The 72089-nt window shown below is 36.3% G+C and overlaps 5 protein-coding genes across 12 annotated transcripts; 3 read left to right on the plus strand and 2 right to left on the minus strand.

Annotated features, from left to right (window-relative positions):
* Nucleotides 1-6949: 6949 nt before the first annotated feature.
* On the plus strand, nt 6950-12472 carry UMAMIT20 (nodulin MtN21 /EamA-like transporter family protein). The gene is made up of 7 exons (XM_089620314.1): nt 6950-7296; nt 7413-7475; nt 8858-8974; nt 9055-9298; nt 10196-10354; nt 11004-11155; nt 12045-12472. The coding sequence occupies exons 1-7, from the start codon at nt 7046-7048 to the stop codon at nt 12250-12252; spliced, it is 1194 nt and encodes a 397-aa protein (XP_089476440.1). The 5' UTR covers nt 6950-7045; the 3' UTR covers nt 12253-12472.
* A 17397-nt stretch (nt 12473-29869) lies between these two features.
* On the plus strand, nt 29870-34570 carry UMAMIT17 (nodulin MtN21 /EamA-like transporter family protein). Its single transcript, XM_089620210.1, has 7 exons — nt 29870-30237; nt 30348-30410; nt 32149-32265; nt 32638-32878; nt 33189-33347; nt 33478-33629; nt 34015-34570. Exons 1-7 carry the CDS (start codon nt 30023-30025, stop codon nt 34184-34186), a joined length of 1119 nt encoding a protein of 372 aa, XP_089476336.1. The 5' UTR covers nt 29870-30022; the 3' UTR covers nt 34187-34570.
* A 1645-nt stretch (nt 34571-36215) lies between these two features.
* On the minus strand, nt 36216-39964 carry LOC149391122 (basal transcription factor complex subunit-like protein). 8 transcript variants are annotated; one of them, XM_089621411.1, is made up of 12 exons: nt 39704-39964; nt 39258-39440; nt 38902-39175; nt 38742-38788; nt 38488-38525; nt 38324-38369; nt 38110-38163; nt 37934-38002; nt 37618-37724; nt 37077-37168; nt 36918-37009; nt 36216-36821 (listed from the first exon to the last, which is right to left on the minus strand). In XM_089621411.1, the coding sequence occupies exons 2-12, from the start codon at nt 39375-39377 to the stop codon at nt 36747-36749; spliced, it is 1014 nt and encodes a 337-aa protein (XP_089477537.1). In that variant the 5' UTR covers nt 39378-39440; nt 39704-39964; the 3' UTR covers nt 36216-36746. The 8 variants fall into 8 exon arrangements, 5 of the variants coding, with proteins under 5 accessions (XP_089477537.1, XP_089477536.1, XP_089477540.1 ...); XM_089621410.1 differs by having other exon boundaries at nt 36218-36821; nt 39667-39964; XM_089621414.1 differs by having other exon boundaries at nt 36222-36821; nt 37073-37168; nt 39667-39964.
* An 896-nt stretch (nt 39965-40860) lies between these two features.
* On the minus strand, nt 40861-43491 carry LYM3 (Peptidoglycan-binding LysM domain-containing protein). The gene is made up of 5 exons (XM_089620825.1): nt 42569-43491; nt 42130-42247; nt 41862-42023; nt 41716-41747; nt 40861-41348 (listed from the first exon to the last, which is right to left on the minus strand). Exons 1-5 carry the CDS (start codon nt 43209-43211, stop codon nt 41083-41085), a joined length of 1221 nt encoding a protein of 406 aa, XP_089476951.1. The 5' UTR covers nt 43212-43491; the 3' UTR covers nt 40861-41082.
* Nucleotides 43492-54547: 11056 nt separating this feature from the next.
* Nucleotides 54548-55493, plus strand: LOC149391124 (uncharacterized). The gene is made up of 3 exons (XM_089619934.1): nt 54548-54758; nt 54838-55118; nt 55446-55493. The coding sequence occupies exons 1-3, from the start codon at nt 54548-54550 to the stop codon at nt 55491-55493; spliced, it is 540 nt and encodes a 179-aa protein (XP_089476060.1).
* The last annotated feature ends 16596 nt before the right edge of the window (nt 55494-72089 follow it).

Consider the following 72089-nt stretch of genomic DNA (forward strand, 5'->3'; position numbering starts at 1 on the left):
CAGATATGTTCTAACTTATAACTAGCTTATAGAAAAACATTATTAGCACTAACTCTAGCTTATCCATAAAATAAGAAGAAAAAAAAAATTATAATAATTTTCCTGGCAGACTTCAATATGTTCATATGCGAAAAAGGAAGACATAATATTGATATCAAAATTTTGAAACAAAGTTTAAGCTCTCGCTATGTGCCTAATGGTTGATGATGATGCAAATCAACGACTTGACACTAATGCTTCTAAATATATTGCTTCCACAACGAATCGCGTGTCCATCGTATAGATATGTTTGTATTAAAGTCTACATATAAGATGTAAATTGATCTACTATCTAATATCCATATGCATGTATCATTATATACTCTAGTGCTAGCTGAAGTGGAAGCAACTACGTTCAGAGATTTTAATTACGAAAAAAAAAGGTGTGAGAAATTTCGAGCGCTTTTAAGAAGGAGATTTTTTTTATATATTAAAAGAAATAAAAGAAGCACACTTAATGAAGAACTGCATTTGTGTAAACCACAACTAAAAGATGTGACACGTTCCTGATATATTGGGTGCAAGTTCTTTCTTATCCGAAATAAACGCTGGCAACACTTTAGCCTAACCAAAGCCACTAATTATTTTGCAATATTGCATGATTACTATATTTTAGCCTAAACAATAGTTCCACTAATACATAGTTATTGTAGGGAGAGAGAAAAATTGTCGTTTTCCTCTTGGTTAAAATGAAAGAGAAATTTGATAAAATTACGTGCAAAAACATCTCCAAATTAATTTTGACCTCCCTATTGTAGAAACTGAAAGTTATCTGTATTTTTAACGCAAATTAAAACTTTTTTTGTTTTTTGCAGTTGCAAGTCTGCATCCATCCACCACACGACGACGACTATATATGATCGCATTGACAAAGAAAAAATGAAAGAAAAGATTTAGATTCTTAATTTGATAGTACAAATCCTTTCAAAAATAGGTGATAAAATATATAAATGATATGATATAACAAATTTACTTGTGATTTTTTACTCAGTGAGACGTTATGAAACTTCACGTATTAGCCCACAATTGGTTATTGAATGTGATATATCAAACTTGAGTTAGCATGTATAAAACTTAAATTATGGAGTAGAAAACGAAATCTGTGGCGTGTGTGTATGCCTTTTTCTTTCTTTTTTGAGCGATTTTTTTTTCTTATTCTGAATAGAGAGAGACGTCATACATAGTCTTTTAAGATTTGAATTAGAAGCATCTCGTCAATTATCTCAAATAGAAACGAATGGGAGGCTTCAAAGTAGTTGGACGATTATCTAAAAAGAAGTGCTGTATTTCCATTACATTCTTTTCTATTCTCATCCAATTAAATGATGAACCATCATTTCATTCGATTTTTTTTTCATCATTTATAACCGTTAATAATAGCCAAAATCACGAGTTAATTTATGCAGCGCTAACTAAGCTATTAGTGATTGTTTATATAGCTTAATGTATGCAACTCAAAGTTATGTAGGATATTATTTTGCTTCAACTCTTCTTTAATTAGTGGTCGTTTGAACTTCTAAATAGTTTAAGACTAGTTCTTGCTTTTATTTTAGAAAGTCACCAATTAATTCACAGAATATATACTATTAAAAATACAAATTAGTTTTTTTTTTGTTGTCTTTTACTTCTCTATTCATTTGTAATATAATCGTTGGTAAAGTTAATAGTGGTATTGTTTATATGTACGTATTACATATACGTCGCGTTTTAAAAAAAAAAATGTTACTTTTCGTTGAAGATATGAATAAATGTGTACGTATTAAGCGGGCCAAAAAAGTTCCAAGAGATGAAACTCAAAAATAAAGTTTTAAGATAAAGCCTAATCTGGCGTGGCACATGCTTTTTTTTTATTTATTTTCAAAAGCGACATTTATCTTCGCCGCTAAAAAAATATATTATTAAATATAAATCAATAACATCATTTTTTTTATCGACATTAATAGCTATTGGTGTAGTCTGGTTACTTTGGTGACATTTTCTCTTCAGCGAGGCCTTCTTCGCAGAGAATCGAGTTAGTTTCTGCGGGCGTACAACCTAGGATCTCAAAGGCTTTGAACGCCGAGTTGGAGCGCCCTTTTGAGCCAGGGGAGGTGAAAAAGGCGCTTTTCTCGATGGATGCGATCAAGGCCCCGGGAAGTGACGGCTTTCCCGCGATTTTTTACCAGAGATATTGGGACGTAGTAGGCGAATCGGTCTTGAAGACCTGCCTTGGGATCCTTAACGACGGGGATGAGGTGGCCACCATTAATGATACTGTGGTCACCCTTATCCCCAAAGTCGAGGACCCGAGACGGGTCAGCGATTTCAGACCGATTAGCTTGTGCAATGTGATCTATAAGATAGTGGCCAAGTGCTTGGTCAACCGTCTTAAGACTACTATGCACGACGCTATTTCTGAGTCCCAGAGCGCTTTCGTTGGTGGTAGACTGATCTTCGATAATGTCATGGTTGGTTTCGAGGCTCTCCACACGATGAAGCGGAAACGCTTCGGTAATGGAAAGTGTGCGTCTCTCAAGCTTGACATGGCGAAGGCTTTCGATAGGGTTGAGTGGGCCTACCTGCAGTCGATGATGCTGAGACTGGGATACAGCACGCGATGGGTGCACCTTATCATGAGATGTGTTACCTCAGTCAGTTTTGCTTTCAACATCAACGGCTCAATCAGTGGCAATGTGACTCCTTTCAGAGGCCTCCGCCAGGGGGACCCTCTCTCTCCTTTCCTTTTCCTCTTCTGCTCTGAGGGTCTCTCGAGCCTCTTTCGAGCGAGTGAGGAATCTGGAGCGATTTCAGGAGTCCGGTTCCGGGATCTTCATGTGTCACACCTTCTCTTTGCGGATGATAGCTTGGTTTTTTGCCGAACGACACCTGACGAGTGTGAGAGGGTTACTGACATTTTACGGACTTATTCTGAGGCCTCGGGCCAGATGGTGAACTTTCAAAAGTCCGATGTATGTTTCGGTACGGAGGTTAGCGATGAGGAGGGGGAGGTTCTGGCTCAGATCCTAGGTGTTAGGAAGACGGACTGCCATAAGTGATACCTGGGTCTTCCCGCGTTCACTGGTCGGAGGAAGGCGGAGCTTTTTGGATTTGTGAGAGACCGTGTTTGGGCTAAGATTAAGAATTGGAATGGCCTCTCCCTCTCGCAGGCTGGCAGAGAGGTCCTCATTAAATCCGTCCTTCAGTCGATCCCCAGTTACGTGGCCTCGTGCCACAAGATCCCGCTACGTTTGATTAGAGACATCCACTCGACGATCGCCAGATTCTGGTGGGGGGGTGGAACAGCGACGAAGAAGATCCACTGGTGCAAGTGGGAGGACCTCACGCGACACAAGTCAGAGGGCGGGATGGGCTTCAGAGATCTGGAGAAGTCCAACCAGGCCCTTTTGGCTAAGAGTGTCTGGAGGCTTCTCAGGAGACCGGATAGTCTGGTAGGACGAGTCTATAGACAGAGCTACTTCCCCGACGGTGATATTATGACGGCTCTCCCTGGCTCGTGTAGCTCTTCCATATGGCAGATCGGGGACGGGGAGTCTGTGTTGGTCATGGGCGACAGTTGGGTTCCGAGGGACAGACCGGCCACCTGGATTGACCCCCCTTGGATTCCCTCCGATATGCGGGTAGCTGAGCTTATGAGACCCGACGGTAGCTGGGACGTTGATCTTATCACAGCGATGTTCGGTGAGGAGGATGTTGCGGCGATCCTGAGCATTCCGTGTGGGGGTGAGGGCACTCCTGACGTGCGACGCTGGCATTTCACTGAGAACGAAGAGTACTCCATCAAGAGTGGCTTCCGTGTCGCGATGGAGAGAGCCAATACTCCGGTCGCCAGCTCTTCAGACCCGACGGTGATGGAGAAGTGGTGGACGAAGTTCTGGCAGCTGAGAGTTCCTCCTAAGGTGAAACTCTTCTGTTGGCGAGTCTGTTTAGGCCAGATCCCGGCCAGAGCAGTCTTAGCCAAGAAGAGGATCACCTCTGATGACAGCTGCCCTGTCTGTCAGGAGGCGAGAGAGACTGTTTTCCACACTTTTTGGGGTTGCAGGTGGAGCAGGAGAGTATGGAAAGAGGTGGGCTTCGGCCACATTCTTCCGTCTTTCAGAGACGGCGATGTCTTCGACGCTATCCTCAGAGCGACGGAGACCCTTGAGGTTCGTTTCCATGAGCTTTTCATTACCATTATTTGGAAACTTTGGAACCACAGGAACAATGTCTTGGCCGGGAGATCAGCTTGGAGCCAGCCTCAGCTAGTCCAGTGGACGGTGAGCTTCCTCGAGGAGTACAGAGCGGCTACGGTTGGGGACACTCCGACGAGCATGAGGGTGACTACGACCCCCATATGGGCCCCCCCTAGGGACGGGACCCTCTCGATTAACGTCGACGCGGCACTCGCTCGCGACCGTGGAGGCTTCGGTGTCGGTTGTATAGTTCGAGACCACACCGGAGAGGTGATCGCCTCGCAGACGCTTTTCCTGGCTATGGGGTTCTCCCCCCAGCTTGCGGAAGCGTATGCTGTCCTCCAGGGCATAGAGCTAGTTCGCAGCGTCGGTAGCAGGAGAGCGGAGATCCAGTCTGACTGCTTGGGGGTGGTGAGGATGATTGATGAGGGCGTGACGCCTGTGACAGAGCTTGGGACGATCTTGCACCGCATCTTCAGAGAGGTGAGGGAGCTTGAGGTTTTTCGCATTATGCATATTTCTCGTCTTTGTAATGTTGCAGCGCATAATCTAGCGCGCTACGCGGTTAACCATCACTCGTCCTCGACCTGGCTGGGTTTAGTCCCGCCTTGCTCGGAAGAGGCCATTAGGGTCGATGATCGCGAGTTGAGGTCCCGCATGGCCTCCTAGGGCCCTGTTTGTTTGAGTTTTTATCTGTTTTCTTTTCCGTTGGTTTCTGTTTATTTCCTATCTTTGTAACCACGGTTTTCCTCCGCCATACGTGAGGGCTTTTATGATATTCCGTGGCTCCGACCACGTTTCCTCAAAAAAAAAATAGCTATTGGTGTAGTAGCTGGTAAGAATCTTCACTTCCAAATGAAGGGATATGTCGGAGTCAACCTTAAAAGGCTTTTTTTTTTACCTTAAAAATAAAAATGACGAAAAAAAATAGAAAAACGCGAAATTAAAAAAGTTTGTTGCATGTGACTAGGAACAATAATTGGAATACCGATTACCCCAACTTTAATGCGTCTTAATTTTACTCAGGTGTATCGGGGAATTTATATATATATATATATATATATATATATATATATATATATATATATATTATTCTAAAAAAAAATTACGGTCTTCTTCGTAAATGTGCAATATTTAGCCATTCGAAAAAATCATGAGTTTAAAATTAGCGTTTGCAGTATTTTGCGGTATTTGCGAAATTATGGTGGGATTGGACCCAATTTGCAAGAGAATACCAAACCGTTCCACAACATTAAAGAAAGCGGAATATCTCTATCTTGTGCAATATTTCAAACCATGACGGAGAGTTGAGCTCAGAGAACTTTGGCTAAATAGACAAAGATATATACTACAAGAGGTGGAGACTAGGGAGGGCATATGTCCCTCTGAGTTTTTAAAAATTGTATTTTTACTCCAAAATTTTATTTTGTGATTTTTTTCATATTTACTCCCTTGAAAAAAAAAATTATTACACCTTTTAAAATTCATATTTTTATTAAATACTCCCCCAAACTCAAATTATGTCTCCGTTATTATTTAAGGTCCATTAGGAAAATAACCACTTTCATATATGACATTGGTAAATATTCAACATTAGGTAAATCTTAGATAAATAGTCACTTATAGACATAAATTTTAGGTAAATAATCTTTTTCATATATGAAATGTTGGCTATTTATCTAATACTTACATCTGAAAGTGGTTATTTACTTAAAATTTATCAAACGTTAACTATTTAATTATGTCAAACGTTTAAATTAGTTATTTTCTTAATTTTCTGTACTATATATTACTACCTTCTTTAAGGCAACTCTTTTCATAAATGAGCAGATATACATAGATGTTAGCATTTGGTTTATTACTTGAAAACATGACGACCAGGTTGTTTTTGGAAGAAAAGCAATTATTTGGCAGCTGGTATATCGATCCTGTTTTCCATTTGACACAAAAGGTGAGTCTAAGATCAATAAGAGGACTTGGCAAATCAGAAATCGTAATGAGTACATGATTAGATCCTAACAGATATTGATAGTTTCCTACAATTCGGTACAATCATGAGGATGATTATTGAATATTTAGTGTCTATTATTATCTGCTTTTCTAATAGTGTAGTTATCTTTTATTAATTGTTATTTAGTCGCAGTACGTATTATAATATAATCAACCACCATCTTTCATTAAAAAAAAAAAAAAAAAATCATAAATATCAGTATTAGTTAAATAGACATAACTAAAACTTATTGTTTTGAAATGACAAACGTTTTCCTACTTTATATACATTATAGTTTATCCATTACAAACAAATATACCAACTCTCACTACATTAATTTTTTTAACGATATTTCACAACATACATACTTTAATCAACTACTAAACCAGCGGCCGGAACAAAATATATACACTTACGTGCCCCATTTGGCATTTAAAAAAAAAAGAAAAAAAAAAGAGCATATATGTCTTTTTGAAATTAAATAACAAAATAATTAAGCGAATATGGTTAATTCATGGCCAGTCATGACCTTATAAGCAAGCATTTGTATTCTGTACGTTATATAGACAGTTCGTCAATAAAGATTTATTTTTCGATAAAGCCTTTCTTTTTTCTTGAAGTGACTGATTTAATTTTATCTTCCTATAATGATAATTTCTTTAATATTGTTTTTTGTTTTCTCCTTCTTCTTCGTCTTCTTTATCTCTATATATAAAGAAGCACTTCTTCACGTCATTTCAACAGTCCCAACAACATTACTCATCTTTTGCATTCACGGTCAGAGTGTGTAGTGACCAACCAAATATCGGAAAGAAATAAAGAGTAAAGAGAAGAGAGATATACCATGGATATTAATGGAGACAATAAGCGCGATAACTACGATGACGAAGTTGTCGTTAACAATAGAAAATCTGAGTTTAGGTTTAAAAAGCTAAAACCGTATGTGCTTATGGTGGGTCTTCAGATTGGGGCAGCTGGGATGTACATAATCAGCATGGCAACCCTCACACGTGGCATGAGCCGATACGTTCTCATCGTCTATCGCAACGCCATAGCCGCCCTTGTTCTCGCTCCTTTCGCTTTAATTTTCGAGAGGTGCGTACGTACATACACTATACCTGGATTTAATTTACATATCTACTATTGATATATTCAATTATCAAAATGATTCTTTTTTTTTTTTTTTTTTGCGTTCTGTTCATTTGATACAGGAAAATAAGACCAAAGATGACTCTATCTGTCTTCATGCAAATAATGGCCCTCGGATTTCTAGAGTAAATATTTTCCGTTTTACTTTTCGCTCTTTACCTTGAATTTCCTTATATAAATATACATATATGTATGTTTCAGTACGTAAAGTATAGCCATGCAAAATGGGTTGACTAACCAATCATCAAAGTCTTTAGGCTCCGTTTGGAACCTGGAAAATAGGAGGGAAAGAAAAATAGAGTTTGGATTGAGGAAAATATGGTAGAAAAAAAATATGATGGAAAATGCGAGGGAAAGTGTATAACTAAAATGAGGATTTCATTTTCCTTCGAAAATCAAATAGAAAATGAGAATCTCTCCACATTTGTCTATAAGGGGATCACATTTGTCTAGGGTAAAAATGTAAAATTTTTTAAAAATGGCCAAAAAATGTAAATAAAAAAATTTAGGGGGGGCTAATTAAAAAAAATCATGGTAAAAATGAAATTTTTTTTTAAAATGGGTCAAAAGTGTAAATTTTTTAGGGTAAAAATGTAAAACTTTTTTAAAAATGGGTAAAAAAATGTAAATAAAAAAATTTAGGGGGGCTAATTAAAAAAAATCATGGTAAAAATAAAATTTTTAAAAAAAATGGATCAAAAGTGTAAATTTTTTAGGGTAAAAATGTAAAACTTTTTAAAAATGGGAAAAAAATGTAAATAAAAAAATTTAGGGGGCTATAATTAAATAAAATGCATGGTAAAAATGAAATTTTTTTAACAAATGGGTCAAAAGTGTAAATATTTTAGGGTAAAAAATGTAAATTTTTTTAAAAATGGGCAAAAAATGTAAATAAAAAAATTTGAGGGGAGGGGGCTAGAGCCCACCCTGGACTTGAGTTAGCTCCGTCCCTAGTTTCATCGTTATTTTCCCGTCAATTTTCTCTCATATTTTTTTATGACTTTCAAACACAATTAGAATTTTGACTTTTTCTATTATTTTCTCTTACATTTTCATTTTCTCTATTATTTTCACTTTCTCTCTTATTTTTTGGGTTCCAAACGGAGCCTTAAGGCTTCTAGCTAGTGCCATATCTATCTAATAGACGGGCATAAAATTGCTCATTCTAAAAAAATAACGTATTTGTTTTCCCTTGTAGACCTGCAAAAAATAAACAAAAAAATTACGTAATTAGCCAACTAAAATATTTAAAATTGATATATAACCAACGTTTCGTAAATTTTAGGTAAATAATCATAAAGTTGACAAGACATTCCTAGTTTGCTCTTTCATTAAAATAAAAAGGTGGAGTATTTACGTCAATTTACACGTGTAAATACATGGACGTGACTATTTACCTAAGATTTACGAAACGTTGGTTATGTACCAATGTGAAACTATAAATATGGCTATATACCGATCCCAAAAATAAATGATAAATAAGTTTGAGTTTGTTGCAAATTGGCAGGCCAGTTCTTGATCAAGGGTTCGGTTACTTGGGAATGAATTACACGTCAGCTTCATATACATCTGCCATAATGAACGCCGTCCCTTCCGTCACTTTTGTCATCGCTCTCATTTTCCGGCAAGTATATATATCCGCATCACATATATACGTATATATTAATGTGTTTCTCATATATATTATGTATAAAATATGATCAGGCTAGAGCGTGTGAAGATGAAGGAGATAAGGAGCCAAGCGAAGGTGATAGGAACAATGGTGACATTAGGAGGGGCTTTGATAATGGCGATGTATAAAGGCCCAGTGATAGACCTAATCTGGGCCCACCAGAAATCTGACAGCTCATCCAACGCCGGTGCTGACTCTGCGAACAAGCACTGGTTGGCCGGAACATTTTTTATCTTCATCGCCTGTGTTTCCTGGTCCTGTTTCTATGTCTTGCAAGTAAGTTCATATTACTTAGACGTATACTATATTGTTGGTGTGTTATTTTTTATAAATATATACAGAATTATTTTTTAATTGTGTGCTTAGCATTCTATAATTTGAGAAAACAACTGCTGTGTCATTTTTTATTTTTTTTTCTTTTTATGGAAACAACTTGTGTTATTCAAATATAGTGATTGAATACCATTAATTTTGATAATTTTATAAGTGGATTTTGTCTTATACTAAATTTGGTTAGTACTACTTGACGTCATGATTCATAAATGATTAGACATCCATTATCATAGATAGATGACTGGAAATCATTAGTACGAATAATTTAAAAATATATTGTCAAGCTGACAACATTTATTATCTTAAGACGTTATACTCATTTAAACTTAATTAGTTAGTAAAATAGTTAAAACTGTAAGTTTTTAGAAAAGTAACTAAAATTATGTTGTCTAATTTTTCTTCACACCGTCATAAAATATTGACCTTATATGGAAGTAATTTACCATTGACATCAATACTTGTTCGTTTTTGTAAATTTTTTAATTATTTTAGACAAAACTTAAGTATTTGCAAATCATGAGTTTCAATAGGCTGAAATACCCTATCATTTTTCGAGAATTGTTTGCATATTACAACAAAAAAAATAAATAAAATAAATAAAAATCAAAAACAAACTTTCATACTTTTCTAACCTCTTAAATATGGAACTTTCAACCCGAATTTGTATAAATATGGGGCGCCTAAAAATGGAATGACATCATGATTTAATTCACCAATATACTTCAACAAGAAAATCTAAATATGTACATGTACTAAATTATGAGCCATATATTGTTAATATAATTTATATATATATTCTTCTTCTTTTTTTAACTAAGTGCATGTATGTGTTTGAAACAGTCCATAACTGTGAAGAAGTACCCGGCGGACTTGTCACTATCGTCGTTGATATGCTTGGCGGGTACACTACAAAGCACGGCCGTAGCGCTTATCATGGAACGTCATCCTAACGCATGGGCCGTCGGTTGGGACTCAAGGCTCTTGGCTCCAGTTTATACGGTTCGAAACAAACTAATTTATATTGCCATCAAGCAAATTAGTTCAGACCAATAATTAAAAATTATATGAATAAGGTTATGAAAAAATCTTTTTGGTACATCAAAAGAAAAAAAAATTAGTATGTATATTCTTTCTTTATCTATATTTACTATGTTGCCCAATAATTTTCACAACTGCCCCTTTGTTCAAAAGCCTATTATATGAAACATAAGTTTAATTGAGCTCCTATTATTGAGGGTACAAAACGTACATGGATATTTTTGGGCCCATGTGATATAGAGGACAAAAGCAAATGGATGGTGCCAAAAAAGTTGTTATAATAACTGACATCATAATTTGGGTCAATTGTTTGGCAATGTAAGGATGGTTTGGCTAAATAATCGAAGAGTTGAGAATTTGTAAAATAGTCAAAATTTATTTAAGATTGGAAAAATAGTTAAAATGTACAGAAATTAAGTTTCAAAACAAAAAATTGCTTATAATAATTGTCAAAAGTATTCATTTTGATGTCAAAAAATATTTGATAACGTAATTTTAACTATTTTGCTGAAAATTTGAAACTTTGACTATTTTGTTAATCAATTAGTTTTGAAAGACTATTTTGTACCTATTTTAGCCTTTAAATTTTTGTTTGAAATGAATTTGTCAGGGAATAGTTAGTTCCGGAATTACATATTACGTGCAAGGCCTGGTGCTGAAAACCAGGGGCCCAGTATTCGTGACAGCCTTTAACCCGCTCTGCATGGTCCTCGTTGCTTTCCTTGCTTCTATTATTCTTGCTGAGAAGATCTACCTTGGAAGGTACACTTAAAACATGAATAATAACTCTTACTTAATTATCCTCCCTAAAAAAAATAAATGTAATGTTTTTTATTTGATAATGATAACCCAGTTCCAGTGTCTACGACTTCTTAAATTAGTTTAGTTATATGATGTCTCTCATTAATTATTACGCAAATTTATGACAAGAGCCAACGATTTAACCATGTACTGCACATCCAGTTGGAGGATTTCACCACACTGTTGGGTAATTATCTCGTTGTTTACTTATTGAGGTTTATATATACAAACTACTTATAGTAAAAAAAATTACAAACTATCTATCTATACTAGGATTTTTACAAAAACTTTGTATCTTGTAAAACCATAGTATCCACTCAATGCCCTAGAAAAGTGCTTTTTTTTTTTTGGCTCGAAACAAAAGTGCCTTTGTGGAAATACTGTTCTTTTATTAAAAAGCTATTCCCTGATAGCTAGTGTATGGAATTTTTTTATTATTATAAAAGTGCCCTTTATGTGTCTAAAACAGAGAAACAAAAAAATGGACTCAACAGTGCAAAATATCTTGAAATATTCCAAAAACCAATAGAGAGAATATGCTCAAACAAGTTGTACAAAATTAGGCGTAATATGATCACTTTACATGATACAATATATAATGTTCTAAAATCTACCTGCCGCAATAAATCCAAGTCCAAACAAACAATTAAACTTTTCTTATTGTTATATGTATAGTATACGTTTCATATATGCCCTAGCTACTAGATATATAATATTCGGTCCTCTTTTCTACATATAATATAGGTGAGCCAAATAAATGTTACATGCCTTTCCTTTTATATGTATTTGTATCAAGAGTACGTACAAACTCTCTCTATTAACCTTGTCAGCTTGTGAATATATATTGTAGTATAATCGGAGCAATTATAATCGCAATTGGGCTATACTCAGTAGTGTGGGGCAAAAGCAAGGAATATTCAAACTCCAAAGAACCATCCACGTCAGCACTATCGCCATTGTCGTCACCGATGAGTGTACCTGAACAGAAGTTACCACTCACTAGAACCGATATTGGAGCTAAAGTCATCGTTGCTGTTACTAAAACCGACCAACCCTGAAAAAAGCACCATCTAAAACATATCTTCATGTTCCCACAATACATAGTGCTCTTCTTGAAGATGTATATGCTTACTATCTTACCATATATGTTTGCTCTCTGACGTGTAGCCCTGCTCGATCAGACGAATATGGAAACTCAATGGTTGTATAAGTACTTCCAAGGTTTTTGTTCCAATGTTAAGCGAATTGATCGTGATCAAATATCAATAATGTTTTTTTTTTTTTTGGGTAGAATCCTGGTTAATTATGTAAATTTTGACAGTGTTTTGTGTGAATTTATGTTGAATTTGTGTGCTTTATGTACTAATTAGTTTACCAATTAAAATTGCGACGTACTTTTTTTTCTCTAAATATACAAGTATAACAGCTTATTATATCATAGCATATGAATAAATCATTAATTAATGTGCTAATGTATGAGTGACACTGACTACCATTTGGTCAGCAAACAATTATAGAGTAATGATTATGTGTTCCCATTGAGATATCAGATATAAATTCGATGTCCTTGAATAGATCTGGAGAAATCTTATATATATGACATAATTAATTTTTTTATTTCCTTTGCTTTTTTCAGTTAATACTACCTTCGAGATTTAATTACACTTGCGGTCCTTAAATTTAATGGATTTGGGCAAATTGGTCCCATTCTTCTTTCGTTCATTAGTAGTACCGATCTTTAAGGGCTTGTTTGGTAGAGTGGATTTTAGGGAGGATGGATTAATATAGATGGATTTGGGTGGATGGATTTTTAGTTTCTCTTGTTTGGTATATTTAAAATAGAGGATGGAAAGAGTTGTAGGAAGGATTTAAATCTGTGGGACCCACAGAAAATCAATCCCCCTAATTTGGAAGGATTGTGAGAATGGAGAGGTTATTTGTTTTATTTTATAATAATAACTTTATTTCCTCTCTTTTATTTATTTATACCAAACTACAAATAGAAGGAAAATAATTTTTCATCTCATTATACCAATCAACTTTTGATAAAATTACAATCCATCACTTTCCTTTCCTTTCTTTTTCATCTTATTTAATCCATCCACTCATTTTTCCATCTTTCTTACCAAACAAAGCCTAAAACTGTGGATCTTTAAAACTGTGGCACATGTGGCTTTTTTTTTACTTAACTTCATTCAACTTTTTGGGTTACTCTCATCAATTAATTTTAAAATAAAATCCCATGATATTTTCACATGATATCAGAGCTTATTAAACCCAAATCGATATCCAATCCAATTATTTGAATTCGGCTCAAAATAAGCTAATGCAAAGAGCTGTCATCTTGAGGGAGCGTGTTAGAATTCCACATTAAAAGTAAATGAAAACTAACAAGAGTTTATAAAGATCGTGACTTACTCCTCTCAGCGATCTTTAATTTTGTTGTTAAAATCCAAATATAGTTTATTGATAATTTTTCATAATAAATTTTTTTTTATATTTAGAAAATAAGATCCGGTTGGTCACACTTAAGTACTAAAGTCAATCAGCTCAGTAACCCATCAAATTCAGGACCACGTGTGAAAAAAAAAGCCTATTTACTAAAAAAAAAAATTTAAAATATGAAAGGAAATGTCAAGTAACGCATATATTTTCACGATTAAATTCAAATTTTTGCTCATACTTTACTTAGGATTTGTTTATTGAACACATTCTACCGATTTAAGTATTTGACATTAATACCTCTAAATATCTAGTTTTGGCGACACTGCCTTTTGTGTATGAAGTTTCCTCATGCATGAAAATAGGGAAATGGCCGGATCTACTACTAAATTCAATGATTTTGACCAAAATATTGAGTTTCTTGTTTTGGACACTTTTAGTAGTTGCTTAAGTGAGCAAATACATATTTACCCTTCTTCTTCATTCTTCACGTTATCTTCTTCTTCTTCTCTCCTCACCCGCGCGACATTGGAGAGCAAACAGAGCAAGGAAAAAAAAATTCCAGACCACATCATCCAAGCTCTCTTCCCAGCCGGCCACCCAAAATCATCACCACCACCTTTCCTCGCCTTCCTTCTTCCTTTCCTATTCCCGCGCGCCACCACCGAGTCTCCTTCATCGCGCGACTCACAGCCACCGATCCTCCACCGTGCGACTCACAGCCACCGATCCTCCACCGCGCGCGCGCCGGCCGAGAGAAGGGAGAACGCCGCTGCCGCCGAGGCCCAGCTTGGACGCGCACCTCGACCACTCCGATCATTTTCTCCTTGCTTAGCTCTCTCGCGTGGATCGCTGCCAAGGAACGAGCCCAGGCGCGCGACACCGAGTCTCCTCGAGCGCTCGACCGCCGTGAAGTGTGCACCGCCGCGAGCTAGGAGAAACGCCGGGAGGGAGAGAGAGCTTGTGGAGGAGGCCGGATTTCAGGAACATAGAGAGGTGATGAGATTTCTTCAGATTGGAATCCATGTTGATTAGGGTTAGGTTTTGATTTAGGGGTTTTGGTTGTAAACGTGTTTTGATGATTTTAGTTGAAGATTTGAATTGCTTTCGGTGATGATTCTTTTGGACGGTTATGGGTTTGTTCTTGGTTTTGGACGAGTGTTGTTTTGGATTGGGTCTTGGCCGTGAGCTTGGTTTGCTTGTGTGTTTTTGGCCGTGAGCTAAGGTTGGCTGTGAGCTTGGTTTGCTTGTTTTTGGCCGTGTTTGACGTTTTGGCCGTGTGGTTCTTTTGGCTGGGAATTCTGAAATGTGTTGTTGTTGTTGTTGTTGTTGTTGTTTAGTGTCTTGTGATAGAAAATCTGAGCCTCGGGAGTTCTTTGTGTTTTAGTTGATGAATCGTTCAGTTTGGTTTGATGATTGATTTGGAAAATGGATTTGGGAGTTGATATTTTAATCGAGATTTGATATTTCGTTCGGGCTCGGGTTTCTGTTAGTTATATTTTTGTATGGGACGTATGAGATTTCAACTATTGTCATTTATGTTTAGGAATTAAAGACGTAAAAAAGACATAAATTACTGAAATTGTAACATATAATTAGTCATTCATCCATTATTGAAATACACTCCAAGTTTCAAAAAGACATATAATTAGTCATTAAACTATAATAACTGAAATTAGTTCCAAAAACACATACAACTATAATAATTCATTCATTCCTCTCGGACAAAGGAACTGGACTGTTGCATGTAGTCCGATTGTGACCAACTTCTCCACATCGCGAACACTTCCTAAGAATAGGCTCTTCCCCTTGAGAATGTATCCGTCTCTTCTTCGGTCTACCGACGACACGTGATCTGTATGTCGGAGGCTTGTCTCTCATTTATACAAAAAATATGTTCACTCTCATACCTGAATAAGAAAATTCAAAAATCAGAATAACTTTAGATTGATATGTATAATTGTAATAAAAACTGTCATAAATTGTAGACTTATAAGTCTACAGTTAACAACAATTGTAGATATCGACGTCTAGAGTTGTAGTAACTGTAGACTTATAATATCTACAATGAGACTATTTGTATATATGTATATCTACAATTACACCAATTGTAGATATACATGTCTACAATTCTTGTAATTGTAGACATATAGGTCTACACTTTCAACAGTTGTAGACTAATAAGTCTACAACAGCTGAAGGTGTAGACCTATATGTCTACAATTACAAGAATTGTAGACATGTATATCTACAATTACAATAACGACGTATGACGGGGACAGTCTACAATTTCAGAGATTGTAGACATGTATATCTACAATTCAAGAACGCGAAAAAAAACTCAAATGTCCAAAAACATGAAGAACAACACACAAACAAACCTAGCAACAAACAACACAGAGACGGCGGGTAATGGCACCAACAAACCCAGAACGACACAGACTCGAGAAGGATTCTCCGATTGGTTGAAATCGCTGAAGCTCTTGGTTCGAGATCGGTCGCCGGATCACCGCCGGATCGCCGGTTCACCGCCGGATCGCCGCCATGAACAGCGTCGTGATTTAGAAACAAAGCCATGTGCTGAATCTCAATAAGGTTCATCCTCATGTGCTCACGCGCTCGAGCTCGTCGGTGGTGAGCGAGGACGACCAACATAAAAAGGTAAGCTTTTTTTGTATGTCAAAATGAACGAGAGATAAAAACAGAGGAGAGAGAGAGAGGGAGCTGTGAGAGGTGAGAGCTTTTTTGGCTTTATGAGCAAGTTTTGGATTAAAATGAACAAAATTAAAAATTAAAGGGCAAAGAGGGTAACAAAGATTTATCTCTCCTCAGATTGGTAGTATAATTGTCCAAAAACATGTACCACAACATTTTGGTCCAAACTTTTCAAATCACTACTAGTTGTGGCCATTTCCCATGAAAATATGGGCTCAATCTCTCGAATAGTGATTTCTTCATTATTTGAAGTTTAAAGAATTTTCTTTGTAATCTAAGCATAAATTGTTAGAAATATTACTTCAAAATATTTATTTTCTGGAAAAATAAAACGACAGCTTAGAAATAAAGAAAATAAAATTACAACAAAACAATACTATGAGCGGGGAAAAATAAACAAGATGGGAAAGCAAAGGCCGATGACCGTTCGACGGTCTCCTTAAAGTAATATTGCCCTCCCCGTGGGTGCCGGAAACGACGAGCAATTTACCTCTCAGGATACAACGGCGGAAGCGAGAAGAGGTTTGCACCAAACGGACTTCTCCGGCGAACAAAACCTGTAACAGAGCTGAGCACCGACTACAAAAGAAAGAACAATTTCTGGGAGAGAGAAGGAGTTGAGAGAAGCAGTGACTGTGTCCTCGAATGAGATGAGCAAGCCTCTATTTATAGGCTAATATCCCTGCAGTTTCAGAATTTGAACCAAAACGTTTTGGTCTTAATTCAGCCTTAATGCATGACCTTAATTCTGTTCTTAATGCAGAAATATTGATTCAAAAACCGCCCAAGTTAATGTGTGGTTATTGAGCCAGTAAATGCTCAGTCAAACCGCTCAGTATCCATGCACGGCAAAACCCGCTCCATGCATTCATGCATAGTACAAAATTAATTCCGACCATAACAACACAAGTTAATTGTGGAATTAACAAATTTATGAAGTGGAAATTTCAATAAAAAGATAGGATCGGCCCAAGCCCGAGACCGAGACATTCTCGAAACCCGGGTCCGGCCCGGCCCGGCCCAGCTCGGCGGCGGCGCGCGTGTGTGTGTGCGCGCGCGAGGGGTTAAGAGATAACCCACCCACACTCTCCTCTCTTGTACTTGCTTGACCACTAAATAAAGAGGAGAGTATATAAACACTACCACAACACTCATTCCCAACCAATGTGAGACTCTTGATTTGCACTTCAATTACACATATCCAATGTGTTCTTTGAGCATACTTTAAACATCAATTTCTCATTCATTCTAGCTCCGATTTTGGTAAAATTATAATCGATATTATACCCCATTCCGCAAGGAAGAATAATACGAAAGAATTATCAAATTCCGTTGAGTGGACCCCACTCAAACCTTTGCCTAAAGTCAGCAGTTTAATAGACAATTAAATCTCAACATTGTCCATTTTCCTCTCTAATACTCCAACATAAATATTTCATGTAATCAAATATACAATATATGAATGGAAAAATAGTAAAAAAATATATTTAAAAAAATAAATAATTAGCAAACTAGCTAAATAAAACAAGAAGAGCTTCTAATTAGCCAACGTTTTGTAAATTTTAGGTAAGTAGTCAATTCGATGACGTGACATCTTGTGGATGATTTGAGTTTTTCAATATTACCTCTTTTTTTTTCACGCTTTATTTTGTATAATTTGGGTAGTTTTCATTTTAAATTTTGAAAACTTTAAAATTGATATTATTAATCAAGATATACTATCTTTCTCTCCGATCTCATGTTCTTCTCTCCGGCGATTCTAGCGAGGGCGACGGGGTGAAGCTGTGCCACTTTGTCGACGACGGTGAGGACGTCACGGGATTTGAGAGGCCTAGGAGCATGGACTCAAGACAAGACGACCAAGGGAATGACATGGGCTTGAGAAGATCAAGAGTTGGAAGAAGAAGTTGGTGCGAGTGTACTGGAAAGGAAACCCGGACGTTGGATCTCCGGTCCAAACGAAGTTGCGTTAATGTAACCACTCTCGCATTTAGGGAGCCCAAATTTTTCATTAGGTTCTTTTTAGGGTCCAAATTTTTATTCATTTTTCATTCTCATGTCGAAGCTTCAACGTATGTAATAAGCTCTTCTTCGTATATCCCATGGTGTCTCTTGTTTCCCTGTCTTTTGTGGAAACATAATTGGGGTAAAGAGGCGAGTGGTGGCTACGAGAAGTCCAAATTGTCCGATTTTGTATCTGTGTGTGCGTGCGTGCATTGTGTGTGTGTGTGTGTGTGTGTGTGTGTGTTAGATTATCTACAATAGGAAAACTGATCAGAGTAGAGGATTTGGGTTTGTGACGATGAGCACTGTTGAGGAAGCTGAAAAGGCTGTGGATTTAAGAATTTGAGTCTCTCTAGAGAGTGTTCACTGCGCTCGAATCACTTGTAAATAGTTGTAACTTTTGTAAATAATAGTGTAAATATTGTTCATATATATTAAAAAAAAATCAATATTTTGTAAATAGTCAACATATTCAAATTTTGACTGCAAAAATATTTTAACACCACAAATTAATAAATGTAAATAGTCGTTAATAATCTCCCTGAAAATGCGCAATTACGATAACTCGAAATTACTAAGAACAACCTAATATGGTGGCTTATGAACAACCTCTTAGCCATCTCTAAATATTTTGTAATATCGTCAATCTTCGTTCTCAGTCGCCATCTCTTTCTCTTTACTTTTTTTGTTCTTTCTCGGTTTGAAATGGGAAATGAAGTCTGCGTGAATGTTCTCGATTGAGTCAGATTTCTTTCCTCTGATTGGGCATATCAATCAGTTTTCGCGTGTAAATAATGGCTTATGGCTATTTACCAAGAACTTACTAATTGGCTAAATAATAAAATAGAAATGTAAATGCGACTATATATCTAACGGACCCTTTAAAAAGGCATTTGAAACTAATGTTTACATTTATGAAATAATTAACTACTTATATTAATAAAGTAGTCGAAATTAGGATGTATATGTCAAATATACCACGAACTAATCAAAGGCTGCCCACCATACCCAAGTAGTTGAAACTTGAAAGCAAGGTATGGGACACTGTGCATAAAATAACATACCGCAAATTTTTGAAAATATTGTGGGTTGTTGAGAGTCTACCCCACGATTAAGCGCTAATAGGTACGTAACTGACTACACACAGTATATTAAATGAAATTTTATTTGTGCACTTTTTATTAGAAAATTGCAACAACAATCTAAATATTGTGTCTTACCGAGTCCTTACTGCAAGAGTGAGGATATTGGTGTGACTGAAACCATAATTTTAGTGAGGAGGGTGATTCGATGAATGCGTCATGTTTAAGAGATTGGGACATTGTGCCTTTCAATGACCATTTTGCACGCAAAATTAGCATTCATTGTAGCCAAAATTTACTTGACTCTTGTGTAGATTTTTCCAAGTTGGCCGATGAGAAACTCCAAAAATAGTAACGTTCGGAGAAGAAAGAATCCTCTTTTCTGAACCCCTTTTATCAAGACGAGACTTCAAGCGCATCCTTACTCACTTACCTATGAATCGACTACAAAAGACTTACGCTATGCATAATTGTTCCATGAAGACCTTAAAATTCATCTCGAATGGCCATATAAATTTGAACCAGACATCGCTCCTATCTCAGAGTAATATAATGTGCAAACTCGCATGAGTCTATCCGTTTAGTCAAAGCAAGTTGATCTCATGGATTAGACATATCAAAATAAAATTATTGAACGATTATGCTATTCTGTTAAGGAGCCTTATCGCCAATCTTTAAACAAAAATTAGATAACTAGCCAATCAAAACATTTGGGATTGCTATGTAGATAACGTTTCGTAAATGTTAGGTGAATAATCATAAAAATGGCGTGGCATTCTTGGTTTGCTCATTTATTAAATTAAAAGGGCGGGATATTTACGTTAATTTACACGTGTAATTATATGGACGTAGTTATTTACCTAAGATTTACAAAACGTTGGCTATATAACAATGTAAAATTGTAAATATGATTATATGTATAATAGACCCATCTTTAAATGATACTACTTTGCAAAATTATATTAGATAGTAAAATAAAATTCTTGAGCGATCATACTATTTTGTTGAATAACATTGTAAAGTGGAAATTTTAATAGGGAGAGAACAAAATGGGGCGAGTTATCATGCTTTCTCAAGTAACATATTAACATAAATTGGTTTCGGGGGCCCTACCGATTTAGATCCAGACCCATAGGAATGAAGTCATTTGAAACCAAACATGTCAATTGGTTGTACAAATATTAGATCTAAATATCTAGATCATTAGCATACATACACAAAAAAATGTCTTAATTAAAAAAAAAAAAAAAAAAAAAAAAAAACATATCTATGGTGCCGAAGAGATCTCATACAGTAAAATTTTATTTAGCATTTGTGGAAGAAATATCGAAAAGATTCTATTTCAAATAATTTCTTCAAAATTATAAGTTGTTTGGCATGTTATTAGTAAGTTTTTCACTTATTAATAATACGCAAAACGAAAAAATTCAATTGACTGTACAAAAATTAGATCTAAATATCTAGATTAGTAAAATACACAAATAAAATGTAAAATATAAAAACTCATCTCAAAAGGTAAAATTTTGGTTAGCATTTGTGGAAGAAATATTGAAAAGATTATATGTCTAATATTTCTTCAAAATTATAAATTCTTTTCCATATTATTAATAAGTTTTTCAAATTCTAATTTCATAAAGTTCTTTATTATAAGTTTTCACCCTATATAATGGAAGGTTACAACGGTTTTAAAATGTGTCCAAGCTGCAGGGAAGGAGGGATGATGTAAGATAATAGTTCAATTCAATCAGACTGCTGCCTAGGGATCATCGATTGTCTGAAATGCTGGAAAATCTCATGTTCTGATATGGAACATCATTTAAGACATAATCTCTCTATCTGAATATTTTATTTGCACTTAATTTCTCATATATTCCTAGAATTTTTAATAATGTAGCTCATTGTTTGGTCAAATATGCTATTCATGAGTTTGGCATCACCATGGCATGGTTGGAGTTTGTCCCTCCTTGCACAGGGGGAGCTTCTAAGAGAAAGTCGAGTTATTTCATTGTTGAGTAAAATATATATATATATATATATATATATATATATATATGTGTGTGTGTGTATTATGACTATTTAAACTAATGTTTTCTTTTAAACATGTTAAAATAAAATTTAAAAATACATTGTTTATAACAGGTATCCACTGTTTTGTGATATCACAAATAATGTTACTGACAAGTTACGTGATAAGATAGACTAAACTAATTAGATGCACAAAGATAAAAGCAGGCAAGTAAATAAGACACAATATTAATAACCCAATTCAGCCAACGAAGTCTACGTTTGAAGGGATGATATTCCCGATACTAAAAAAATTCATCAATCAATAGTAGAAATAATAAATATTGTCTTAACTTATTGATCAACTTTTCAATGTCCTTTTTTTATAAGCTTAATTACATGTAAAATTCAACTCTAATTCTCCTGAATTTGAGATCCTCTCACTTTCACTCAAACTAGTCATTAAGTGTTTCAAGAATTCCGATGAGCATAATGTCTCTTATATAAGAGTCAAACGCTAGATGCGAAGTATCGCGCCTCAATTTGATTTGATGATTATAAAAATCATAAGCGAATCACATGAAAACGGAATTTCCTCCAAATACTCACTTAATTGAATCGGACACTGCCAAACATGACAACATGTCCATCCAATATGTTAAGAACATAACATAATCATCTTGCAACAGTTTTTCTTAACTACAAACTTAGCCAATCAACATATACACCCATATAATAATAATATTAATAATAATAATAATAATAATAATAATAATAAATAACACTTAAATTCGTATAAAAAAGGGCTCTATAGTTATATAGTCATGTAGAAATTTTAATTTTGCACAATACCTAATATTTAGTTAATTATAATTAATTAGCTACTGATTCTATTAATTATAGTTAAATTTATAACTTTGTCCAAATAACTCATGTCTATTAATTGAGTTATTTGGACAAAATTATCAACTTAATTACAAGTGAATAGAAACAGTAACTAATTAATTATAATTAATAAAACATTTGTTATTTAGCAAATAATAAGTTCGAAGTTGCTTAGTGGTATATAAAATAAAACTTTAAATACGAAGTTGTGTTTAATATATGCGGTTATGTAACAGACGTAACAGATGACTTCCACAGCCAGTGACTAATTAACACGCGTGTGTGTGATATATATATATATATATATATATATATATATATATATATATATATATATATATATAGGAATCAAATCAAATGGAATTAAACAAATTGGATACGTTTTCTTTTCCTAATATGAATAGCAACGCCATACAAAATGTGATGTTTTTTGTTCAGTGATCATACGGCAATAATGTGCATTCCATATCTAAATTTGTGGCATAGGATTATATATTTGTGATAATTCATGATTTATATATATCGTGCCAAAGAGATACGAATGCGATGTGAAAAATTAAAGGGTCCTAATAATACACACACATACTAGTTCAGGAGTGCTGTCTTTGAAGTTCTTTTTTGTTTCTCTTTCTATAAATGTGTTTTATTTGCTCAAGGAACTATAAATTTAATGTCATCTCCTTTTAAGTACCTTTTTTTTTCAAAATAAGATGTCATAACTTTAATTGATGTTACATTATAAAGTATGAACTATCAACGTCATACCAAAGGATAACTTGCTATAATTATTTTTCTTCCTTTTAGAAAGAAAAAAAATCGCATCAAAGTCTAACAGCTCAATTCGTTAGAAAATTGTCCAAATATTTTAGCCAACGTATTAAGAAAGGAAACGTAAATAAAAATACCACTTTACCAATTAGCGAGAGCCATTGTATTCTAAATTACCGCTGAAAATTCGTATATTTAAGACTAGCTTTGTTGCATTTTTATATTTTTTTTGCTGGAACCTCACAAGTCACAAAAGGAATATATATGATCAATTATATCAACACTCAGCACGAGTCAAAAGGACTTTGTCTTATGAAGTAAAATTGAAATAAAAGTATGTTTTTTGTTAAAAGAAGTAGACATACAAAACAAGAATACATAATTATACCTAATGTTCATCATCAAGTCATTAAAGCTTTTGCAACTAAAATACAACGTATTCTAGATTATAATTATGGAAGATCGAGTTAGATAATCAGAAAGATAAGAAGGAAAATGATGGGATGTGGATAAAGGTTAATAAAAAAAGAGAAAACAAATAACGTACAGATCGGGTAACTACATCTTGTTGTGCGACCCACAAATTTTTTAGAAAAATTGCTTTCGCAGTGACTCGATCTCTCTTGTCCGACCCACATTTTTTTTTTAGTAAAAGGGATTACAAAAAACTGATGAAATAACAAATCTGTTGGTTTTAGTTTTCCCAATACCATATACAAATCATTGGACTTTTCTCACTTTTTTTTATATAAATGCCCCTGAAATCATTTAAACCATTTTTTTATCGGCATCCATCATAAATAATTACAGACTACCGCAAGTTATCGAAAACCATCGCAAACAAACAAACAAACAAAAAAAAACCCTAATGTAATTAGGTCATTGCAGACCATCACAAAATTTCTTTGAATGTCCTCACAAAAATAAGGCTTATATACTCTTAGTGGTATTTTTATCCAAAAATGAGTTAAGAGTTCAATTTTAAATAGTGTGCACATTAAAGTTTCAATATTGATATTTTACTACTCAGTAGGTCTATAAAATAAAATGTCTCTTTCTATATATATGAGGGAAATATATACTTTTCTTTTCACTGATTCTAAACTCTCGAGAAATATTGATTAAAAATGTTTAAGTTGGTTTCTTTCTAAGATTTATTGAAGGAAAAAAAAAACTAGGGGTTGATGACCATTAAAAGTGAGATCAAGTTAATATAGAAGACATATAATCAAGGACAATTTTCATCAAAGGGGAAAATTTTCCTTTATTTCAAGTGTGTATATATGTGCTAATAAATAGAATAAAATTGAGGATATCCTTCAGCCCTAATAATTCACTTACTATTTTAAAATAAATTGAATTGTACGAATTGCGATAGGGAAGAAAAAAAAATGTAACTTTAACAAGACAGATGGGTTAATGATATCCACTGTACAGTAAAGTTTTAAGATGCTGATATCTTTATATTCTTGAATATATTCTTATTTATACAGTATAAGTTATTGTTTGAAAAAACAGAACTCAATTCGGATTAGGGATAAATACATTGTATATAAAAATTAAATTGCTTCATTTATTTTATTTCTATTTTTTCTACATCTATTAATAAGATTGATTTCTCAGATCTATCCTTAATGAATACCAAATAAATTAAAATAGACAACAATTGCTTCATAGTTTGATTAGGAATAATACTCAATTGATATTTTACTTACTTGTATTTTTCAGTAATTTCGACTCTCTCTCTCTCTCTCTCCAATACTTATTTCAAAATAAATATTTTGACTTTATTTTGGTTAATTTTCTTTCTCTCCATTTGTTTTATTTCCTTAGATGGTATTCTATTTATCATTTATAACTAGCTAGGTTGGAAAGTAAACATAGAGATATAGGGGACAAATTAAGAAAAAATAATGGTCAGAATATTTATTCATGAATAACTGTGAGAGAGAGAGAGAGAGAGAATATTGTTATACGTGATAGCTAAAAAAATGAAATTATGTAAAATAGATACCAATACATTTACAAATATTAACAATTATAATTAAACAAATAAATGAACTACGAATAAGGAATAAAATAGAGGAATAAGGACAGAAAATTAATGAAAATAAATTCAAAATATTCATTCTTAAATAACTCTTGGAGAGAGAGAGAGAGAGAGAGAGAGAGTAATCACAAATATTTAAAGATTGATTTTAAATGAGAATAAATTAATTGCTAAAAAAAAAAAAAATCTTTAATTCCCACGTAAATGCAATTGTGACTTTGATTTTTTTTATGTAAAAAAAAAAATCGATCAAAAAAAATTAAAATTGGTTATGGATTTTTTTTTTATCTACCACGTCAGCCAAATTGATTTTTTTTTTTTTTTTACCATTTGTAACGTTCTAATTTTTTATAATTCAGTGTTGGCATACCATAATGTTCAATGAGAGAGAGAGAGTACTCTTGGGATGTCATCTAGTGGTGGCCGGGGTCGAGCGAGAGGAGAAAAAACGAGGAAAGAGATAAAGAGAGGAGTCGAGATGAGAAAGACAAGAGCGTGAGTGGAAATGAGGAAGAGAAAATGTAGGTTTGTCTTAAATTAGGTCAAATTTTATGCAACATTGTTTTCAATGTTTCCTCTGTATAAAACGAATCATGAATATGTTGTCGCCGCGCAAATTAAGTGCTTAAATTTTTTCTTGAATATTTAAAAATTAAATGAATCATTGATGACGATGTCGAAGATGCTCGCCAACATATTTATTTTTTTATGACAATATCGTCTGAGATACTAGTGAATAAAAATATAATATATATATATATATATATATATATATATATATATATATATGTTTATGCGTGATTCTATTTCTATACGTCATTATATGTAATCACGAATAACTTGAAAAAAAAATACTGATGATGTCTTCTTTGGGTAAAGTTCTTGTAGATATGGTGAAAAAATGTCAGCCCTCTTGATGTGACATGGGAAATATGTATCAACTCTAGGTGTGTACTTAGTACTGGCTATATATATATATTCCAGAGAAACGAGAATATAATCGTGATATCGATCATGAGCAGAGAGACAGGCATCTTGAGCTCCCCCAAAAAAAAAATATTATATTTTTTCTCATTTTTAAAATAAGTTCTCTTTATTTTACTTTAAAATTTATAAATCAACCCCAAAATTTTCTTACACTTTAGCCTCTAATTTACCTTCCAACCCCATCCCTGATCATGAGCGTACATATGCATGCATGACGCTATATCAGATAATTGTCTCACCCAAGCCAAATGTTCTCTTCAAGAAAAAAATAAAAATAAAAATAAAATCTTTCCGTGACCACAAACAAGCAAGAGTACACATATACGTCCAATATCTTACTAATGTCACTAATGTTATGCTATATTCCCTTCTCATTATTTTATTATAAAGGGTGACGTAACTAAATAGCTATAAATTTGTAAAATAGATCAAGTTTGTCTTAATTTACTGAAACAGTCAAATTGTATATTAATTTGATTTAAAAAAAAATTAATACTAAGATTAATTTTTTTAAAGTGATAAATTTTTTATAATAATCGTCAAAAAATTTATTTTTTGTTCTCAAAAAAATTTAAAAACGTAAATTTGATTATTTTGCTGAAAAATTGATGTTTGACTATTTTGCAAATCGATACAAATATAAGATTTATCGTTAAGGAAACGAATCGTATACGGCATTATATTCTACTAGTGACAGCAATTATATATATATATATATATATATATATATATATATATATATATATATATATATTCTAACAGCCGATTTGCAGGGCATCTGAATTTAAAGGATTTGATTGAAGTACGAACAAAATAATATATTATATTTAGGCCAATGATTTTCTCACGTATCTGAGTGTGAGTGCACGGATAATAGGATGTTGTATATAGTATATACAACAAAATTGCTGACACAATAAAATATGGAGAAGCAAGCTAAAAATTCCAAAGTTGGTTAAATAATTTACTTTAATAAGAGATTGATCAGGTAAATTGATCTAAAAACGTATTAAAATTATAATATTAGAAAAGATAATATCATCAAACCAGTTATCTACACTTATTAAAACCCTGCCAATAATTTATTAAATAACGAATCCATAATCGATTAACTGATAAATATGGTGATCATCATAAAACAATCTAAACTTTTTACCTATAAGAAAGATGAACACTGATTATCTAGAATTATATCACTTATATTATGTATTGTTGTGGTATTATGATACACATCCTCAATAATTCTATCCATATTTTGCTTTATTTCATATTATATGCCAAGAAACATTCAGGTGATAATTTGCTAGCCACAAATAATATATGTTCTTTTAATATCTTATGCTTTTTACCTACTAGCAAGAGTTTTTCTTTTCTTTTCTTCTGTGCTTTTTTTTCGTTTTTCTTTTCTTATATGTCTTTCTTGTGTACCGCATTTTAAGGTGGGAATCCACCAACCAAAATAATTTTGTTGGAGTCCAAACACGAAAGCACCAACTTTATTTCTTTGGGCTTTGTCTCCCAATATTGTGTTTATATATACTAATTACCATTAATCTCTAAGATCCAATCTTTGAGTATGGATTAAACTTAATGAACATGTGATAATTTATTCTTTTTATATATACGTATTATATCTTTAATTTTTTTTTTTAATCATTGTGAGTCATGTATGTAATCAGCGACGGACCTACATAGGGCCCAGGGGGGTCACATGACCCCCCTCAATTTTTTTTTTATACATTTTTAGCCTATTTTTTAAAAAAAATTAAAAAAAATTGCCCTAAAAATTTACAAATTAGCCCCACTTGAGATTTTTTTTTTCAAATTGGCCCCCCCCTGATTTTTTTTTTCAAATTTGCCCCCTGATAAGTTTTTCTAGATCCGTCACTAAGTGGATTGCGTATATGACTACACCAAGAGCAACAGAGGATATTTGTCAACGTAATATTGTCCTAATATTTTGCTAATTATATGCATCTAAGTCTTCAAATGGGTAAACAAAATATCCTACGTCCGTCATTATTTTTATACCATTATTATCAATTACCAAACATGTAAAAAGTTTTAGTTTACAAAAACTAAAACTTAAAAATTGTTACATAAATGTGATTCTCCACGAACAAAATTGCATGAATAAGAATGCTTTTCTTTTAAACATTTTAATATTAACTCAAACTTTACATTTTGTTCTCCAATTAATCTAAGGTTGAGAAGGATTAGTAGAATCAGCTTCCTATAAATTAACCATACTTTAGAAAAAGTTGAATGAGTAATATTTCCTGAATAATTGAACGCGCACTACCGTAAAAAATAAAACAAAAACAAAGCCATGTCATTCGCACTAAATAATAATTTGTAAAGCGAGCAATATGTCCAATTTGATTAAGAGATGTGTGTCTCTATTCAATACCACTCGATGTACTATAATAATTAGTAATGTACATGCATATATATATATATATATATATATATATATATATATGCTGTAAAATAAGAGGTAATCAAAGAGTATATGATGTGCTCAACTCGGCCTTTATTTTTGTGAAGTGGTGTCCACTCTTCATACACAAAACAAACCACATAAAATGTACAAACGTCATCATACAGCACTAAACCTAATTCCCATTTGATGGTCAATGAATCAAAAACCCCACTTCCCATTTTCAAAAATTAAAAGGACAAATCTGATAAATGTAGTCCTTCAAATTTAGGCTATTTTTAACTTGACCATTTAATCCTTAATCTTAGAAAAACTATCATTTTTATAAGGTAATTCCTTGGGTTTATATAAAAATTAACGACAGAACCACAGTCAACGCTTAACTATTGTAAAGTCAAAAGTTATTACTATTTTTTTTTTTGTTATTAAGTTATATAGCCACACGGCTATAGTAAATTGAGATATAGCATACTTGTGGTTAATTTCTTGTAAATAGCCAAATGGACTTATTAACAGGTTTGTAAAAGACTTATTTAACCCAGTCAAACATGTAAAAAATAGGTAGTTAACAGACTGTCACGTATGCAAGTTGACTATTTACAAAGTATTTACTAGAGGTTGGCTAATTTACAATTCCTATAATTTAGGTGGCTTACAAAGCCCTTTTTTTTTTTTGCTAATGTCATAAAATTACTAAGCATATTTTTTTTTTCTTTTTCATTTAGAATATTTACCAAATTTGCTAACTATATTTTGTAATAGCGTAAACTTAAATCATATATAAGATCATATAAATAGTTTTCAAATATTAAAGACTAAATTGAACACATTACTTCTTCTTTTTTTCTCTAACACATTTTATACTTTAGGGATCAACTAAACAATTTCAGCAATATATATATATATATATATATATATATATATATATATATATATATATTCATAAAAATTAATTTTAGAGAAAAAAATAAAGGCTAGCATTATTTTCATAGAGATCCAAACAATTCTCTCTCCTTTCTCTATCTCTCTTTTCCATTACATGATTCTGACAAAAAACTAAGTAGAGGATTCTAGTTGCTTTCAAAATTCCAAGGAATTTTGTTTTCATTACATGGATAAGGGAATCTTAGAGAGAGAGAGAGAGAGAGAGAGAGAGAGAGAGAGAGAGATGTGGTTGTTTACGTACTAACAGTGGGCCAGTCTTTCCTTTTTTAAAATTTAATTTTCAATTTAGTTTTTTCACTCTATTTTTCCATTGTTGGGGTTTTCTTTACTCTTTCTGCGCCTATAAGAAGGAGCATTTCTCGTTTAGGACTTGGCAAGGCAAAAGATTAACATAGTTAAATATTTCCGAGAGAGATATATAGTTTATATAAACCCTAGAGGCAATACTACTATATACTATAATATAGATCTACATTTACATACATAACTAATATTCAATAACAAATATGGGAGACAATATAGCCAGACGTACATCGGTGAGTGAAACCCTAATGAAGATGAAACCATACTTGGCAATAGTGTCTCTGCAATTCGGTTACGCAGGGATGTACATCATAAGCATGGTTTCCTTTAAGCATGGCATGAGTCACTTCGTCTTGTCCGTTTACCGTCACGTCGTTGCCTTTATCCTCATCGCTCCCTTTGCTTTTGTCCTTGAAAGGTATGTATCTATTCTATATACTACATCTTGAATATGACTATATTTTATGCATGCAAAATGTTTCTTTTTATAATTAATTAAGGTCCTAATTATTTGAAAAACAATTACAGGAAGATAAGGCCAAAGATGACACTCCCGATCTTTCTTAGGCTCGTGGCGCTCGGGTTTTTAGAGTAATGCTCTATTCTCATTTACTTTTTTATTTAATAATTAGCCTATGATCTATGATCAATTACTTTGTTAAATGATTACGCATATCTTTCTTCGTTACATACATATAAATGTATATGTGTGCGTAAGCGTACGTGGGTGTATAAATACAAACCATTTCCATGCATACACGTTGCTTGCACTTTTTTATGTTTATTGAGGATTTTTTAAGTTAAAGCTCTATAGAAACAAATATTTGATATATATATATATATATATATATATATATATATATATATATTCATATTTAATTTTATTTATATTTCATGCATAAACAGTTGAGAGACTTTGAATTCCATTTTTTGTGCGCGCGTATCTTACTTAAATAATAATTTGCTCTCTATTGCTTAAAATTCTAACATTGCTTTCATAAGTTGATAATAAAATCAACTTACTTGTGGCTTATACATCCTATTGGAAATGATGTCGATAATCACTACTTGTTTCCATTGCCACCTAAACTATAGGCGACATATATATGTATTTTTATTAATCATGCACCTTCATCTTATTTGTTTGGAGCTCATATACTATATATTATTATTATTATATACATAATCAATCTATGATGCTGTCGAGTCAGCGACACGTATCCTAATCTATAATGATATATAATAAAGTTATACTGCTATTATTACCAACTATTTCCTCATATATATATATATATATATATATATATATATATAATATATATGTATATATACATATATTACCTACAAGCATATGAGTGTTCATATACTAAAAATAAAATAGTTTTCATGCATAACATCATGTTATTTAAGTTCCACATAAAGACAATGTTAAGCACTTATTCATAGTTAGGACACCGTGTGCTTATGCTGAACAAATTAGATGTATTCTTTATATTCAATTTGGGTAATAACAAAACGAACAAAAAATTTGCTGACGATCTACTTAAAGAAGAAAGGGAGAAAAAGAGGTGTACCTTTTTTATAGCATAACATTTTTTAAAAAATTAAATGTAACGATATTATCAGTTTGGATCGAGAATATATCTAGTTATTAATCTATCAAAAACAAAAATATAGTGATTACAAAGAATCTGATTCCTATCGAATTTGTACGCGTTAAAAAAATTTCTACACGAGGTCTCATTCTTTTTTATAAATAATTAAACTGGTCCAGGTACTATAATTTTATATATGCATAATACATACAAATATTTTTCCATGGGAAAAATGAAAACACTGACAAAACGTAAAGCAAAAAGACAAAATATTTGTTTTCCCTTTTTTTCTGATTGAATCTTTAGGATAGATAGAGTATCAATAATAGATTCTCTTAGAACTAAAAAAAATTTAAATTTTTTTTTTAAAAAACAATAAAAGATTCTCCCCTAAATATGGCTTTTTAGTTTCTACTCGTAAGTGGATTCCACAAACAATTATAGCTAGGCACATATTATTAAATAATTATAAATGCTATAACTCAATCATAAATTGTGATAGAGTTCTGATAAAAAAATAAAAAATAAAAAAAATTAAAAATTGTGATAGAGTTTATGTATATTATTACAAGTTACAACGGCAGATATTTTCACTTAATTACTACGTACATCAGTGAGTAATTTAGCTATCATACTCGAATTTCTAATTAATCTTGCCATCAAAATGCTATAATTTTTTTAACCTCATAAGTCATAACTGAAGTTATTTAACAATATAAATAAATAAATTTCAGGCCAGTGCTTGATCAAAATTTGTACAATATGGGAATGAAGTACACTTCAGCAACATTTGGCGCCGCCATAGTCAACGTCCTTCCAGCTATCACATTTATAATGGCTCTCATGTTCAGGTACGATTTTTTTCACATACTAAGTTTAATATATATGTTAAATTTCCAAATACATTTTTACACACACACACACACACAAACAATGTGCATTTTTATCACGATCACAATAATTGAAGACCCACGATTCAACTGTCGGTTTCCCTTTACAAAATTTACCGACAACACTACGTGCTTTACTTTTTTTCCTTAATACCTTTAAAAATTGAATATGCATGGTAATTTTACACATATCAAATTAAATAGATTATCAAAATAAGAGAAGAAGAAAGGGTTTAGTGGTAAAAAAAAAAAAAAGTGTTCCATATATGATATATGTCTTAGGTCAAATTAAATAGTAAAACAATGGTGTTGGTAAATGTATGAATTACTCAGGTTGGAGAGTGTGAATGTGAGGAAAATGCACAGCCTGGCAAAGGTGATAGGGACGGTAATCACAGTCTCTGGGGCGATGGTGATGACTCTGTACAAAGGGCCGATCCTCGACATCTTCCACAACGGCGGCCACGGGTCCCACGAGAGCGCCGCCGCCGGAGCCGAGACCCACCACTGGCTCGTCGGCACTATCATGCTCGTCGGAAGCTGCGCCGGTTGGTCCAGCTTCTTCATACTACAAGTACGTCAAAGCCCTAGCTTTTTTTATAATTATGTTTTATAGGGGGGCTAGGCAAAAAGTGCCTCTGTCTGTACTACACATTCAAGTCAAAGATCAGATTTAAGAAATATGGTCTTGAGATTACTTTTTTTGTAGAAAAGCTAAAACGAGTGAATAAATAAATAAATAAATTTGGATATTAATTCAGTATTTCCATGAATAAATCAAAGCTAGACAAAAATTGAGTGGTATTATTTTTGTTGTCGTGTAATATATATGTTGGTATCTGAGTAGTGATGATGATATTTGTTTTTGGGTTGAAAATATGCAGTCATTCACACTGAAGATGTACCCGGCAGAGCTGTCTCTCACAGCTTGGATATGCTTGCTCGGTGTGTTGGAAGGTGGAATTGTGACATTCGTCTTTGAAAGAGACCTTAGTGTGTGGGTCATAGGTTGGGACTCTAGGCTTCTTGCTGCTGTTTACTCCGTAAGTTCTTTTTTCACTATTAAAATGTATTATTGTTACCTTTTTTTTTTCTCTCTTTTAAGTATTTGTACATGCATCTACGTACGTTGCTCACACATTTGGCAATGACTTACGTGCATGGCAAAAATAGGGTGTGGTCTGCTCTGGCATAGCTTACTATGTGCAAGGAATGGTGATTCGGGAAAGAGGACCCGTGTTCGTGACTTCCTTTAGCCCACTTTGCATGATTATCACCTTTGCTCTCGGCGCTATCGTCTTAGCCGAAATTGTCCACCTCGGAAGGTAATAATTGAATTCGAATCATTTGCTTCTTGTTTTTTTTTTTTTTGTGTGTCTTTATATTATGTGTGTCCCTCTAATCAAAATATACATCGTAATTAATCACTTTTTTTAAGTTATCGCATATTTTTTTTAAAAAAAATTAATTAAAAACTAATGACGCGACTTATTTTTATTGTGGACAGACGATAAATATAATAAAGTTATACGGGTCGCATGTGCCAATTGATTTTGAAATTGACTACACACGCAAAACAAAAACAAAAACAAAAACAAAAATAAACTCTCATAATATGAGCAACAATGTACCATCTTCAATTTGTTTATGTTCATTTCTTTGATGTACATGTGCTAAAAACCCTAATTTTTCGTGTTGTACTTTTTTCAGCATCGTTGGAGCGCTTTTCATCGTTGTGGGACTCTACACCGTTGTATGGGGAAAAAGCAAAGATCCGATTGCTTCAACTGCGCCGTTGAAGGATGAAAAGACCCAAGAATTGCCGATCACTGACACCAATAAAACGATCGCAATTGTCACTACTAACAACAACACAACCTAGTCGATATATCGAAGAAGACCTCTCTACATATCTCTCGAGGTTCTTGAGAGACTAGAAGCTCATGAAGATTTCTATCATAGAGTTTTGTTGTTAATTAATTAGGTTGTGAAGAAAAGGATCACAAGATTATGCACATCTCTTAGAGGAGAGATCATAATCTCTAAAATTATGTGGACCTTTATGTTAACTTTTTTTTCATCTTTTAATTTCGGTTTTGAAAGCAACTTGAGAGCTCCGGGTTAAATACTTTATATAATATATATTAATAATAATCTTAGCTACTTACGTTTTGATCCACATATGATAAATTTGTGGATCAAACTTGCGCCTATACTTTATGTCCGGTCTAGTACCATCTCATTTTATCTTTCCGTTTTTTTTTAACTCGTCTTTTCCGTTTATATTCGAAGTATTATAACCATTGGCACAAAAGCAACAAAAAAAGAAGAAACAGAACATTAAGAAATCGAATAAATGGGTTGTCCCATATAATGCGACGTGATATTACTCACGCCTATATCTCCAGATAGCGCTCTTATTAATCTGTCTCGTGTCATGGCGAATTTTCACATGTTCTTTGTGACTTTGTAAAATAAGAAGGCTTGGCCTTCAAACAAAGGTGTTGAAACCTTAGAATCTAATCCTTGATGATATAGCTGGGAGAATTAGCCATTGTAGTTTACACGTGCTTTAAATTCCCAAATATGAAAGAGATTCAACCTCTTAAAAAGGTTAAAAGAATAGAATGTGGTTCCTATAATGGGTTTGAAATTCACTGCTCTTCATTTTGAGGGGCCCTATCCTCAAAATGAGCGTTTGAAGGCCCTCTACTCCAACGGAGGCCCTCAACTTTATTCCTATAAATTTTTAGATATTGCATATTAGTCCTCAGCATTTAATGTTATTATTATTATTATTATTATTATTATTATTATTATTATTATTATACATAAATTAAACATACTCTACATAAAGTCAAATTTTTAGTGACATTGGAAATACGGGGTCGGATTTTCCAAATTATTAGTCGGTTTGGCATAGTTATATCTTGTGTTTATTTTAGGTCTTAATGTTATTTTTTTTTTAATTTAAGTGATAGTGTATTAAATATTGTACTCTTCAATAGTTTGTGCTAATTTAAATTTATAAATTAATAGCACGTGTGTTTTTTTAATTCATCCACTATAAATATATCAATTGATTATATTAAAAAAAAAATACATAATTAAAATATTTTTATCTTTATGTGCCAAAAAATAAAACATTTTGCTAAATTTTGTAAAATGGGGTAATTTTTAACAACTTATATAAAGATTAGGACTAAAAAATAAATTAACCATAATTTTTTGGGATCTAAATAGTGCACTCTCAAATATGAGGGTGCATTATTGAAAATTTCAAAATGAAGGTTTAGAATTCTCTATTGGAAGTCAAAAACCTTCAAAATGAAGGTTTGAGAGCTTCCATTGGAGGTGCTCTTAGCGTTTATTAATTAACCAGGCTTATTTTGGAATTTTGGCCCTGAAAATTTCCATGTCATACTTCTTTCAATGAAATAAAGGAAAAAAGGGTTTATTACATTTCAGGAAGAGATACAAGAGAGAATAACATGAGCTTCTCTAATTATTAGAAAAGTGAAACAAGTACTTCGTAACACGAATATATTTAATGACTATGTTATCGCCATTTTTAGATCAGAACTCGTGCGACGATGATATCGTGGCTCTAAATATCGTGTCAATTTTTTTGTTTTTCGCTGAAGATTTTCAAGACCGCTTTAGAGCATATGTTAATCTATAAAATATACAATTTCACTTAACCTACGGGTGTCGGGTCTGAGGAGGAGGTTTGTAAACCATTGTAAAAAAATGATTGTTGCTTGGGTACTGTTCTTCATGCTGTGCTATGCATGAGTTTTTCCAATTTTAATCCCGAGCATGTTAAGTCTTGCATTTAGTACCGGTCTACTCCGTTTAATGGTTTATAGTCAACATTTTTTTCGTAAATTTTTTTTTTATTTTTATTTTGCTACTTAGTAGCTTTTATGAATCAAAGGAATTTACAACGTCACATACTTTAAGAGGTAATTTGATCATGTCCTTGGTAGCTTTGTAAAACACTACAACAAGAAAAATAGTAATCTGATATATACATATTATATATACCTTTGAAAACTTACCTAAGGCTAAGATGTATTAAAAAATTTCAAATTGTTAAGTTAGAAATATACATGCATATTTAAAGAGGGATACAACTACAACAAAGCCAGTTTTTCATTTCGTATCAAGACTCATTCCAGATCAACCCAATTTGTATGAAAGTTGTGACATGGGAAATCCTTTCACTTGTTAAGGATATATGAGAACTTGACCCACACGTGATAATCCTTAAGTCTTTCTGTGATTAGGTCTTGTCTTAGACAAAATTGATTTTGGTTCGCCAGTTTGGGCTCACCAACCGATCCCCTTGCACATCCCCACTTATAGAGTTATGCGACTACGAATCGGTATATATTGTAACCTTAATAGAAAAACACTCGGATAAATATAATTAATTTAGATCATACAATACTAGCAAACCCGAGTCTGCAGCAGCTGAGCATTGGAGAGACAACCTCGTGCATTCCGGTCATAATCTGCCAAAAAAAAAAAAAAAAAGTCTCATTGGTTTGTCAATGCACACAAAGCTGGTTCCACTAAAGTTGTTAAGAGCGCATAAATAGTGATTATACCCTAGTTCGGGAAATATCGAAATCACGGGGCTTTTCTCTTTCGGTCGGACGCTGCGGAGACATTTTCCATTGGAGCCTGACCGAATACAGACCTGAATGCAAAAATAAGCTCAGTCATTATCGCATTAATTGAAATCGTAATTATTCGTACGTACCCACAGGTCGAACATTTCTTGTGATGCTTGCAGAATATGGACAAGCAAACAGAGCATATGTAGCCCATGTCTATTGTTTTCTTATGGCAAAAACACCTGCAAATATTATAGAAAACAAAAATCAAAAACTTCAAATTTCTAATGAAGTGCATTGCAATGGTAATTGACAAACAATTGTGGTATAAGCCCGTTTAAAATGGTTAGACAGACACGCAAACATAGCTTTCCCTAGAGTTGTTCCATGCAAAGAAAAAGTAAACCGCATTCTCACAATACATCACTCAATTAATTGGGAAGGAAAAGCAATTGGTCGCACTTAATCATGTCATTATCAAAATCTAGACTCAATTTGCCAATATCTTTTGACAAGAGAGATAAATGCACACTATCATTAGAATAACTCAAATCTCCATCTACTTCAAGTAACATATTAGACGTGTTGATTTCCTAATCATGTCCTAATTAACAACCAATATACAAACTATTTTAATTTGTTTATTTGTACAAGACATAGATGAGAAGAGGGAACAGGAAAAATGTTTTACATACGAAGCTCGAAAATCCACACCAACAGATTTTGGAAGCTGCAAAACGGTCCTAGAATGCAAATCGGTCGCATAAACTGTCTGCACAATAAGAAGAATGTGCCCTCCTGTTAGAATCAAAATATATCAAGCAAAATAAATTGCAGATAAAAAAAAAAAATTAAAACACTTGCCCACATTCCAATTCATTAGATATTCGGTTCTTGAAATAAATCCACATAGTAATTTGTTATGCTAACACCTTAAGCTATAACATCAGCTCCAGGAACAGAAAAGTACAAATTTACATATAGAGCCATCTCAGTCATTAACTTACTGATAGATACTGAAAGAGACCATCAAGCTGTTGGGGCTTCAAATACACTCCTCCGGTTATGTATGATGCCTATTATTCATCCATTAAATTTTAACTCAAATTATTTGAAAGGCGTTACTGCGCCCCAATATTGCATCAGTAAGAATTTCTCTACAATACAAGAAACATTTACATACCTGCTGCAAAAACGCCGAATTATTTGAGCCTATATAGCATGAATCTATAGGAACCTGGATGAAAGAATAATCAAAAGTTGCCCCAAGTTAAAGCCTCAAAGTCACTAGATATTCATATTCATGCATATGTTTGTTATACTTATTTCAACTCAATGATAATCATTTTTCAAACGATTCCCATACTGACCAACTAAAAAGAAATAAATATGCATACCATTGAACGCTGTGCAGAAAATATGGCATTCATGATTGCAACGTACCTGAAAGCCAATCCAAAACAGATTCAAGTTGTAGATATGTTTTTAGAAACGGAATAAAAGAAATTGAAACTTGTTTTTCTTCCGAAATTCGTGAATTAAAAGGCCACGAAGAACTTACTGCTCAGGACCATCGGGAGATCCCTGCATACACAAAATCTGCCACCCGCGTATCGGTAAAAGAAAAGGAAAAAAAATAATAATTAAAACCCAGTTCAAAAACATAATTTTGAAAGCGAAAGAACATTTCTGCAATCCAATGATGCATAAAACTTCTAAGAACAATTTCATGCTACAGGCCATCACTATAAAACAAACACATTGTTGCAGCCAAAAGCAATGAATCCAAAACATAGAAACAGTCAAAACTCTCACCCGAGGTTGCGGATGAATAGGTCCGGATCGAAAAACCCTCTGTACATCTACACATCAACAAAAAAAGTCAAGTCTGAACAAACTCTTAAACACAACGTAGCTTTCTGTAATCGACTACAACATTCGAAAAACTAAGCGTCTAGAAGAGAATAGAGGATACAGCAGAGAGCCATGGAAAGAGATCCAGAGAGCAGCGAGGACGCGAGACCGGCCTCGGAGCCTGGCTTGAGAAACTGCTTGTCCCTGACCACAAACTCCTCGAGCCTCTGCAAGAGGAGCGAGCACAGAGCGGGCATGTTTTCGATGTCCTGCGAGGCCTGGTTCGCGGCCACAGAAGAGTCGTAGATGTAGTCACACGAGTTATATCCGCTCGCGATCACCACCACTTGGTTCAGCTGGTTCATCAGCAGTATCGAGTTCAAAAACGATAGAACCTGTGAATAAAAAAGAAAAACATGTGAATAGCGACATTGAAGGCAATTGATAGAGATTGGAGAGATAGAGAGAGAGAGTTACGTGAGATAGGAAGTTGGAGAAGGGGAGAGAAGAAGATGTCCAGAAGAAAGGATTGGTGTCTAAAATCACCATCACGAGGCTCACATCGTCCGCGTAAAGCTTTGTCGGACCAGACGCCATGGCTCGCGATCGCAAAGTTCTTCAAGCGATCTTCACTCTCAACTTCACTCGCTCCCTAAATAGCTGAATTCTCCAACAAGAAAGACAGCAAAGAAAACTCTTTGACATTTCGTCGAACAAGTGGTGTACAAACACGAATTTAAGCATGAAAAATAGAGATTAATTCTGCCAAACGCTATTCGTTGAAACAAAACAAAAAAATACAAATCCACAAACAGTAAAGCCAAACGGATGAGTGATCCGAAAAGGGACAAGATGCGAAATTTCGGAGGAAGAAGATATGCCTAACCTTAAGCTCTAATCTGATAGAGGCGATAAATCATTACCGGGAAATGACCAGCGTTTTTTTTTTTTCCCAATGATGAAGGAAATCGAAAACTACTTTAGGTTTCTGTAGAGCCAAATCATTAAAGTATCCTGAGGTCTCCCACGAAGTAGCCGGACTGAAACAGCGTAAAATGGCCGGACTGAAACAATATCTCCGATTTATTGTCGAGAAATGTCAATTTTTTTGCCACATTTGTTGATTTTCGGACCTCTGTAGATACGATGTCGTTTTCTAAATTAGTCGTCGTTTTCATAAACTCCTTTTTAATATTAAGAATATTTTGTCCTCTTAATATGGACATGGTACCTTAGATCTAAGTGCAATTCGACGTCACCTCTAAAGTGAATAGTGAATATCGTAGTTCAATTCTCACCAATACCAAAATGCCCTTCAAACAAAAAAAAACTTTAAAACATGGATGCCAATAAAATTTTAACAAGTTAATATCTTCTTTTAAATTAAAATTTTATGTTTTTAAATATTTCATGCAATGTTACATTTCACATTTCACGCATGGAGCGGGGTTTTGAGGCCTTAAGCACCGAGCGTGTGGCGTGGCCCGGGGTCTTGATGCCTAGGTGCCGGGACCTACACCTTTGGGCTTGAGCATTGATCTCACAGTCCTGGAGAGTTGCTTTTATGATCGTAAGAGCGTCGTTTTCTCGTAAGAGAAATGACGACATAACAATAACTATTTAAAGCTGAGAAACTCACTATCATACGTCCAAGATCGGAACGCAGACGTTGCAGGTAACATGAATGCCCAAATGGTGCAAGCTCCGTTCTCAATTTTGTAAAAATATAAAATAAATTATAAAATCTTAATTTTATACCATAAAAAAAAAATTAAAAAAAAAGTAAACAAACAGATGATAAACTCATTATTCCAGCTTACAAAGATACCAAGATAGAGCAACGAAATACCATGGATTTCAAATACATGATTGAAATTAGAAACTACCACTCTTCCTTGAACTATCATGAACTTGGGTTGATAACTTTGAAAGCAAGTTTTTAATTATGTATTACCAGTTCGTAAGAAAATTAAATAATTTTTTATCATTACAAATAATGCACTCTATAACATAAATTATGGTCATAATACTAAACCCCATTCCAAAACTTTACAATCAAACAGAAAACTAAAGTAGAAAGAAAAAAAAAAATCATTTTCATACAACCTCGGGCATAAATTACCAAATACAGTCAAAGTAGCTCCGGACATTGTTTGTCTCCAAACCATTTAATCACAGCTGAGCAAACCAAAATAGTAGATCCAAAATTCACTTCCAACAGCTGTGAAAATAACCCGGCTAAAAATTACCAAAAATAAAAACGCCATCATCATCATCGAAACAGAGCCAACGTAAATGGGTATTACAAGACGGCAAAGACGAAGTTGGCTCCGAAAAATAAGAGAGACTCGAGCGCGAAGGCGCGCAACGATGGTGCATGGGAAGAGCTTCCCATGGGACCACTTGCGGGGCCGAGTCCAGGAAGAGAGCCCGTTATCGAAGGCACAGTAGTCCTCGGCGTTGACGGTGATCCCATGCCTTCCGACATCGGTGCCGGTGACGGTGCGTACACCGAGTCCGTGCTCACCGTGGTCGGCGGTGCTATCAATTCAGGCATCTTTTGTGGCCCTGCATCATCATGGATTCAAATCCGCGCTTGTCATTTTTATAATACAAAATTAAATTAAATCGACTAAGGTGGTGCGAACACACATTATTCCACGAGACTTCTGTCGCCGTGGTGCAAAGTAACTATGGTTTGTTTTATAGGGGCTAAGCGTGGTTAATTTGATTTCGCAAACACACATTCTTCCGAGAGACAAGGTTTTGTCGCCATGATGCGAAGTAACCATAGGTTCTTTTGCGAGGAGATTTTGATTACAATATACGATAAAAATATATGTTTGTGAAGGAACCTCGTGATTGTTATAAGCTTGATAATATATATATCAAGCTTGTGCTGAGATTAACAAACGAGCAATGAAAGAGGATTTACCCGGGCAGCGAGGTTGAAGAGACGTGGACAGCCTGAAGAATTGTGAATTAAACAAAATTCAACGAAAGATAAATAAATAAAAATCTCGATAGACCGCAAGCTGTTACGAGGTAAAAGACTAAAAAAAATTACGAGCAATGACATACTTTGTGACAATTGAGCCATTCACGAAACCTCCGTAGTCACACGATGTAACGCTGCAACCGGCACTGGTCTGCTGCGCCGTGAAATTCCCGACCATCAAGTTACTGCGTTTACACTGCATGCTCGAGCACGACACCGCCAGCGAGGCGGGCATGCAGTACAAGCTTCACCCAAAAAACAAAGAACCGGGTTAGCGAAATTTGGGTCATTTCAAAAGCTAAATTGCAAACCAAGCATTTTTAAGAATCAAAATTTGGGTTCACATCGTACTTGAGATTCCCGGGCCCGCAGCTGCACTGGACGCAGTGGCTCGCCGTGATGGCATAGCTTCCATTTGGTACAATTAATCCGAAATCGGAGGAGAATCGAGGGAAGCTCGATGCGCAAGCTGCGGTGTAACGAATTAAGTGTGAGCACGTTTTTAATGATCAACTGCGTGTCGACAACCAAAAACTTCAGATATATCGAATAGCCGATAATTTTCGAAGAATAAAAAAAAATGATCCAGTGTTAAATGATAATAAATAAATAAAATTGTTTCAGTATCACATACATAACATTATTATCATTATCATTTCAAAAGGCTTTTACTCCTGCAATTGAAACTATGGACCATTAAATGAGAGAAGACAACACTTAGCAACCAAACTACACAAAATCTAAATTCCCAATTCTGCTCAACCAAACTCCATTAAAAAAAAAAACTGACCGGGAAGCGGAATTGCGAGGATATCTCCGGCGGAAATGGCAGTGGTCCCCATAGCATTGACATTCATAAGGTCGGTGAGCGTAGTGGCATAGGTAGCGGCAATGGCGGCGAGACTATCCACAGGCGTGACGACGTAAGAAAGATAGACAGCGGGGAGAGAGTTATCAGTCCCGTTGAAGCAAGTGCAGGGCAAAGGCACGGTGAGAGTCTGTCCCACGTCGAGGTCGCCGGAATCGAGGGCGTTGGCGTCGCGGAGCTGGTCGGCGGAGACGAGGCCGGCGAAGACGGAGTCGGCGACGGAGGCGAGCGTGTCGGAGGGGCGGGCTCGGTACTTGGTGGCGACGGAGCGGCGGATTCCGTCGGAGCAAGCGCAGGCGACGGGGATTCGGAGGAACAGCCCGCCGGGGAGGATGCGATTCTCCACGTCCGGCAGAGAGATGTCGATCGCGTTCGCCGTCAGCACCGCCACCGGGTCCACGTTGAACAGCGACGCCACCTCCGACACCTTCAGCTCCGTGTACAGCCTGTAACCCACCAGCGCGTTACACGTGTCCGAGTTCGAGCACGGCTCGATCGTCGACTTCGCCGTCGCCACCGCCGCTGCGGTGGCGATTAGCAGACCCAGCCACAGAGTTTTCTTCATTTTCTTCTTTTCTTTTGGTTGGAGACAATGAGGGTTTTTTTTTGGACAATGTGGGTTTATGGGGAGCTGAGTTTGGTTGGTTTGTTGGTGAGAAGAGTGAGAATCTGGGTTTTGGAGGGGTTTGTTGAGAAACTCCGACGAGTTTTTGCTTTAGGATTTCGTCTGGACTTTGCAGAGATGGGAAAAGCTTTGTGCAAAAGGAAAAATAAAAATAAAAGCTGGGAAGAAAAGAGAAGAGAAGAGAGGACAAGGGTTTTTGTTGCATAGAGATAGTGTGTGTGAACAGACAACAGTCAGATTCTCGAGCTTTGTGTACGACACCTTTGCTCTGGTTTTCGGACTAATACACCCTTGTCAAACGGTGCCGTTTGTGGTATTAATTGGACTATTTTTTTAAATTTTGATTGAGGGTGTTTTGGTACTTTCGTTTACTGTGCTTTTCTTACAGATGTATGGCAATCTTTGGGTCCCACGTTGAATAGCTTTATGCTTTGGGGGTTCTATCCTCTGCTCTGGTTTTCAAGCTTGCAGGAAGGAATACGGAGCCCAGATCTGGTGTGGATGGGTCTTCAATTGACATTTGACACCTCAGCTTCAGTTATTAAATTTAAGATCACCTACAAGTAATTTGTTTTATTTTTCTTTGCTTTTTTTCGTACGAGATCAGGTACGAGAAAACTATATCGGTAATTAATAGTAATTCACTCAAGTCCTTTCATCCTTCAACGTTCAAACTTCTTGTAATAAGCTTAGATAAATTTGATTGCCCAACCACATAATAGAATACTTTATATCTATAATCTTTTATACCCGTTATTTTTTATAAAATCATATTAGACGTATTTTTGTGAGAAACATGGTATTAAATAGACATTTAATAGCCTTAAAAAAAAAATAGACATTTAATAACGTAAAAAAAATAGACATTTAATAACCATATTGATTCATCACTTGATGCACCTGATCCCAAAAGCAAGACTCATTAGAAATATTATCCACAAAATGTTATTATGGTAGTTACTTCACAAAGGTGTTGTTGCAATTACTCAAATCAATTTTTTTTTTTTTTGAGAAAAATGATACTTTAGGCTTCTATGTACATCAAATGATAAAATGGTAAATATAAACTCTTATTATATACACTTTTATCATCATGAGATAATTATGGATCATCACACTCATGTAGTGCTTATATAAATGAATATCGAGTAAATATGGTTATAAAAATATCATGAGTTTATTATGTTTTGAGTTTTTAGTAACGACGAAATCAATAGATGCGTTCAATTAAGGAAAAAAAATATATCAGTCTTTTTTTTTAGAAATTCATGAAATTTTCATTACCAACAAGGTAAAACACTCATAGATGCAAGAAAATAACATCTAAATACAAAGCACAACATAAAATTTAAGTACAAATAGTCGATCATCTTGTGCATGCTTCCGACAAATGGAAGAACGAAAAGCACATTAAATTTCGAGCACACATAGAGCTCTTTCAAAATAATCAAAATGGTTGATGGATAGATCCACTAAATCGCGGTCCGAAGACCATGAAGAACATGATTCTTCAACCTGCATAGATGAAAATCTAACATGAAATCCAAACATAGATGATAGGCGATGGTTAACCCATCTCCAATCAAAACCAAATCAATCAACCCCCGGCAACAAAGTAAATTATTCACAAAAACCATAAAAATGGTAATACATCCCGAATAATAATAAAACAAACCAACATAAAAGGTATAAATATAAACGAAAACCCAAACAAGAACTCGTCTTCATATGCCCCCTTGTCTCTTGCAACTTTCGCTCCTCCAACATCTCCACCACCATCGAATCCTCCCTCACCATGCCCGAAGGCGGTGAAGAAATCAGCAACCGGTGGAGATGACAAGATATCAGCCGCCGTCCATCCTCTGCCACCAATACTCTTTGCCGAGATAAAGAATCGGCGACCGGAGGAGATATCATCGACCGACCAATCTCTGTCCCGATACTCATTGTCGAGGGTAAGAGCTCCACCTTTCGACCGACACATCAAAGAAAACGGAGACCAACGGGGGAAGACGCAACCAGAAGCAGAGACCAGACATGGAGATTGGAAAAGACCATGGAAGTAGCAATGAAATGGTGAATCATGGTGGGCTACACTTTATTTGCAAAGATAAATATTATAAATTAACAAATAGAAGCAAATCCCACGATTGGGACTAGTCCCCGGAGGATGGGTGACGGCTGAATAAAATATTTGAAAACCCTAGTATGTTTTCGTTTATTAAAAAGTACACGGTCTTTTTAATATTTCGTCTCTTTATAACTTGATATATTAAGTTTACAGTGCACGAGTCGGCTATGAGAAGATTGAATGAGATACTCTGTAATAATATTAGATTCGTTGCGATCTCACTTTTACGATTTAATTGCAACTTTTTGGATTCGTAAACAAGTGTTTTCAATTATTAATTTTGAAAAAGGAGTCGATATGAATGATAAATGAATGTTGAAATAATTGTGAAAGAAAATAACATATTGTCCCTCATCTAGCGAAATAACACATTATGTTAATCGATAAGCTTCACGAGGAAATCTCAATTTCTTAATGTGTGAATCAATGTGTGTGTCCACGACGTGGATTTCAATTATCAATTTTGAAAAAGGAGTCAATATGAATGATAAATTAATGTTCAAATAATTGTGATAGAAAATAACACATTGTCCATCTAGCTAAATAACGCATTATGTGAATCAATGTGCTCACGGGGAAATCTCAATTTCTTAATGTGTGAATCAATGTGTGTCTCTGCGATGTGGACGACACAAATAGATGACAATATTAACTACACGATGCAAGTTGTTGATACATGGTTTCGTCCAATGACGGCTAAACACTTCAACCAACATTTAAAAACACATTTGGTTAACAAGAACGAGACCCTGCAAATCAGGTACGTGGAGAGCTTAACTCTTGCGCATGTCGTTCTCCTTGCCATAAATCGAGAATTTGGTTCCCCGTCATTTGAGTAAGGAAATGAAAATAAGACACAGGTGCCAAGGTTGTCCAAGGACAGGCACTGTAACTTTCAATATCCATATAAGTTATGGCGGAGTAATAATTAGACTGGGGTGGGGGCAGGGGGAGAGGGAGGAGTTCTTTTATAAAAATATAAATTTTAAGAACATTTATAAATGTATAAAATATATAAAAATTTCAGGGGAAATATAAATATGCTAAAAATAAAAATAATAAAATATGAGGTATATGTGTTTAATGCAAGGTTTGAGATATCGTTTACCGTTACCGTGCTGAGACTCGAAATTTATGGGTATATCCTTTACCGCAAGGGTTTACCGGTAAAGAAACTGATAGATTTTCCATAATAAATAAATATAAAATAAATTTTCAAAATTTTATTTTTTATTTAAATTTATTTTATTTAGAATTACAGTAAACCCCGATTTATATGAAGTTTTTAACTGAGTTAGGCCGGTTTTCTGCATCACGGGATTCTCTACCAATACCGAGCAGTAAACCCCGATTTTACAAGTATTTCACGGTTTTGTACGTTCGCTATCGAGATCTGGCGGTAAACGGTATGACGCGCGATAATCCAACAATTAATGTATCCTGCGATGAACAGTTTGAATCACGTGGTAATTGGGGTTTCAATCTTTGATCTGTGCAAAGCTGAAAGGATTTAGAGAGAGAAAGAGAGTTTGGGCGGTTCTCAATATATTTGAATCAAGCTAAAGTAATACAATACTGTCGTGGACTATTTATAGTCTACAAGGAAAAAGGGAAATTACAATAACTAGTAAGTAAAAGCCACGTGGCTGACTAGACTAAGAGAGTTCCTTAATATCCTCATTCAAGCTCAAGTCGGAGAAACTCTCGACTTTGAGATTGCTGCGCATAATCGGAAACTTTGAGCTTGAAATAGCCTTCGTGAGAACATCAGCCACTTGATCACAGGAAGTAACGTGCTTGACTTGGAGAAGACCTTGAGCAACCTTTTCACGAACAAAATACAAATCCATCTCAACATGCTTAGTACGCGCATGGAGCTGATAACATCACGGTGCTGAGATTGTCACACCATACATCAGGGACACGAGTTTGAGGAAGACGAAGCTCAGAGATCAGAGCAGACAACCAATTGACCTCAGCAACCACCCCAGCTAGGCTACGAAATTCTGCCTCAGCAGAGGAACAAGAAATTGTGTGCTGCTTTTTGGACTTCCAGGACACTAGATTTCCACCAAGAAATACACAGTGACATGAAACTGACCGTCGATCTTCAGTGTCCGATCCCCAATCAGCATCACTAAATGTTGTGACATCAAAATGAGAGGCTTTTGTGATATGCAAACCATAGTCTAATGTGCCTGCAAGATACCTCAAGATTCTCTTCACAGCCACCCAGTGAGACTGAAGAGGATAGTGCATGAATTGACACACTTTGTGAACCGAGTAAGCAAGTTCAGGCCTAGTTATAGTGACATACTGAAGCGCCTCAACAATACTGCGATATAGTTGAGTATCACTGACACTATCACTACCAAAAGTTGTTAGTTTGAGACCACTGGTCATGGGAGTATTACAGGACCTGGTAAATTGCATCTTAGCACGCTCTAGAAGATCCTTAATATACTTGGTTTGACAGAGGAGAAGACTTGAGTCTGTTGAGATGACTTGGATTCCAAGAAAGTAATCAAGAAGCCCAAATCTTTCAGAGAAAACGTAGCACTCAGCTGACGAATCACCACCTCAACCTCTGAAGAGTCACTACCAGTCGCAAGAATATCATCCACATACACCACAATTAAGACATGTGAAGTGTCAAAGGACTTGATGAATAGAGATGGATCAGGTTTGGAAGCCACAAAGCCCATATTAGAAAGTGCTGAATTCAGCTTCCCAAACCATGCACGTGGAGCCTGTTTCAGGCCATAGATAGCCTTTTTCAAACAACACACGCGATTGGGATATTGAGGGTCAACAAATCCCTGAGGTTGAGCCATATAAACCTCTTCATCCAATTCTCCATTTAAAAACGCATTGTTCACCTCCACTTGTCTGACAAGCCATGACTTTGACAAGGCTAGAGTGAGAATCACCCTAATTGTGACATGTTTAGCAACTGGACTAAAGGTTTCGCTATAGTCAAAACCTGGAGTATGACTATAACCTTAAGCCACCAACCGAGCCTTGTATCTGTTGAGAGTCCCATTTGCATTTTGCTTCAGTTTGAATATCCATTTAATACCAATCGCTCTTCTATCAGCAGGGAGATCAATCAAGTACCACGTGTCATTCCTCATAAGTGCCAAATATTCATCAGACATTGCCCCTGACACACTTGCTGGTTCCACAGCAGCAACAAATACTTTGAGTTTGAAAATACTTGACTTGGCTCGAGTAGTCATGTGGTGAAGAATGTTGTCAATGGTGCCCACAAGAAGAGTAGTAGTCTTTACTTATGTACATTTGATGTAATAAAGTCTCACGAAAACTCTTGCTTGTAACTGCTGAATAATTAATAAAAGTTGAAACGTTCATTCATTCTTCCTTGTCTGTTTGAAGCTTTATGATTAACTATAGTCTTTAGTCCTTAAACAAACCTAACAACAAATGAAGAGTCAAACATAGATTTGCATGAACAAACTCTTCATGGTTTGCTTAAAACGGTACATTCACAATCTAAGGATCAAAGGGCTATTGATCTCAACATGATTGTTAGGAGAATCTATGATGTCTGGTTATGATGCATTAAGAGTTGGAGACTCTATAGTTCTTCCTAGGTATCTTCTGAAGGTACTGAATTGACCAGTGCACTTCTAGAGACAGAATAAGAGCAAACCATTTAACCTCTTATGTCTCGGAGTCACTATGTATGAATTGCATCATGCTTACCTCAATCCTGAAATGAGACATGTCATTTCATAGCTTATGTATTCTCATTTGAGAAAGTCGGAGTTCTAGATTCACTATGTGTTATAGACAAGACCTATTGGTGAAATGCTAAGTTATGAAGATGTCATGAATAACTTTGTGAAGATCTCATATGTATGGAATTCATGTACAAGATTGTTGAAATGCAATGTATATCACATCATGCTTTGTTCCTTGGAATGTGAATAAATGAACTGGGCAGTGTCCAAATTGAGTCATGACTCTTTTGGATGAATCAACGTGACTTGTTAGCTCATCGTCAATACGTTGTTTCTAACTTATTCACAAGCGACAAATGAGTTGATGAAATAACAACTAGAAGGGTAAAATGGTAATTTTGTAAATCTCATCTAGCTGATGATGTTCATGAAGGGTACACATAGATAATATTCAATGGATCGACTCATTACAATTAAGTAGAATTCTTGAGTAGAAAATATATTCATTTGAACCGAAAGATTTCAGTGTCAACTCTTTAGTGGAGTCAGTTGACATTAAGCTAGAACTTGGAAAAGGTTTGTGAACTTTTGAGTCCAAGTATGCTAGCTCAAGCTTTGTTCATTTGGATCCATTAGGTCACTATCACAAGTCATTAGAGTGGGATTAGTTAAACTAGAAGCTAAGTCAAAACAAGAGTTAGACAAGTTTTACGAAAATTGTCTAAAGGGTAATTTTGTCCTTTTGGACATAGGATGGTATGAATGTCAATAAATAAGTTTTTTGACATTATCATGTGATGACAAGGAATTTAAACCAGACGGCCAAGTTAAGGGAATTGGGCCTTGAGGATTGAATTTCATTTCATGGAATTTTATTTGAAAATTCTTAATGGGCTTTTCTTATGTTGTCATGAACAAATAAAGAAACATCTAGAAGCTCCTTCTAGAAGCCATATAAACCGTCCAAGAGAAAAGAGAGAGAGATGAGAGTTTATTTTGTGCATTGATGTATGAAGATACTTGCCAAAAGAAAAAGAGGAAATAAATTTCATTTAGAAGGAAATAGATAGGCGGCAAAGGAGAGAGGAATAGCAAATGAGGAAGCAAATCCAAGTGCCATCAAGGCATAAGTTGGATGTGCAAGGGGTAGGAAAAGAGGAAATAAGATTTGCTCATGAATATGTGATATTCAATAGAGAATAGGAAACTACCTTTTGAAGGTAATCATCCTCCTATAAATATCTCACATCATTCACAATTTACAACACACAATTTTAGAGATTGAGAGCTTATTTCTCTAACCTTGTAGCCGCCCTCTCTCTCTATATCTATCTTCTTGTTCTTTTGTTTTGGCATCTAGGTCCTCATTAGACCTAGCATTTGTTTTAGCTTTTTGGCTCAAAGACTTGTTCTTGAGTCATCGTGTTTAAAAGTGCCCACACACTAAATCCCAACCACATTCAAATACTCTAGTGGTAGAAACTTTCGTGGTTGCTCACAGGTTCAAGAAGACTAGTCTGAGAGGCGAGCTGTGTGGGGAGACGAACGTTTCAACCTTCCTAAGGCTTCTCAACGTGCAAGCTCCATTCGAGGTTGGTACCGACTACCGAGTAAAAACTAAATGTAGTTTTAAAATTTTAAATTATATGTTCATGCACTTTGTCTAGGTAGTAAAAACGTTTTACGAGTTTTAAAGAATTTTTTTATTTTCCGCCGCTTGCTAGAAGCGATAAATCTTTTCTTAACCCTGGATCTATTCCAACAAAGAATTGGACCTGGTTGAGGTCTTGAAGTCACATCAGGTAGTGGATCCACCTCAGACGCTGGACTGGCTTCTATCAAATGAGGAGTTGGTACCCCTGAAGAAAGAGACTGAGGTGGAGAGTCAGCAGCATTAGTGAATGGTAATATATGACAGCAAGTTGACTTAACAGACTGTTCATGACTCACTACAGACGACACAAGAGGAATGGACAAGTTTGGACCAAGAGGAGACTGAACAGGCTGAGATGAAGACTGTGACTGAGAGTTTAACATTGTAGAATATGGGAAAAGAGGCTCATCAAATATCACATCACGAGAAATATAGACCCTTCCAGTTTTGTCTAGACATTTATAGCCCTTATGATTTTGACTGACCCCTAGATAGATACACAAGGTTGACCTAAAGGCAATCTTATGTTTGTTGTATGGACGGGTGTTTGGACAGCAGGCACATCCAAATACTCTAAGATGAGTGTACTCAGGCCTTTTGTGAAAAAGAGACTCAAAAGGAGTGGAACCTCTAAGAACAAATGTTGGGATTCGATTGTACAAGTAGACAACTGTTTTGAAAGCTTCATCCCAATATCTGAAGGGCATTGCTGAGTGATCAAGTAAAGTCAAACCATTTTCTACAATGTGTCTATGCCATCTCTCAACCATACCATTTTGTTCATGAGCATGAGGGCAAGGTTTTCTATGGATAACACCTAGTGACTCAAGATGTAACGACCCGATTTTTTTTAAGTCGTTATCCAATCATAGAAGCTTGAAATTTCATTTCATACTTGTCAATAATTTTTTTTTTCTTCGAAAAACTAGTATTGAAACAAATATTTATTCTCAACTAAATACTTTAACTCTAGAGTATAATAATATGAATAAGTACAAAAATTATTTCTACGTAACTAAAATAATTATTTGTCTTCAAGATGTTATAACTATAAAGGAACATGCTTAATGCAATTATCATAATAACTTGGCAGCGAAAAACGTTTTAATTAGCGTAGCGGTATCCATCCCCACCCTTTACTCTTGTCGCAACCACGATCCCAACTCAAAGTCATTTACCTTGCACGTGTCCTACAATGCGAACGAAGAAAAACATATACAAACATGTGAGCTAAAGCTCAGTGAAATTCATGTAAAACTCACAAAACATTTTTCTACATAATAATAAATAAACATTATAAAGTTGTATTAAGTCTTATTATCAACGTGATACATATCTTGTTACTTGATTCATGATTTTCGGGGACCCCTAGTGATCATATCGTATCGTGCGCACTGAGGCTTATGGAAACAATGCGGCCAAACATTGATTCCGCCCTCCCTGAACATGTACGACTCACCTTATCGAGACATAAACGTCTACGAGGTGGGTCGCAAGAACCTACTATGGCGTAGGCCGATACGTCACCTACTTAGTGTTCTCACTTGCATACTTATTAAATCATTTGCATGGTAAAGTTCATGAAATAAAATAAGTCTAAAGCATACTTGGAAATTCTTGGATAAAAAATACTTTAATACATATTAAACATTCACAAATACGGTAAGATAAACTTGGAAACATAATCATGTAATCTAACATGCCTATAGTAATAAAATAATACACATCCATAAAATTAAATAATACTTGCACATGATATTATTTTGAACTAATTCACATTGTAGTGAGATGAACTCACCTCTCGGTTTCAAGATACTTAGCACTCGAGCTAGGAATCCGACTCTTTCTCGAACCTATAGGAAAATAACTTATGAGCTTCTATAATCTATTCTTACAAAACCAAGCTTATGGGATAAAAGACCTATAAGAATATTAAAGCTCTAAGAACGATCTAAGGCTCGGGAAAACATGGTGCATATCGAAAATATAATTTGAAAGTTTGTAAAAACGTTGCTGGAAAAATTATTTTCAGAATGACCTATAGTTACACTTTTGTTAATTACGGATAGCTCATGACTCGGAATTCAGTGATTCTTTTTGCAAAACAACAATAACATATGTACCTTTAAAATTCCATATTAAACCTAATTTAATAATCTGTAAAACGTTCCCAAAATTATTTTTAAGTTCATTAAACAAATCTGTCCGGATGAGAAAACAGTTTCGGTACACAAAATTGAAAGTACTCGTTCGAACTCTTTAAAACTTATTTTCTGAAATTTCTTTTTGGAACATATAAAAGACATAATAGATATATTACAAAAAAAATACTTTTAAATTAAAGCTATATAGCCATAGCGCTATAGTGGTTTTCTAAAATAGCCCACATTTCGTTAATATGCTGTAAATAGCCAGAGCCACTTATTTACAATAGACGAAAAGACACTTATATCCCAGCCGTTTTCCGCCCGATATTATTAGCCCATTAGTTAAAAAAAGGAAATCAATTTCGGCCTTAACTGCTCGTGCGGATATCAAGGGATATTCATTTACACCAGAAATAAACCATCACACGTAACCCGATTCAATACACAATAAAAAAAAAGAAAAAAAAAGAAATGGAAAGAAACCCTAAGCGACGATTCGACATCAAACGAGAAAATCTAACCAGCGTTTGAAGATCTAAGACCGAGTTCACAACCGACGTCCAAATAAAAAAAAACAAGGTATGCATGAACTATTTTCTTGCATGCGACAACATTTTATCTGTCACCGCAAAAGGATTTGCTTTTGTTTGCTTTATTTTGGGCATGGGGTTAGAATGGATGCGGGTTTTGAGATTCCTTTTTTTTAAAACGAAATGGATAATCGGTTTGGGGGCTGGAAATGGGTTTTTTTTTTTTCGAGAGTGAAAAAGGGTCGCGAGTGATCAATGAAATTTAGGTTTGGTTTTATCGAATGAAAATAAGTATTGTTTAATATTTAGAATTGGGTTTTTGTTTTCTCGACTGTAGTTGTATTGGATTTATTAAAAAATTATGGGTTTTGGTTTGTAAATGTAAGAAACTATTTTTCTTGAATCAGTTGATTGATATTGACGTTACTTAGCAGATATGTCTGTAAATATGTTTTTCTGATGTTAATAAGGATGTTTTCAAAATGGGTATTCGGTTTGGGGACTGAAAATGGGTTTGATTTTGAAGAATCGAAAGTGAAAAAGGGTCTCGAGTGGTAAATGAAATTTGGGTTTGGTAAATGAAAATAAATATTTTTTAAAATAAAGGAAATGGGTTTTAGTTTTCTCGACTGTAGTTGTAATGGATTTGTAAATAAATTTGGGGTTTGGTTTATATCTAATAAACTATTTTTCTTGAATCAGTTGATCGATTTTGACTTTTTTAGAAGATCTGTCTGTAAATATGTTTTTGGATGTTAATAAGCATGTTTTCAAAGTGGGTATTAACAATTATTGTTTTCCAGTAGTTACACTGATATCCTCTCCTAATTAAGAAGTAAAATGGTAAAAAAATCTCCTGCCAAAAAGAAGGTGAAAACAGATGTAAGAAAAGAGAAAGAGACAGCGAAGAAAATGAAACCGTCAAAGGTATGATGTTAATTGGTTTTGTATTGTTAATAATATGGTATCTGTTAATGGATTGATAATAGATATTATTTACTAATAATTTAGTTCTTGTGCAAGATTGGTGAACTTATAGTGGAAAGAGAAAATTGAGACTACAGACAAAGGATTATAGTTCATTCCCAATTCAACGTGGTGAAGAACTTAATGTCACTGCTGGAAACCGAACAACAAATGGAATTATTCAATCAAGGACCATTACCCAAGTTTCAACACTTACGTGGCGAGGTCTACCCAAAGAAATTGGCGCATTTACTGGTTCTAAGTCAAGTAGAATCCGGTGATGTAGATGAACTGCATTTCAACATCAGCGGAAACATATTGGTGTTCAATATGTATGACTTTGAGTTAATTTCAGGCTAGTGATGTAAATCAAAGCATGACTGTAATTTATATACCACTATAGTTGTTAACAATCTGTCCAAATGTTATGGCAGGGTTAAATTGCGATCGTGTTCCGCGCAACATGGATAAGCTACGTACTGATAATCCTCTTAAAGACGAGTACTTCAAAGTGAACGGTACACAATGTGCACAATACTTGCTCGGGATCCTAAACAGCAAGTTCGGTGGTACTGACGAAGAAAATGTGTCACTCGTGTATCTGGCCATCTTAGAGACAGTTATTTTGCCAAGGGAACGCCAAGCGAAGATCCCCGATGACCACCTAAAAATGGCCATTGACATTGAGTTGTTCAATAGCTATCCATGGGGCAGAGTAAGTTACAATGCACTATGCCATTCTCTAAAGAAGTCAAAGCATTATGCAGCAAACAAAACATGATTCAATATTGATGGATTCTTTCATCCATTGCTTGCATGGGCGTATGAAGTCATTCCTGAATTTGAAACCCAAGGTTTCACATCCAGGACAAATTTGTTGAGCATACCTCGTATCCTGAAGTGGAATTTCAATTACAACCCCGAATATGACGAACTTCTACGTCATATATTCGACAATGATGAGGTATATCATTTACATAGATATAACTGTAAATCAATAATTATGTAAATTTGTTAACCATAATAAATATCTGTGTGGCAGCTTCGTATCCTTCAGGTTAATGCTACAGAGGATGAGCAAGCCGAATGATTCATCGAGCGAATAGAAGCTGAGTCTCCGGAACAAATTCCCACATCAATTGACAAAGGAAAAGGGGTTGCTAGCAGTTCAAAAGGTTATGAAAGTTTCATGTCAAGCCAAAATATAGATGATGTCAACATGAAGCTGGAGTATGCCCTTCAAACAATAGAAAACCTGAAGATAAAAAAAGAGTAGATGAAGCGCACGAGAAGTATGATATCCTTTTGGATGTATTCCAAGTTTACATCCGAAAGGATTACGACAATGCAACAACGATGAAAGATGATAATGAAAAGGTAGTAAATGTTTATTATTTACACTTTATTGCCTAACTAACATTTTGTAAACAGGGCCCAAAAAATACCACACCGGCAGAACAAGGCAAAGAACCACAACCCTCGAACACCGCAACACCAAAGCAAGTAAGTCATAACTTTATTTGTAAATAAGTTATTAAATAAATTTTGACCTATGTTATTAACTAGTTATACACAATAATAAACAAGATACACCACCAAAAATAGGTGATGATGGTCTAAATGTCCAAATACCTGAGAAGAATGAGGTAATTCATTTATAGGTGTATCCAGATTTATTTGAGTACAGAGTTTTTAACATCTAGATCCATAAACAGGTTCAAAAGGTGAATAAAGTAACAAAACCAAAGCCAACACAGATTACATTGACAAACATGGTAAATAAAGCTTATTAACAGATTTAAATAATATTATGCATTTGCCAAAAATTGACAAGTCATTTTTATTCATTTACAGATGCAGCGAAAAAGACCAACGCAAGTGGAATTGATATCCCCTAATTCTATTGCAATGGTAATATTGTAAATAGTATGGTAATATATACTTGTATAAAATAATTAAAAACAGTCTCATGACATAACACGCAGGATATTTCACCGCTGCTTGGAGAAGATAAGGCATCCCGTTATAGTCCGATTAGAAACTGTTAATTACACGGCAAATAATCATTCACGTTAAAACTAAATGAAACTTGTCACAAGACGACATCAAGAAGCTGTAAGATGATTGGGTATTTACAGTAAATGATGTGTTGAAAAATATACATAACGACTATGAATTTGAACAACTTCCACTGGTTGTTCATGATAAGGTAGTCGGACCTGAAGTTCAACACAATCAAGTCTACAAACGCTTGAGAAAAAATGGGAAACCAGTGCCAAAGCGATCATTGAAGAATGAACAACCAAGCATTCCACAATCAGAGCAACAATCTGTCAGAAATGTTGAAAAACATCATGTCACAGATGTTGGCATTAGCAACCCAAAGGTAATAATCAACAAAGTTTTAAGTACAGTTAATTATATTACTCATTTAGTTACTGTTAATAACTTGTAAATGAACATGCAATGGACAATCGTGAAGTTGAACCTACTCTGCCAAAAAAGATAACAAAGACGGTGCCTAATCAACAAACCATCAAAGATCGACCTAAACGAACAGGTAGGAAATCAGTGTTTGCAAAAACACCATACATCACAGAAAAGAAAGCTAAGAGGAAAGAAGGCGACACAGCTCCCATAGAACCTGAAGTCAACGAAGAAGATAAGAACGCAGATGAACCTTACAGTCAACCTTCATTATCGTTAGGAATATGAGAATTTGACAACACCTAAAACTTTAGTATAATAAGTATTTTATGTGTATTTTGGTTACCATAAGACTTTATGGAAAACTTGTGTGCTAATATTTATGGTTGATTTACTAAGCATCATTTTGGCTTTACTGTAGATGCATATAAATCATGTATGACATGGTGTAATTTACAATTTCCTTTGCAGAATTATTATAGTAAATTAGTTGTAAATATAAAGAAGTATAAATAAAACATAACAAAATTTCAAAGATAAACTTCATAACCATAGGATTATTATAATAAATTAGTTGTAAATATAAAGAAGTATAAATAAAACATAACAAAATTTCAAAGATAAACTTCATAACCATAAGATTATTATAGTAAATTAGTTGTAAATATAAAGAAATATAAATAAAACATAACAAAATTTCAAAGATAAACTTCATAACCATAAAAAAGTCGTCACATGAATAATGTAAAACAGTAGTGAAGGTTAATTGTTTCAAGAAATAAAAAGAAAACAACAACAAAACTAAATTTGGCAACCCCTTTTGTTATCTCGTGAGTACCGTAGGAAGGAAAGTACGAGGAAGCCCGTCGTTATTCCCAATACAGGAGTAAAAACAGGAAAAAGTATCCAGAGAATTCCATAAGCCTGTTTTAAAAATTCATGACCCAACCGCCCACATTTGCCACAACGATGACTATAAGGGTGGAACTTTTCATGCTTCGACCGATACCTCTTCTCTTTTGGTCTCCCGGCTTGACGTTTATGAATAGGAGGCTTAATCACTTGAGCATCAACAGGGAGCTCTCAATCGCCTTCATGAGAAATAGGGAAGACATCTTTCTCATATGTGGCTGCAAATTATTCTTTTGTATAATATGATGGTACAAAGTCTAGAGGACGTAAATTTTTACGGTATAAGGCCGAACACGCATGAGAGCATGGAAAATCTTCAAGCTTCCAGTAACATCATGTGCAAGTCCTCAGAGAAACATCAACAACACAGCGGATAGCACCATCGACAAGTTCAAACTGATTATCATTAATCGCATTTACCTACCATAGACATGTAAAACATATGGTTAATGACATGTAAATACAATGTTAATAAATATTTTATTAACAATTTATTAACAACAAAATAAATTTGTACACACACATTCATAGAACGTGCAACCTCTTGGGAATCAAAGAGCATCTTGTAGCCAGTTCCAGTAAGACCTGAATGCATCTTTGGAAGTAACTCCCTCTTATTGTTGATCCAATTTTGAATTAAACTTCTATAACTCAATACAAGACATGCTACCGGCCACCCTATAGCTTCTTGTAAAACAGCATTCAAACACTCTGAAATGTTTGTGGTCATAGCACTAAAACTCTTCCCCGGGAATTCGCTACGAGCCCATAACTCAGGATCAGCTTTGAGTAGATACTTCTTTATTTTTCTATAGTCGTTAGAGAGTATATTGAGCCAAAATTAAAACTCTCTAGCTGTGTAAGCCTTTGCACATCTATAAAAACGAGGTTGAATGTAGGTTTTACCAAAATTAGCATTCACATTTCCTCAAAGATGTTGCATGCATATAGCAAAATTCGCTTCCGGAAACACTGTGTTGACCGCCTTTTGGATTGACTTGTGCCTATCAGAAACAAACACGAATTATTTTCTAACACCATACACAACTCTAATATGCATCATAAACCAAGCCCAGGATTTGTCATTCTCAGAATCCACAATACTAAAGGCTAATGGAAACAAATTATTATCACCATCTTGAGTAGTGGCCAATAGTAAGGTACCGTGAGATTTTCCTTTCAAGAAAGTACCATCCACAGATATTACAGGCCGACAAAATTGGAATCCTTGTACGGAAGCAGCAAATGCAAGAAAGAAGTACCTAAAAGTACCATCAGGTTCAGTCTCAGTCACGGTATACGAGCCTGCAAAAAAAATTAATGTCTTGTATATATGCATCGTAAATGATATCATATTTACAGATTTATTATTGAAAATAAATAAAAAATAAAAATTATAATTACAACAAAAATGTAGTCTAAGATACCTGGGTTTTCCTAAGACAAACAGTATTCTTGTAAATGCATTATAAATGTTATCATATTTACAGATATATTAGCATAAATAAATTGGAAATAAAAATTATCATTACAACGAAAATGTAGTCCAAAATACAAGGGTTTTCCTAAGACAAACAATGTTCTTGTAAATGCATTGTAAATGTAATCATATTTACAGATATATTATTGTAAATAAACAGGAAATAAGAAATTTTGTTACAACAAAAAATTTAAAAATAACAAGATTACCTGGGTTTTTCTCTCTAATCATTTCACCAACTATCACTACTACAAATACTGTTTTCCGGTGCGGAAGACATTCGGGTGCGACTTTTTGCACCCAAAATTCGCACCAAATAAGGCTTTCAGGTGCGACTTTTCGCACCCAAAACTCAAACAAGCATTTGAAAATTTTCGCTGATTTTTTTAACTTTGGGTGCGACTTTTCGCACCCAAAAGTCTATCAAAACTATTAGGTGCGACATAGTCGCACCCATAGGCTGAAAACATTTTAGCGGTCAACTTTCCCCCGCTTTTTGTTAAAAATATCATTGGGTGCGAAAATTCGCACCCAAAAGTACTGACACGGGTTATTGGGTGCGACAAAGTCGCACCCAAATGTCCTAAATTTTTCCACGGCCAAATTTTCTCCCTCTTTTTACAAATATCATTGGGTGCGACAAAGTCGCACACAAAAGTACTGACACAGGTCTTTGGGTGCGACTTAGTCGCACCCAAAAGTGTCATTGGGTGCGACAAAGTCGCACCCAAATTCAAAGTTTTATATAAATCAAATTTCTGCTCGGTTGTCATTCTATCCGAGCCAAAACATTTCATTTCACCTCTCTCTCTATGATTTCTCTCCTACAAATTCTCCGACCACCACCACACTCCGAGCTCCGTCGCCGCCACCACTCCGAGCTCCGTCGTCGTGATCTCTCTCCGGCTAGGTAATCCCTCCATTTCACTCTTAGATTCTCATCCTCACTTTGTCTCTCCACCTTCTCTCTAACACACACTCCGCTGCAGCCCCTCCGACTAGCCCCTCCGCTGCAGCCCCTCCGACCAGCCCCTCCGCGACCAGCACCGAGCCTCCGCTGAAGCCCCTACGACCAGCCCTCCACTGCAGCCCCTCCGACCAGGTCCTCCGACCAGTCCCGAGCCTCCGACCAGCCCCTCCGCTTCATTCGGTATTTTTCATAATTTGATTAGTATTTTGTTTAGTAGTTTAGATTAGTATTTTTCATTCGGTAGTTAAGATTATTTGTAATTAAATTGTCACATAAAAATTGTAATTAGTTTAATACTTACTTGTTTAGGTTGTTTAGTTTATAATTAGTTAGTTAGTTTGTAATTGATTTGTAATGAATTAGTTAGTTAGTTTGTAATTAATTTATTAAATTTGAAATGAAATTTGTTCTAATTAGTTTTAGGTTGTTTAGTTTAATACTTACATGTTTAGGTTGTTTAGTTTTGATTAGTTTAGGTTAATTGAAATTGTCAAATTGAAATTGTAATTAGTTTAATAATATGTTTAATTTTGATTAGTTTAGGTTAATTGAAATTGTCAAATTGAAATTGTAATTAGTTTAATAATATGTGTTAAATTGTTAACATGAAATTAAAATTAGTTAAGTTATTGTATAATTTAGTTTTATTTCACATATTTTTTTATAAATGAGTTGAGATTATTGTATTTTTGTTGTAAACGAGCCACAGAGGTTCTGTTTAGGGTTTAGTTGATTATTATGATAGTTTTGGATGATTTGTATATGCTTTTAAATTAGTTTGCAGGTTTTTTGTTTGTTAGTATTATAGGGGAAACTCTACCGAAATTTAGATTGAGTTTCCAGCCTATTATTCTCAAAACCCTAATTTTTCAATTCGACTTCAAATAACATAAAATTCATAATCTCATCTTCATTCATTCTTCGTCCCTTAGCAATAAGTAATCGACTTCATTCGTCTTCGTCACTTAGCAACAACTCTTAATAATTGTTAATTTTCCCTTTCGTTTAGCGAAATCAATGTCCAATCCAAGTAGAGATTGGATCACCGAGAACAATCGGTTGTCCTTGCAATATAAAATCGGAGTTAACGAATTTATCCGCGCTGCAAGAAGATTTCCGAACGATAACGGAGAATATCGATGTCCTTGCAAGCCTTGCAACAATGTGAGATGACACGACATTGAGGTTGTAAGGCATCATCTGCTAAACAAAGGGTTTACCCCGGGCTACACAGAATGGTATCATCATGGCGAGGTCGTGCGTTCCGTCTGTCATCTTCAAGAAGTCCTCATCGGAGAAACAGCCCAGAGAGTAGGAGGAATACATGCTGCTGTGGAGGATATAAGAGATCACGAGGATTTCGACGGTGTTACGGAGCCGGCTCCGAGCGAGGTGCGTGCAGAGGAGCAAGTGGAAGACTTGTTCGCCGAGTTAGAAGCGGAATTGTACCCTGGATGCAAGGAGTTTTCGTCTTTGTCATTCTTGGTTCAGTTGATGCACCTTAAAGTCACGAACCATTGGACGAACAAGTCGTTCACAGAACTGTTGCAGCTCTTGAGGAAGTCTCATCCAACCGGTAATCGAATACCGGAGAAGCACTACGAGGGAAAAGCAAAGCTGAAGCGTTTCGGCATGGGATACGAGATGATCGACGCATGTATTAATGACTATGTCCTATTCCGAAAACATATCGCGAACGTTGACGTGTGCCCGATATGTAACGAGAGTAGATGGAAGCCAACTGGTAAGAAGATACCGCAAAAGATATTGCGATATTTTCTCTTGAAAGATCGATTGAAGCGACTGTACGCATCTCGACACACGGCGCTTCAGATGCAGTGGCACGAAAGAGATCGCGTTAGGGAAGCTGACGTTCTACGACATCCTGCGGATGGTACAGCGTGGAAGAATTTGGACGAGAGATACCCAGGCTTTGCTGCAGAGGCCTCAGAACGTGCGGCTTGGGCTAGCTACGGATGGATTCAACCCGTTTGGGGATATGAATCTATCGTACAGCATGTGGCCTGTAATACTTACGGCGTACAACTTGCCGCCTTGGTTGTGCATGAAGAAAGAGTACCTGATGCTCACGCTTGTGATCCCGGGGTCTCATTCACCAGGAAAAGATATGGTCGTTTTCTTGCAGCCTGTTGTTGAAGAGCTGAAAGAACTGTGGGAGAATGGAGTCCGCGTTCGTGATGGAGCCAAAGATGAAGTGTTTCGGTTGCGTGCCGCGTTACTCTGGACGATAAACGATTTTTCGGCTAGATCGTATTTATCGGGATAGAGCGGCCAAGGGTATCTCGCTTGCCCTACGTGCAAATTTGACACGCCGTCCCTAAAAGTCAGAAACAGGATCGTCTACTACGACCATCGTCGATTATTGAAAAGGCGTCACCGATTGAGGAAAAGCAACGATCACTACAAAGATAAGCACGAGAAACGAAATAAACCCGAGAAGTTGACTTCGCAAGACATACTCGCTCAGTTGGCTGGTGTTTCTTGCACGACTACTGGCAAACACACTGCCTCTGTAGGCAAAAAACAAAAGCGAGCTGAGTGCGGACTGAATTGGACCAAGAAAAACATCTTTTACGAGTTGCCGTACTGGTCTGAGTCGCAGTTGAAACACAACATGGACGTGATACACGTAGAGAAGAACGTGTGCGAGAATCTTCTCGGGACGATGCTCAGCTGTGAAAAGAAGAACTATGACACCGAGAAGGCGAGGCTTGATTTGTTGGACTTGGGCATCAAGACCACTTTGCACTTGGAACCAAATGGGGGTGGGTATTACAAACCGTGAGCGTCGTACGTTTTGACCCTTGAGCAGAGACAGCGATTTACAGAGTTCTTAAAATCTGTCAAATTTTCCGATGGTCTCGCTGGGAATTTAAAAAAAAAATGTGACAGCTGATGGGAAGCTCACAGGTTTGAAGTCGCATGATTGCCATGTGATCTTGCAAAGATTGTTGGCTGTTGGTATTCGCCCTTTTGTGCCACAGCCAATACATGATACGATCACTGAGCTTTGTAACTTTTTCAGGTTGATAAGTTCGAGAACATTAAGAGCCGAAGATCTTGAAAGAGCGTAAGAGTCTATCGTCGAGATCTTATGTAAGCTTGAGATGATATTTCCACCTGCTTTTTTCACGATCATGGTTCACGTGGCGATGAATCTACCAGAGGAAGCGTTGCATAGCGGCCCGGTGCATGCGATGGATATACCCTTTTGAGAGATACATTGGGACGTTAAAACATTTTGTCAAAAATAGAGCTAGACCAGAAGGCTCTATTGCAGAAGCTTATGTTGTAGAAGAAGCTCTAACGTTCGTTGCAAGGTATCTTGAAGATAATAAAGTAGTTGATGAAGTTCAAGTGCGAGAGCTCTCCGTTTTTCGATCCGAGATGTGTGTGCCTTATGGGATGATGAACGCGATTGTATTAGACGATGAGCAAAGAGAAAAAGCGGAGTGGTACATCTATACCAACTGTCCTGAAGTGGATCCGTATTTGGTGTAAGTAATCGATCTACATGCTTCTCTATGTTATTTCATTGTTGTATTTTGTTTAAGCAATGTTTTAAACAACAGCGAGCATTTGGATTTCCTGAACGAATATGGAGTTCGCGATATTGAAGCGGAGCATAGAAAGGGATTCAAAGATTGGTTTGCGAACAAGGTAATAACACAATATTGTAGTTTTTTATAAACATATATACCGCCTACGACTCGTGATTTGAGTGAAGTGACGCCCCAGACGTTGGCTGCTATTTTGAGCACACTTCATTCTGAGTTCAGATTCGTGTACACGGATCGATTGGAAGGTACGTAATGTATGATTGTAATAAATCACAATATCTTTATCAGATTGAATAATGACACAATTAATTATTTCAAAAAAAGTCTAATCGCAACAAGGAGAATTTGAAGAAGAAGAAGACGAGGTCGACTCAAGAATCTCTTTCTTTCTTGGCTCATCGTCCTCTAATTTTGAAATACTTAATTTGCAATAAATTCAATACTTATATTTTCATAAAAATTACATAGTAAGGACGATGGGACTTTGGGCTCCGCGTTAGAGACGTGAGAGCAAAAGCACCATAATAGAAAAGGTGAATGGATGACAGATTGGGCGAGACAAGCACATGTATGTCATATGTGATAATTACGATTACGTTACTTACGTAATAATTAATTTTTGATAATTTTTTTTATGTGTAAAGGCGCAGATAGTTACTCTAGTGGCGGATCTTCGGCGACAAGCAGAAGAGCAAGGCGTAGTATTTAACCAGGACGACGCAGAGGAGTACGCGATGATAGACATTCTCGGGAACCGTCAAGATTGGTATGTTGGAATAGGTCCAACGGTCCCGAGATCATCTTGGGCCGTTGCTCAGGCTCAGGACGAAAGCTCATCGTCACGTTCGTCATCGCGGCGCGTTCGAGATCTAGTGGTTGGCGAGCTCCAGGCTCAGTTGGCGGCACAACAAGTCGCTATGGAGGAGATGAGGTGAGCCTCGCAACACCAGATGGAGGAGATACAGCGACAAATGTCCGCGTTCACGCAGCAGTTTTCGCCCTTGCCTCAGATGTCGCCCGACGTGATGCCACAGATGCCTCCTATGTCGCTTGGCATGATGCCACAGATGCCTCAGATGTCGCCCGGCAAGATGCCACAGATGCCTCAGACGACGTCGTCGCCTCAGATGCACCACCCTATGCATCAGACAACGCCGCATCAGTTTCAATGGCGGATGCTCAGACGACGCCGCCAGCTTCAGCAGAGTTCCAGCGAAAGCGTACGAGCGGCAATGCACGAGGAGGTAGCAGCAGTTCCGGAGGAAGATTTGACGGAAGATGAAGTAAAACATTCAAGGAGTGGTTTACAAACCGAGGAAAGGGAAAGGGAAAAGAAAAAGAAAAATATTGAACATTTTTTTAATTATTTGTCGTACATTAAAATTATTATTGTAATCGAAGAACAAACGAATAATTTGTATTATAATTATGAATATTAATTAATGAATTTTCTAATTAATAAACTAAAGTACATATTATTTGATTACAATCATAGAATATATAAGCATAACAAAAAAAAATACTACCGGGTGCGACTATCCGCACCCTAAAATGAGGCTTGTAGACCATTGGATGCGAAAAGTCGCACCCAATGGTTTGGCGGGAAGACCATCAGGTGCGACTTTTTCGCACCCAAAGGCCTACCCGCCAAACCTTTGGGTGCGAAAAGTTGCACCCAAAGGCCTTCCCGCCAAACCTTTGGGTGCGAAAAGTCGGACCCAAAGGTCTTCCCGCCATAATTTCGGACTTTTTCAACATCACTTTTCTGACTTATGGGTGCGATTTTGGGTGCGAAATGTCGCACCGAAAAAAGTCGCACCTAAAAGTCATGACCATCGGGTGCGACTTGTCGCACCCAAGACCTTTAGGTGCGGACTTGTGGGTGCGGAAAAGTCGCACATAAAGGTATCATTGGGTGCGACTTTTGACTTTTAGGTGCGAAAAAAGTCGCACCCAATGCTATTTTTTGTACTAGTGGATTGGTAAATGACTATATGACTCTTCAAAATCACCACGAAGATCCTTCAACGCATCTTTACGACCTTTCAATGCTCTATAATATGTTACTTCAACATTAAAACGGGTCCTCATAATTTCAGCAACACCCATGGGTGTAATTTGATTTGCCAATGAACCCCTAAAATCTTCTTTGACACATTTGCTAATAAGAACAGAAGACGCGTGTTTATTTTTGTGCACAATTGATTGTCCATAGCAGGTATGATCTTTCACATATGACCTAATAACCAACAATCCCGAATTCTTGCAAACAGAAGCATTAACTTTCCAAGAACACTCAAAATCCGAACAACCAATGCAATGACGTGTTTTACTAGATCTAAACACCTTGAATTCGAAATTTTTCCGAACAGCTATAATACCAATGGCCGTTTGCAAAACATCTTTGCACGTAAAAACATTATTGACATTAATTTCAAAATTCATAGGAAAGTTCCTCAAATCCGGCTCATCATACAATACAATTTCATAGCCGGAATTATTAACATCTTCATCACAATCTGGCAACAACGCTTTCATTGATTCAGAGCACTGTCGCTCAAACAATTTCACTGAAAAAAAAGATTTTAAATGAGCAGGCCAAATCTAATCATGTAACCATAATTGAAAACTATATATACCTGATTCAATGGGAGAAGAGGACGATCCATCATCCATTGTGAATTAATTAGCCTAGACAAAAAAATAAAGAGAATAAATTTTTTATAGAGTATTGAACGTTCTTAAATTTCTGGAATTTTAGCGAAGACGACAATTTGAAATACCAAATTGGCGGCCAAAATGGTATTATGAAATATACCAAAATTAAATAACAGATCGCTAATTAAAAGGAAAATATTCGGGAATTTATATTCTATTTCCGAAAATAAAAACTAATTCAAATTAAGGAAGCGGTTAAATTTTTGAATTTCGTTGTTATTCAAATTGAAACTTCCTAATTAAAAGGAAAATATTCGGGAATCAATTAGAATTTTTGAATTTTTTTAAAAAAACTGTCTAATTAAAAACAGGTGAACGAACTTAATAAGGGCATAAATGTAAACAAGAATAAGTTAATAACATGCCACGTATGCACAGTGGCTATTTACGGAGTATTTACCAAAGGTTGGCTAATTCACAAATCCTACGGTTTAGTGGCTTATATAGATAATTTTTTGAAAGACTATTACAACAACCTGTTTAAAAATATACTTCATAGCATGACATCACTTCTCGGGTCCTAAGGATATCTCCCTAGTAGTGTGCATTTAGAGGATTTTTATGAACGAAATAAAACACATAAAATACATATAAAAACATATTACAAAAGAAGACATATGTAGCTTCGTTTTGGTATACTCCATTAACAATTTGAGTATTTAGAAGTGATAAAGACTAATTACCAAAGTTACATAAATTAAAAGGCAGATTTGAAGAAAAATAAAACATTTCATGCATGCATTGTAAGGTTCTAGTTTCTAGAGTTGGATGGAAACATGGAAATAAGACTAGAACAAGAACATACTAAGGAACTAAAATCATAAAGAATTAAGACGGAAAAAATGCTAACCTCTTGGACTTGAAGAAAGGGCAAGAATTAATCTCCACCTTGATCTCTAGAAGAAAATCTAATGAATTCTATATTCTATGATTTGTCTCTCTCCACTCTAACTCACTTTGTTTTCTCTCTAAACTTTGGAAATTTTGTGATGAAATAAGAGAGTGTCTCGGGGTCTATTTATAAGAAAATATTGGGTGCTAGATGCCTTGGACAAACCGTGCATGTCTACCTCTCCCACTCTTCTATTTTTTTTTTATTTCCTTATTGAAACACACCAAAAATCCTTACACATCCATACACTAAAAGGGTGTCCTATTCTAGGTTCTATGCATGATCATGCATGAGATAAAGTTGTTCTTATAAAGCTATTGGAAATGACAAACTTATCACCACCAAAAGGTTTCTTACACAACAACCTATTAAAGCAACTTTCAAGACAACAAATTTTGTCTTATTAGAATCATCTTACACGCTCTCCGTACATGAGGGTTCGTCTGAGATTTTGACTTCGAACGCCGGGGACTCTTCCTAATCTGCTGAGGTCCTTGCTTTTGACGGTCTCCAGTGGGACTCCTGTGGTCCCTGGGGTGCAGTATTGCCCCTGTATCCTCTTGTTAGGATCCTCACGTTTTTTACAATATGAGCTCCAGCATTGACGTTGACGAAACGGGGGAGTTGGCCCATACAATCACCACCTTCTCGGCTTCGGACCTGGCTCCTGAAGAAGCTCCGGACAACCACCCGACGTCTGAGACTGATCACATCCTCTTGGGGAAGCTCTTTACGGGCCGACCGACCGGGAAAAGTACCTTGGTGGCGGTTGACCAGGGTCTGGAAAACGACGGCATCTTGGTCATTAACAGAGGTTAAAAAAGGGCTTTTTCGATTTACTTTTTGCTTGAAGAAAGATCGAGACCACATACTCGCTAACTGCCCCTGGACCGTGAAGGGGACGCACCTTCTGATCCAACCGTGGCCAGAGAATCTCAGCTTGGAGGAAGTGAGTTTTCTTAAATGCCCGTTTTGGGTTCACCTCATTGGTCTACCCCCGGCACTGATACACACCCAGAGTGTTATGAAGTTCGCCGGTTTGTTTGGGGAGGTCTTGGACTGTCGGGTGAAGGCTGGAACTCGGTTTGCGTCGTCTCTCCGGCTCCGAGTGAATGTCCTGGTCACCAAGCCACTTTTTCCGGGTTTTTTCCTGGAAAGACCAAACCTCCCTCCTCTGTGGATCCAAGCAAAGTTTGAGAATCTGGGAACCTTTTGCTTTACCTGTGGTGTCCTGGGCCATAGCCAAGGTGAGTGTTCCCGGAGAAAGGAAGCGTGTGTGGAGAAACCTGGAACTCCGGCAGTACCTCTGTATGGCGATTGGATCCACCACCTCTCGCAAACCGTGTCTTGCTTCACGAATGGCGGCCGGAAAACCTGTTCACCGCCATTAGCCCAGCCCGAGGAGAGAGAGTCTGGGTACGAGAAAGACGTTGAAGCCTCTGCAAAAAGTACATCTCGGGATGCACGCCCACCGAAATCATCCACCGAGAAGCGTACCGGATCAGATCTGAGAACTTGTGCGCCTGGGGTTCCTCAGCCTGGCGGTGTCGGCGAGTCACGTCAAACCCTTGCCACTTCGGGTGATCCTGAGGCGTTGGACTCCCTGAAGATTGGAAAGGTTACTGCGCCCTTATCTTTTTTGGGTCACGAGTACAAATGGGGAGCAGAGGAAAGAGAATAGGGTTTATACTAAGGGTACCAAGTTGGGCTTTGGGCCGGAGCTTATGGAAACAGGCCCGCTAGGTGCAATTAATTCTCTTCTCTCTCCATCTCGGGCTGGGACTAATGGGCCCGGGCTGGTTGGGCCATCCTCTTCCTCTCCCTCAAAAGGTGAAGTCCTTGCATTTTCGGCCCATCTGCAGAAGTCTTTTCTTGGCTTTGGTCAAGGTAATACCACGGCTATCCCAAAAAAAAGAAATGTCTCCCAGAGAAAAGGAGCTTCGCTGGCTCACACACCGACCCGACCTGGTTTTAAACCGAGGAAGCGTGGCTGCCATGCTCTCTCCCTTCCTCCTCAGGATGAGACTCCGGCTGTTCCGGGGACCCGTTCACTTGGAGGAGTAAGAAGTCGGTGGAGGCCACAGTCGAGAGACTCGATAGGTGTGTAGCGAATGGGGATTGGCTGGAGGCTTTCCCCCGTGCCACGGTCACCCATCTTGATTTTTGGGGCTCCGATCACCGACCCCTCCTCTTGGCACCCGAGGGGGAGAGCCTGGTTTCTTCGCAAGGCCCTCGGCGGAGACACAAGAGATTCTTCTTTGAAGAGGCTTGGTGCGAGGAGCAAGAGTGCGAAAAGATCATCGAGAAGTCTTGGAAATCGGGGTATAGGCGAGTCGTGAAGGAATGTACCAGCTCCATTTCTTCTTGGGGGAAGGACAAATTCTCTTATTTGAAGACGGAGATTGGCAAGCATAAGCGCGTCCTAGAAACCCTCAACTCCTCGACCTCAACTTTCGATTCGGAGGCGATAAGAAGGGAAGAGATGACTCTAAATGCCCTTTGCGAGAAGGAAGACAAGTATTGGCGCCAACAGAGCAAAGTGGCTTGGCTTCGGAGCGGGGACCGAAACACTAGCTTCTTCCACCGGAAAGCTAGCCTAAGGAGGAAGAAAAATTTCATATCCGGGCTGTTTGACTCCAACGACATTTGGACCGAAGACCTAAAGGTGGTTGAAGGTACGATTTCTAGCTATTTCTCAGATATCTTCTCGTCATCTCAACCCTCTCCGAGTGACATTGATTTAGTGACGAGCTGTTTGCGGCCCACGGTTACGAGGGAGATGAATGAGCTTCTTGCCGAAAAGTTCACAGGCGAGGAAGTCAAAGGGGCGGTTTTTGACATCGGGGCTCTAAAGGCGCCGGGGCGGGACGGTCTTCCGGGGCTTTTCTTCCAAAAGTTTTGGCACATAGTAGGTGATGAAGTAACCAAAGAGTGCCTGGGTATACTAAATGACAACCGGGAACTCGGGGACCACAACGACACCATCATTTCCCTCATTCCGAAAGTCAAGGAGCCTAAGAGGGTGAAGGATTTCCGGCCAATTAGTTTATGCACCGTGCTCTACAAAATTGTCTCAAAATGCATTACTAAGCGGTTCCGGAAGACGATGGCGGAGACAATCTCGGAGAATCAAAGCGCCTTTGTAGGGGGACGTCAAATCTTTGACAATGTGATTGTGGGGTTTGAAGGGTCCCATTCTATGAGGCTTGGTAGGTTTGGCAACGGTAAATGTGGTGCTTTGAAGCTTGACATGTCGAAGGCCTACGATCGAGTAGAATGGAACTACCTCGAGGCGGTCATGAGAAGCCTTGGGTATGAAGGGAAGTGGGTTGATTTGATCATGAGATGTGTTAGATCGGTGCGGTTCACTCTCAATATTAACGGGACCTTGGTCGGCAATATTATCCCCCAACGAGGCCTCCGTCAAGGAGACCCCCTCTCGCCTTTCTTATTCCTCTTTTGCTCGGAGGGATTATCGGCCATCTTCAAACGGGCGGAGAATCTTGGGAATCTTAGAGGACTAAGGTTCGGGAACCCGGGGGTTTTCGTGTCTCACTTGTTTTTCGCGGATGATAGCTTGGTTTTTTTCAAAGCCAACCGGGAGGAAAGTCGGGAAGTGAAGACATGCCTTGAGACATATGCACGAACGTCCGGCCAAGTGATCAACTTTGACAAATCGGAAGTGTGCTTTGGAAAAAGTATTGGGAAAGACGATGGCGAAGACCTTGCTCGTAGTTTGGGGGTGCGGTTCTCGGAGGGTCTTGACCGGTATTTGGGCCTCCCGATGACGGTGGGACGATGCAAGAAAGAAGTGTTCCAATACATCCGAGACCGAGTTTGGGCCAAGATCCGGAATTGGAAACGTAATTTTTTCTCCGCGGCCGGTAAAGAGGTGATTATCAAAGCAATAATACAAGCTATACCGAGCTATGTTATGTGTTGTTTCAAGCTTCCTAAGGGTCTCATTAGCGAACTTCACCGCATGGCGGCTAACTTTTGGTGGGGAAGCGATGACGAGAAAAGGAAGACTCATTGGGGGACATGGGAAAAACTTTGCCGTCGTAAGTCTAAGGGGGGTTTGGGCTTCCGGAACCTCGAGTGGTTTAACCAAGTCCTTCTCGCGAAGACCGTGTGGCGAGTTATCCGTTTTCCCGACTCCCTTGCCTCGCGGGTGCTAAAGGGGTGTTATTTTCCCGACTCATGCGTTCTCAACTCAAATTGGACCTACAAAGCGTCTAGCATTTGGAATGGCATCCGTTGGGGACGAAGAATCATTATAGGAGGCTCTAGATGGAGGATTGGAACCGGTGAATTGGTTGACGCTAAGAGAGACCGATGGCTTCCTCGTGACGGGGGGTTTTGCATTCGGGACCCCTCACGAATTCCGGATGATATGAAGGTGTCGGAGCTCAAAGACGACTACGGGAGATGGAACGTCAATCTCCTTCGGAATGTGCTATGCGAAGATGATGTGGAAGCGGTGCTACGAATCCCGGTCGTCTTCTTTGGATGGTATTATATGGACTATAGCTCCGATGGAGATTATTCGGTGCGGAGCGGGTATCGGGTTGCGAGCGACTCGTGGTGTGTGGCGGGTCCCTCCTCACCTCGAGATGTGGAGGATTGGTGGGGGCGTGTTTGGAAGCTCCGGGTGCCGCCGAAGGTTCGTATGTTCATTTGGAGAGTGGCGAAAGATTGGATTCCTA

Source organism: Urtica dioica, chromosome 7, assembly GCF_054948205.1.
Source record: "Urtica dioica subsp. dioica isolate 48M chromosome 7, U.dioica_male_clone48M_v1_H2, whole genome shotgun sequence".
Taxonomy (NCBI): Eukaryota; Viridiplantae; Streptophyta; class Magnoliopsida; order Rosales; family Urticaceae; genus Urtica; species Urtica dioica.

Excerpts from the sequence above, each read along its gene's own strand:
- UMAMIT20 (XM_089620314.1), top strand. The coding sequence starts at position 7,046 with ATGGATATTAATGGAGACAATAAGCGCGATAACTACGATGACGAAGTT. Across the intron at positions 7,476-8,857 it reads ATGGCCCTCGGATTTCTAGA|GCCAGTTCTTGATCAAGGGT; the intron begins GTAAATATTTTC and ends GCAAATTGGCAG. Across the intron at positions 9,299-10,195 it reads CCTGTTTCTATGTCTTGCAA|TCCATAACTGTGAAGAAGTA; the intron begins GTAAGTTCATAT and ends TGTTTGAAACAG.
- UMAMIT17 (XM_089620210.1), top strand. The coding sequence starts at position 30,023 with ATGGGAGACAATATAGCCAGACGTACATCGGTGAGTGAAACCCTAATG. Across the intron at positions 30,411-32,148 it reads GTGGCGCTCGGGTTTTTAGA|GCCAGTGCTTGATCAAAATT; the intron begins GTAATGCTCTAT and ends AATAAATTTCAG. Across the intron at positions 32,266-32,637 it reads ATAATGGCTCTCATGTTCAG|GTTGGAGAGTGTGAATGTGA; the intron begins GTACGATTTTTT and ends TGAATTACTCAG.
- LOC149391122 (XM_089621411.1), bottom strand. The coding sequence starts at position 39,377 with ATGGCGTCTGGTCCGACAAAGCTTTACGCGGACGATGTGAGCCTCGTG. Across the intron at positions 38,526-38,741 it reads CTATTCATCCGCAACCTCGG|ATTTTGTGTATGCAGGGATC; the intron begins GTGAGAGTTTTG and ends CGCGGGTGGCAG. Across the intron at positions 36,822-36,917 it reads TCGATATTTCCCGAACTAGG|ATTATGACCGGAATGCACGA; the intron begins GTATAATCACTA and ends TTTTTTTGGCAG.
- LYM3 (XM_089620825.1), bottom strand. The coding sequence starts at position 43,211 with ATGAAGAAAACTCTGTGGCTGGGTCTGCTAATCGCCACCGCAGCGGCG. Across the intron at positions 42,248-42,568 it reads CCTCGCAATTCCGCTTCCCG|CTTGCGCATCGAGCTTCCCT; the intron begins GTCAGTTTTTTT and ends GTTACACCGCAG. Across the intron at positions 41,748-41,861 it reads AATGGCTCAATTGTCACAAA|GCTGTCCACGTCTCTTCAAC; the intron begins GTATGTCATTGC and ends ACAATTCTTCAG.
- LOC149391124 (XM_089619934.1), top strand. The coding sequence starts at position 54,548 with ATGTCACTGCTGGAAACCGAACAACAAATGGAATTATTCAATCAAGGA. Across the intron at positions 54,759-54,837 it reads TGACTTTGAGTTAATTTCAG|GGTTAAATTGCGATCGTGTT; the intron begins GCTAGTGATGTA and ends ATGTTATGGCAG. Across the intron at positions 55,119-55,445 it reads ATAGCTATCCATGGGGCAGA|CTTCGTATCCTTCAGGTTAA; the intron begins GTAAGTTACAAT and ends TCTGTGTGGCAG.